Consider the following 70,849-nt stretch of genomic DNA (forward strand, 5'->3'; position numbering starts at 1 on the left):
GAACTGAGCTCTGCTACATACCAAAACCTTGCAGAGCCCTGAAGCCATTGCAGCAGTTTACATGGCCAGATGCAGTAGGTGCCAACCTGGGTCCCAGCAATGCTCCCTCGAGGGATGTTACCAAAGAGTAATGAGCAGTGGCTCCACCATGGCCTCAATGGTGCAATGCTCTGGAGCCCCTACTAGTTTCTCCCTGCTGTCAGATAATTTTGCACAGTGAGCCGTGCTGCTCAGGGCACTTCTCTTACCCCTTTAGCAATTTTGAAAGCAGCTGGGCCTGAGTCTCAACCTGTAAATCTTCATTGCTAAAACTTGTATCGAAAGCCACTTCAAGGACTGCTTTGTTCCTGGTCCTGCTCCTTAATGAAGTATTGGAATCTGTTAGTAAATAAACTGAGTCAAGTGTCAGCATTGTTGATGTAGCAGGAAGGTAGGATGGCTGAAGTAAATTTTAAATAGCAATTAAAACATTTGACTTCACAGCAAGCAAATAAATACGCCACTCTTTTATTTTCCTAAAGAAAGGTTGATTTTTGTTGTTGGATATTGAAGTATGGGGGTTTGCAGTGAAGTACAGCCTTTTCTTTAGTCTGTCTTTCTGGCAAGCAGTGGGATAGTCTAGCAGAGTACTTAGGGTGCTAAAGACGTAGCGTAGAAGATGTATATATTGTTGAAGATGTATTTTTGACTTCTAATCCCTATGATGTTGGGAAATGGAGAATAATACTTACACAGTAGGTAGTAGGGTTTTTTTTTCTTTTCTTTTCTCCAACTACTTTTACAAGAAAATTGAAACTTGATAAAACTAGCATTAATATCATGGAGTCCGAGAATGGTTTGTGTTGGAAGGGACCTTATAGCTCATCCAGTTCCAACCCCCTGCCACTAGCAGGGGCACCTTCCACTACAGCAGGTTGCTCCAAGCCCCGTCCAACCTGGCTTTAGCTTCCATGTAGTTGCTTAGATATTTAATTTTAGAATTAACTGATTCTTATAACTTGTACTTTAGAGCTGAGATATTGGGCAAAGGCAGCATTTTCTCCAGTTCTCAGACAGAGCTGATTAGTGTAATCATCCTGTTCTTCAGGGTTTTAAAGTGAGTTCCTGACTTCCACAGTAACTGTTAATTAATGTCTGGACAAGCAGAAACAAGGTCTCTTTGGCTAATTTTCAGTTGACTTGTCAGCCTCCAGTTGACTTCATATTTTCAGGAATTAATCTGAAAATGGTGTTGAGGGAGTAATTCTGCTCTGGAGCAGCTCGCCCTGTCAGAAGCTGGTTTATCACTGCACTGTGCTTGAGCTGCTGGAGCTTGACCAGGGACTTGTGCTGTGCCAGACGTTCAGGCTGTGAGCAGAAATGTACTGCTTGATATGTTACCTTTAGAAATTACTGGGACTACAGTAATCCTGATCTGAATTGAGGTTTTGTACCTTGCAAACTTTGCAGTTGTTTTTTGTGGTTTTGGGGGGTTTTTTTGGTTTTTGAGGGGTTTTTGTTTGGTTGGTTGGGGGGTTTTTGGGGGGGTGTTTGTTTGTGGATTTTTATTATTTTTTTTTTAGTAGAATTACAGTGGTATTAAAGTTTTAAAACCAGTTTGGAACATGCCTGCTACCAGTGTGAGGACCGTAGAGTGTTTGGGGTGGAGGAATTCCTCCTCAGTCTGGTACTCACCTGGGACCTTCTGGGTGGAGCTCTGCTCAGCTTCTGACTGCTGCTTGTCTTACAGGGATGGTGTCAGAAGGGGCAAAGACTGGAAAAGAAGCAACTGGCGCAGATGTGTTTAAACCAGTGAGTCAAGTCCGTCCCCCAGAGGAAAACTCAACAGCCATTACTCCCCCGACATCCCCAGCTCCTAGGTCTGCCTGGGATGGTCGGTCTGCACCTACCATAGCCAAGGATGTGAACCCAGAAGTGCTCAGGAGTGGAGTTGCCTACCTGCCTGGTGAGTAGCTGAGCCAAAATGTGCCTGGTACGTGTGATTTGTAGGAGGGCAAAGGAGATGAGCCTCTGCTGGCAGCACTGCAGACTAGTGCCAGTTCCATTTCTTTCACCCCAGACCTTTCCAGGACCAACTCTTCTTGAATTATCTAAAATTTCTGGATGGGAAGGACAGGAAGTAGAACTTCCCTCTCATGAGAGTAATATTAACTTGCTCCCAGGACCCTGAAAATGTTAATCAAGCACCTCTGAGTCAGAAATGCCTACTGGGCTCATCCCAGTAGTTAAAAAGAGAAGAGTGAGGGTGCAGCTAATGATGGGCTAGTGGGCCTGATATCAGACCTGGTTGAAACAGTAGGACCTTGATTCACTTGGGAGATAATTAAAGGATGGAAGATGCTATTTGACACTGCTCTTGTAAAACCAGTTTTATTCTTGGTAATTAGAAGTTTGTTTGATTAAATGTAGCTGCCTAGATACAATAGATTTTTAGAAAACATTTGATTTCATGACACATAGTGTTGGCATATCCCAGTGAGGTGTGGATGAGCAACATGTGGGATGAACAATAGCATAGCTTAGTATCAAATGACACAACTAGCTGTCAGAAGAGGACTTCCCAGAATTGTATTGCTGAGAACAGTTGTAGGTCAAACGTTATTCAGTATTTACATCTGATATGGGAGCTCCCTTCCAACCTGAACCTGATTCTGTGATATCCTGCTCAGTGCTGGGGCTGTAAGACCAGCTTTGACCTGGGATGTGTAAAGGAGAGGGGATGACTAGCCAGACTAAGAAAGTGCTTTTTACCTGTGTGTACTCGGGGTGATGCCTCTCAAATAGTTTTGGCTGTTCTGCTGCCTCTGTTATAAAAGGAAGTGGTGAATTTTGGAGGTGGTGCAGGGAAGGGTGACAACCATTGTGTAATTCAATTTGATGTCTTATGGCAAGAGACTGGGAAGTTGTTTATCTTAAAATCCTAGAACGGTTTGGGTTGGAAAGGACGTTGAAGCTTATTCAGTTCCAACCCCTGCCACAGGCAGGGACACCTTCCACTAGACCAGGTTGCTCCAAGCCCTGTCCAGCCTGGCCTTGAACACTTGCAGACATTTCATAAGATGATTGAGAATGAGGTGAAAACACCTCTGTGCAGGAAAGGAGGAAGAGAAATAAGATTTGTCCAGTCTTCTAAAAAAAAAGTGAACGAGAAACCAACAGCAGGGCAGAGTTGTGGTACATTCAAACATGTAACTTTGCCTTGGGAGAGAAATTGTTAGGACAAATTGCAAAGGAGGATTTCTAAAATTCTGGTCTGCTGAGCAGGTTGGATGTTCTCATACTGTGTACAACAGCCAAAAAATCATGGGGTTTGAGAGAGGGGTCTGTCAGAGAAGCTCATAGTCTGTGCTGTTGAAGAAGCCCGACTGTGATCCAATTGAAGAAGCCCGACTGTGATCCAATGTTCTAGTTGTTTCCTTTGTCATAGAGTCCTACCAGAAATGTACAGCTCTTAAACATGGCAAATGCGTCTGAGATGAAGATATGTATCCTTGAGGTGCATTTAAGACACAAGGTTTGGGTTTGACATCACTTCTAAGGGAGGAATCATGTTTTCTGTAGAAGCAGTATCAGATTTGAGTGACATCTTTGATCTCATGTGTCTCCTTGGGTTTCAGTGGGCAGTCCTGAGGGAATGCACTCACCACTTGGTTAAATGCTTTCTGTTAGACCTTAATAATGATACATTCATTACATTAGAAGGGATAACTTTTATAAGGTATAGTGAATAAGAGCTAATTAATTATCTAGTAGCTTATGGAGTTGGGAATAGATCTTCCTTTAAGGAGTTTCAATTCTGTATGCTGCTCTTGGATCATCTGGTTATGCCACTGTTGGGAACCTAGCCCCAGTGGTTGCTTTTTTGCTCTGGCCAGGCAATTTCCAGGCTCCTATAAGAAGGTTCAAGTTTTACTCTAGTTCTAGCAATGCCCAGCCACCCTGATGAACAGAAGATGTTGCTTCAGAGTAAGGAAGATTTTACTGACCTGGGTTATTGAGCCGTTTTCCCTGTAACCAAGTGCTTTGCTTTTATTTTCTGATGATTCCCTTAGAAACAAGGTATATTAGTAAGCTTTTTCTAATTTCTCTCTAGCTGTTTGATTACACAGTGTCCAGAATACAGTATTGCAGGAGTAATAAGCCTCCTCCTGAACCACACAGACAATGGAATATTTTGTCCCTGCTGTTAGCAGGAGGGAGCCTGTGCCACAGGTCTGGTCCCTGGGAGCAAGAAAGCCCTGCTCCTGAATGATGCCCATCTGTATCGGTGGCTCTTACTCAAGTCACATCCTAGTGACAGATTGAGGTCACACCATGGCAGTTTTCTGTGCTTGGGGCTGACTGTCTGTATATGTTTTACCTGTCCACATGCATGCTTGTTCCTGGGATGGGGAGAGAGGTGGTCCAGAACTGTATGTCCTGTGGTAGCAGTAACGTTCAGAAGAGACAGAACAACAGTACTTTCTCTAAGCCTCTGGTTCTGTCTTGTGCTTGGAATTTCCCACCCCTAACCCCTCCATACAATTTGTATGGCAGGAACTGGCTCCTGTTCTTGTGAATTACTTTTCACACAGGAGAGGTGTAGTCCCTACTGTTCGCCAAATTGGTTACCTCCCCAGTTCTTCAGTTCTCTTCCTTCCCTTCAGAGTTCTTGGTGCATGTTGTGGCTGAAGCCTAAAGCCAGACTATCATTTAGTTTTGGGAGCTCCTAGAGCAGGCTTGGTTCCTGTGATAAGATGTCTTTGGGCTTTTGGAAGGCAGGAGCAGATAACTCTTCTGACTGACTGAAGCAGAAGGGTTTCTCTTTCCTCAACGAATCACTGCTCAGCTGTGTTGCCCATGCTGTGCCTTATCTATTCCTAGGCACTAAGCAAGCTCTGACAGTAATGACAGCCTGGAGCTGACTTGGCCCTTGTCAGAACAGTGTCCTTCTGGTCTGCATGCTTTGCAGCCATGGTTGAGAGCGCCGGTCTATTGCTCCTCCAGGGCTTTGCTCCCACGAGATGTCTGGTTCCATGTGGATGCCCAGTCTCATTAGGTAGCACATGTTGTTCTGCAAACCTGCCTGCATTCTCTCATCTGACAGCAATGTGAGTATTGTAACATAAGTTAGGGTGTTAAAAGGTGAGATTATTTACCTGGAGTTTGAGATTGTTGCTTTTCTCATATGGTTGGGTTATCATTAGCCAAATTCAGCCATATTTTATGAAGAACATCTGGCTGGGTAGAAGAGAGCAGTACAAATGCAGCACTACTGTGAGAGAAAGACAAGCAGAGCTGAGCTACTTTACTCTGGAACAGCATCTCGATACTTTGGAAGGGTGTATATAGCCTACCACAATCTGTGGCATACACTATATCAAGTTATGTGGACTTGATTAGTCCATTTGCAGGAAAGTGGTGGGGTGGTAGTAGGGGAATATGGGCCATACACACCTAGAATTGGGCTCTCTTTACTTCCTTGTGTGACATTTTGTTTCCCCCTCCTCTTTTTACAGGTACCAGAGATAAATCAGGACGTGCAGTGGCCATAATAACAACAAGGAACACAGTCTGGTTAAACCCGCACTGCAATACCACTGAGCTTGTGCGCCTTCTTCTGTATTTGCATAGCATCCCAAGGTTTGTGACACTTTTGGGCTGACAGGCTTTTCGTTTCGGGGGTAGAAGCTGAGGCAGAGGGTGGAACAGGTTGACCTTACTGGCCTAGGAACCTGATCCAGACTGTCTCAAAACTGTACAGATGGGGATCCACTGCTAAGGTGAACTGGCTTGTGTTCAGTAAGCATGCTGGCAATTCTGTATCTGCCTTGTGCACATGCTGTGGTAGAATTAGGTATTTACTGAATGTTTTCATGCATTGCCATGAATCCAAGCCATTCTTGCTATCCTTCATTAGCTCAGAAAATGGGACTTGGAAGCTATGACGGGGCAGTCATGCAGCAGCAACATGATAGTGTTGTGACATGATGTTTTAAGGCCAGCCCTTCAAGCTGAAAGGGAGGGAGGATCTGCAGGGGTTGAGAAAATCTGCATTGATGTCTGGCTGACAATTTGGTTTGGAGTCTGCAGGCTGGAGTTTGCTGCAGTTACTCTTCCATTCAGTATGACAGCTTCATTATTCCCTCCAGCTCATCTCAGGCTCTACTGAGACTTTGTTTCACTTTTAGATGATTAAACTATTAAGAGGTAAAGCTTAACTCTCTGTTAGTGATTTTTTGATTGTTCTGTTAACAAACAAACTGTGGATAAAGGGAGCAGGCTTAACCTATGAGAAACCTTCTGCTACTCATGCTTTGTTTCTTATGCTTCTCCTTTCTAATCTGATACTGGGCAAGATCTTTGGGGCTGATGCAGAAGGGCTCTTCTTGTGAAGCAGTGTGGTTAAGGCCAAGCTTGTCCCTGAATGCAATTAGGAAGGACTGGTTTTCCTGTGTGGATTTCCCAGAGTGGGCATCAGCACCTCTGCCATCAGTGAGATGTATCCTAGGAACTGGGAAGTTCAGGTGGAAATAGCAAAGGTAAAACCAGAGCAATCCAGGAGGTGGTTTCCATATGTATATATATTTTGGTTAGGAGAAGGTAGTTTCCCTATGTATATATATATGTTGATTAGGAGAAGATGGTTTCCATATGTATATATATTCTGGTTAGGAGAAGGTGGCCAGTTAGTTCCCTGTCCTTACAGACCTGTAATGTACTGGGTTTTCTTTACCCTGTCATGATTACAGGTTCTGTTTTCATAGTCTTGTTGATTGTCATTGGTGACAAAAGTGACTTCTTTCTCTCTGTCTTTGCAGACCAGAATGTCAGGCATTGGGTCTGACTGTTCTTGTGGATGCTCGTCGCTGTTCACCGGTTCCCGCTCTCTTCAAGGCATTCAGCACACTGCAGGTGAGCATTGAGCCTGGGCAAAGAAACACTAGTTGGCTTGCTGTCTTGCTTGGATGTTACATCTCCATTTGTTGCTTATGTCTCCATCTGCTACCTGGCTGTCAGTTAACTTTGGTAGGTGAAGTTATTCAGCCAGCCCTGCCTTAGGAGGATGACCTGGACTTGCCAGACTGCAGACAAAGCAAAAAACCCAAGCAAGTCTGAGTTAAGGGAGAGCACCCCTCCACATCCCTCCAGATTTGCTTCTATCTCTGTGCTGAGAACACCCCATACCCAACTCTAAACACTGTTACGAAGTATCATCCTTGGAGATGTTGTCCCCTGCAGGGCTGTGTGAAATACGCAGGGAGGAAAGGCCTCTGCCTGCTGCAGGGGGAAGGGAAGGACGCTGCTTGTCTTGCCAGGTGGCAGAGCACATGCAGCTGTTGATGTGGCTGTCAGTGATGTGGAATTGGACATGCTGTAACTCTATATTGCTTCAGGCTTTCATATCAGTTCCTTAGAAAGCAAGTGGGCTGTGTTTCCCCCACTCCCAAGTAGCTTTTATCTGCTGCTGCCAGGAAGCCAAGGAGATGCTGGGATGCAGCTATGACTAATCTTGTTTAAGCAGGTGTTCCTTTTAAATCAGAACTTAGGTCTCTTCAATTCTGCAAACTGGAATGGGGCAATGTTTTAATGAAGCTGGTGTCTCTGTGGTTTGTATGCTTCAGTGCCACATCTGAGAGTTGGTGCTGAGTCAGAAGTCTGTCCTCCTGCTTCCTGGGCTGGGTGGAGCTGTGAGCTCTATCAGTGTGCTCCTTCTCTGTGATGAAGGAGTAATTGGGTGCCCTGTTCTACAGAGGGAACAAGCAAGTATCTTCTGTGCTGTGCCTACATGGCAATGGGCTTGCTAAAGCTTTTGAGGATTTTCTTGCCCATGTAACATTCATGGTCATGGTAGTGGGATGGTTTGGAAATCAGCAAAATGTAGAGGCTGTCCCAGTCTCATACAGGCATGACAGGAATAAAGCCATTCTAACCTTAAGTTTCCTACCCTCTGAAAGAAGGTAGGGGGAAGCTTTTTGCAGTGCCTCTAATATCCTGCTATGATGTCTGTTTGGCTCTGAGCACCTTATTATCGGGTGATGCAACAGTTCGTTAACAGGGATTAATGTGCTGCAAGACAGACTGTTGGAGCTGAGTGTGTGCCCCAGGTAACAGTGACTGACAGGGGCTGATGGCTCTGCTTGTGGTTTTCTGATCATTACCATGACTCTTCTGCAGACTCTAAATGAGACCTGTTCAGCTAGCTCATCATCCAGTTATGGCACAGGAATAACCCCTCAGTTCCTCTGAGAAACTTCAGCACTTACCTCTGTGATCCCACTCTCATCTGCTCTGAAACAAGGATATAGAGAAGTACAGAAATCTGACTTTAACTGCAGCGAGGCAAACTAAACTTTCTGGAGCACAGTGAGGTTTGCAGAAGCACAGACTGTGTGTTCCCCCTTTAAGGTTCACAGAACAGATCATCTCCTTGGGGTCCTTTCTGAAATCCCTGACACATCTCACAGTGTCTCTTATCTCTGGCAGACTGTCTCTGGAGCTCATTTCTCTGCTGTTCTTCTCTCTGCTTTAACAGGATTTTATTTATATGGCTTTTGTGAAGCCTATTATGCTAATGTGGATGGAATCTCTTAAATGTTGAGACCCAGTGTTGCTTGTTCAACTTTGAAGGCTAGTTTTCCTCTTGCCTCCACACTGGGTGAGCACAGATTGGATGTCCTAATGCAGAGTCTCTTCCTGCTGCAGTGCTCTGATATGTTAACCCTAGAGAACCTCCCCAAGGAGGGAAGACTGATTCCACAGGCTCCTAGGTTGAGATCTATCAGTCTGAGGAAATACTTCTTCCACTTCTCTATCTTTCCTGAATAAATGCATGAATGGAATTAAGTGCTAATGTACAACTTCTGGTGCTCACAGGTGATTTTCCCTACAACACCAGGATACTGTCAGTTGCTCTGCCTAGAGCCACCTAGTAAGCTGGTGAAAGCTTCTCATCCTCTTTGTCTTCAGGGTGGGGGCAGTTGTGTTCTGCAAGCTTTCTTCCCCCGTTCTTTTTAGAATATGAGTGGCTGGGAAATCCTTCTGTCCCAGGAAGCACCAGGAGCTGGGGCAGAATATGGTGCTGCAGCAGAGCTAACTCAGGAAGGAGCAGGAGGAACTCTGGCAGCTCTGCACGGAGGGGAAGGGAAATGCACAGCGCATACGTGCTGCAAGAATAGGTCAGGCTTGTTCCTGTGGGAAGCTGCCTAATGATGCTTTGGAACAAGGATTTCTGCAGAGTTAAAGGCTGCTGTGCTGTTTGTTCACAGGTTGGTTGTTCACCAGTAAGCTCTGTGCTGGAGGGGTCTACTCATAGGTGCCTTGCTGCTCAGGAGTGCTGAGCTGACGTGTTGGTCTGTGAGCAGGCAGGGTGTGGACAGTGGAATGTGTGCACTGGCCTTCTTCAGTGAACAGGTATCTGTGGGATTTTCCTCTACCTGAGTCTTACTGGAGTGAGATTCTTTTGAAGTCTGCAAATCAGGGCGAACACTTGATCTTATGATCTGCTGCATCTCTGTGTTGGATTGGGAAGGGAAGAATGTTTATGAAGACAACTAGCAGTTGTAAGCAGAAAAGTTCTGTGCAAACCTTTCTATTCAAGAGGACTATTTGCATGCCCTGTTACTGCAGAGGTACAGAGGACCTTGGTCTGATGTTGGAGACCAGGAACCTCCTACCACTCCATCAGAAGTGGTCACTTTGAGACTGAACATGGTATTTAGGGACTGCCCATCTACACAGGTGTTCCTGGCAGCCTGTGCTTCAAACTGTGCCAGTGTTACAAGTCTGGTCGTGGGTTTCCATTTGGGTCAGGGAACCACAAGAATGTTTGAAATTTAAGTCTGAGAAGGATAGAAGAAAGTATTCTCTTTTTGAAGAATAATACTAAAAGGATAGGTATTTACTGTGGTGCATTCTGAGCTTCTGTTGATGCTCTTCTGTTCTATGCTATCCACACTGTGTCTGTTTTGGGAGGTGAGGAGCTCACTCACATGTGTAGGACTCTGTCTTTTTGCTTCCAGATAGCTGTTTTTGTTAGCAAAGGCGGTAAGAGTTGTGCAGAAAGCTGCAAGAAGGCTTCCTCAAGTAGCATCCTGCTGCTACCAGCTCTGCCTTTCTCCTGAGGCACTCCTGTAATCTGCTTTAGTCATTTTGGATTACTCCATCAGTGCTGGATGAGAGTGACTTCTCTTCTGCTGTTTAAAGAAAAAAATACGTTGAAAAATGCTCGATTTCTTTGGAAATACTACCTTCTCTTGGATTGGAAAACCCTGAACTTCTCCCCTGACAGATTTCTTTGGGAATGGTTTTCCAGTTTCTATTTTCAGGAGTAACAAACAAGTGAGTGAGTGTTTTGGCTGTTGTAACCTCATGTTACACCATCACTACCTTTATCCCTGTGTCAGATTGCACATCTCATGACTGTTAAAGTGGAAGAAGGATTGTGAAAGAAGACATTTATTTAGTACCATGGACTGTCTTGAAAGCGTGGCTAGTCTTCATCCTTCAGCACCTTCTAGCAGGCACATTCAGAGCTGCTGTTAAAGTTGTAATGCTTCCCCATCCTCTGTTCAGATGAGCTTCAGTATTTACCTAATGCAGGCTAATTATGCAATGAATTTTTTTTGGCCTTTTAACCAGTGTTCAAGTAACAGTGAAAGTGGGAATAATTTGCTTTGGAGAAAGGGATTTGAGAAGACTTGGAAACCTCTCACAGTTTTGGAAGGTGACTCAGTTGGGATTTTTTTCCTGCCATTCAAAAAGATCCTTCTTTAGGACTAGATGAGAGAAAGGTCTTTTTCCTCTGCTCTGGAATCTCTGCTGCTGCTTTCACTTGCAGTACTGGGTCTCTTTGTGTTGGCACTGTGTCTTGATCTGTGTACTGGGCTCAGTGACAGATTAGGTGGCTCAGTCTCTTCTGGTCCACTTGCCTCTGTACTCTGGCTCTGCTGCTCATGTCAGATCTTTAATCCTAAACGCTGCCAGAGCCATTTATTTAACAGATGTCCCTTGCTGTCATGGCCAAGCAATACTGGAATGGATTTGTTGCTTGGCAGTTCCTGAGATCTTTGCAAAGTCGAAGACAATCTAGGCCACATCTAGATAGGATAACTCTTATTTAACCATATGGCATGACAACTTAAATGGCTGTTCTGCTTGCTATCCTGGTCATCATGTAGGTATTGGGCCCTGTCTCCATGGTCTGGTCTTCCTGCTATGTTTGCCTCTTCCCCCTATCGCGCTCTATGCCTGTTTCTCAGTTCCCTGTAGAGTGCTTCTATAGTTGGAGAGCTGCTCCTGGATCATGGAGTTTGAGCCACAGCTGCCAGACATCCCTTGTGTTTGGACTTTCTGTTGGTTTAACAGTAGCAACAGGTTGCAAGTCCTTGATTGTGAGTTGGCAGTAAGTAAAGACGAGACATTTTTGGCACTGTGGGGAAAAAAACCCCAACAACTTCCTTTTGGTTAGGAAAAGTAACTAGGAAAGTTATCAAGAAAAAAATTGGACATTGAATATTTTTTTTTCTTGTCCCTGCGGAGTGTTGTATTTTCTAATTTTATTTTATTTTATTTTATTCTCCTTTTTTTTTTTTTTTTTTTTTTAACGTAACCCAAACCTGAACTCTCTTTGCTTCCTTAAATGCTGCAGGACTAGTTGATGTGAAGGAAACTACTTTAAGGGTATGGTCTTGGTGCTCTGCAGAATGGCCATTCCTATAACTGCTCTCCAGGCTTTTGGAGGATATATACCTCCTCTGGAGGATATAAATACCTCTGAAGGGTAAATTGCAATCTCCTGTATAAACCTGGTGTGGAACATCCTCCTGGGCATCCCAGGCAGATCAGTAATGGCTTTGTGCTCTGTTCTGTTGTAGGAAATAGATCCTACTTGTATTCATGGAGTACTGCTTCTGGTTGAGAGAGACCTGACTTTTCGGATGGAGAAGCCACCAGCAGGACAGGTAATGGAGCCATTCTTCCAGGGCTTGCTAGGGAGCTCTTGCCACCCTTTATTTAACTCTTCAACCAGCAGCTTCTCTGTCCTCTGATGTGTGTTTATCCTCACATGAAATCTCTGCAGTTGTTCTCTCTGTTTTATGGCCGTGGTCTCCTAGGGGTGTGGTATTTATAGGGTTGTAAAGTTTATGTGAACTGAACAGATCTGCCATGCCCTGTTTACTGCTGAGTCCATCAGTGACATTTGTGTGATAATTATGTCTGTCGGCTGGGGCCCTTAGGACACAGGAGTTTTGTTGGGAGCATAGAAAGCTGTACCAAGGAGCCCTGCACAATTAACAAGGATAGAGATGCTTTTCACATTCTCCTGTTAACAAGGGGGGAAGTGCTTTGTAAGGAAGAGATCCTGTTAGGCTAAATCCTCAACTCAGTTCTTTGAAGGAACTTGTTGCTTTCCTGGATTTTTTCATATATCATGTTTCCTCTCCTTACAGCTGCTGCTGCTGCAGTGGCTGAGAGTCTGCTGCAAGAGGGCAAAGAAGAGATGAGTATGACTGTGAGGCCCTCTTTGCAGCTGAAATATCTGGAAAGACTAACAGGAGGTGTCTGTGCAGGGCTATAAGACTATGCAGGAGGGAAAATCATCTCAGTATCATAGAAAACCCCCACTAGAAGTAAATCTGCCTTGACATTCCATAGCTATATAAGTAATGTAGGCTCTCTGCCACTCTGTGGCAGAAACACACTCTGAGAGAAATGAGCATCAGACTGTGTCTTAACATCTTTCTCTGCTCTCAAACTGTTACAAGCCACAAAAGTTGACTGAAATTCTTTGCCTGCTGAAACCCTGTAGACTTCAGAGCAGGCTGGGGCCTCCCTTTTGGCTCCTGTGGATGAAAACATTGGGAATAGCATCAGATTTGCTCTGTGTGTGGTGTGCTGCCCCAAAAGGCTGAAGAACGCCTAATGAGTCCATTTCCTCATTGCCCCCATGTGGGAGCATCTGAAGTCGGAAAGGGGACTGCAGGCATGTGCATGCAGGGAGAGCTACAGAAGACATTAAACATATTGAAGAACTCCTAAGAGTGTAGGAGGGAACAGAGCAAAGGGTAATAAAGACACAGGCATGCAGGAGGAATTGGAAACTTCATCATTATTTTCTAAGGAGATGGAAAACTTCACAATGGGGTGGGGAGGGGACTTTTAGTGTCTGCACCTGAGTTTCTGTGTCTGAGCTGCCTTCCGTGTACCCTCAGGAGCACTTGTCTGTCTCTCTGGTGAGTATAATACTGCTCTGAGGTACTACAGACTTGCAGAAGGTGAGTTATCTGTGTCAGGATCTGGGAAACACTTGGGGCAAATAGCTGCTGTGATGACTGAAGAGTCAAGGGTAGGGCGAAGATTGTGCTGTTAAGATTGTTTTTCCAGGAAGTGAGATAGGGAAGCGGGTGGCTGGATTTAACCTCTCAGCTCTCCAAACAAGTGCAAATTGCAGCACAACTGGATCACAGGGGAGAGTTGCTCTGCTTCTACTAGGAGGTACTAGCTCTGGAGAAGGCTGGCTGCTGCCAGACTTCCATCCAGCTGTTTTCCTTGGTGAAACGGCATGTTGTGGCCTGCATTCCCTTGAGGTTCACCCACTAAGCTGCACAGCAAGCTGCTCTAGAATTGAATTAATCTCTTAATTTTTTTCTTTCATATTGTAGTGATGTTGCGAATATGTGCTGTGTGCCTTGTTTGTGTGCAAGATAGGTAAAGGATGCTGGCTTTCGTTAACCTTCACCTCCTCCTCCAATACTCACATCCTAATGGAAAATGTGCTTTTTTTCTTCTATTCCTGTGCAGTTTGAACTTCTCACCTCCATGAAATCCCTTCATAAGCACATAGACAGCTCACAGCTGCCTCTAGAGCTGGATGGGACCTTTCCTTATTGCCACCAGGACTGGTTAATCTTCCGCATGGTAAGTGGGATGTCTTGTATTCCTGGTATCTGAGAGAAGAAATGGTATGGTAAGGAACTCAAAGAAAGAGGATCCTGTCAACAGCTGAACATAGAAGCGTTAAAAGACAATGGCTTCTATAACAGCCAAGTATGCAAATGAATCTCTGTCAAAAGAATACTAATACTGTCATCATAAAATGGATGCACACTGTGGCTTGCTGTTATGATTGTAGGAGCTAAAGTTTTAGTTTTTAACTCATCTGCTTGAATGCATTGATTCTTCCTTCCCTTCAAAATAGGGTCAAATCTGAAACAGAATCTAGTTTTGTGTGATATACAGCGGCAGTTCTCTTCAGTCATGCTTGGAAGCTTAAGGACAGACACTTTTTAAGCTGATCTCAGGAGAAGGTGATAGTATCATTTTGCCATTGAACTAAAAATCAAGAACTCGAGCTTAATAAAAGTAGTTACCTCTTACTGGGTTTGGAGCAGGTTCCCAGACCAATCTAAGAGCTCCTGAGTGAAAGCTGCAGTCCTTGCAGGAGTGAAACTTGAAAGCTCCTCATAATCAGTTCAGATTTCTAGGAGCATCTTCTTCCTCCTTTAGATATAACTGACTTATTTACCAAAGTTGTCATCAAGACCTCTTTAGAAAGCATCTAAACTAGAAATACAGAGAAGGCTCACCTGAGGGGAGCATTGTGTTCCTCTTTGAGAGCTAGCTGTGTGAGGTGAGAAAACAAAAGCTTCCCCATGCAGATTCTAGTCAGTGAGTCTTAGGAGCAAGGTAATAAAGTAAAAGACAATACCAGAAGTTCGTTCCTTTTCCCTGTGGTTTGGCTGCTTTGAGTATTCCTCAGTACCATGATCCTGTTTGACCTTTGTGCTCTTCTCCGGGAGAGTTGTGGATCAAGATACCTACAGTAAACTGTGCTCTGGTGTGGATTAGAGCCAGCCCAGGATCCAGGGAGGCTAACCACTCCCTGGAAATGTTTGAGCTGGTCCAGGTTAAGCCTTAGAGAGAGAAGGGCTGAAACTGCAGCACCCAGATGCAGGTTCTAAAGATGGCACCCCAGCAAAGGGTGCTGCAGGCAGCAGTGCAGTGCACACTGATGAGCTGTGGCAGGACTGGAGGTGTTACTGGCCATGCAGCACCGTATGTGCAGACTGCCAGGAGTCTGCAAAAGTATCATTTGTGGCACCAATCTCTCTGCACTCATGGTGTGAAGGGAGCATAAGTCCCATGGATCATGTGCTTGCTGAATCTTTCAAAGCTGTATTGAGAGATACTTGGCAAATGGTGAAAAGACAGGATTAAATCTCTGTAAATTTGCACATAGATTGGCTGTCTTCACGCATAGTTTGACTTGCTTATCCTGCTAGGTGACAGAGACATTACCTTTGCTTCCCAAAGGCTCAGTTATTTTTGGTTCTGGCCTCATTACTCTAAGGGCTGCATGGCACACTACAGCATTTGAAGCAGGTTATGGGATCACCAAGAACACTACTGTGTCACTTCTGGCAAGCTGCAGGAGTTGGGCTTAGCACGTGCCAGGTGTTAACTTACCTTCTCAACTTATTTTAGAACCCATTTTTTAAACTTGTGTCTTAAAGTACTAACAAGAACCTGAGCTGGTGCACTAAAGGTACAGAAGCCTGATCTTGGTGCCTAGGATTGAATTTGAAGTTTATTTGGCAGTGAGGAAGCAGAAAAGCTTTGCAAAAGGTTATGGATTAGTTTTCTGGACAGAGTTGAGGGAAAAACTTGAGAGGTTTGTTTTGCAAGTTTTTGCACAAACGTGCTTTGTCTATGCAGAGGGAAGGAGCATGATATCAGACTACTTTGTGTTTGTGTCTTACATTTTTAACATGCAAAACGTTACCAAAGGGAGTTAGTGTAGGAATCAGTATGTTCTGGTCGCCTATTTATAGAATGGTCTGATGTGATAATGACCGACATGCTCAACTGCTTTAGGTCTGCAGCTATGTGGCAAAGTGTTTATTTCCTGTCTGAGTGATCTCACCTGCATCCTGCCTGCTAATCTGTCACTGCTGGAGTTGTTCGTTCTAGCACTCTGGGGAGGAGGGGGTTCAGCTCAGGAAGAGTCAAACAGCTGTTTTTTTTGTTGTTTTGGAATAGCTGATTTCAGTATCGGGAGGGTGGCATCTGACAAGATTTAGGCTTTATATCACTGTCTTTTCTAAAAAGTACTGCCTTGTGAACCATTTGAAATGTTTGGAGTGTTTCTGCCACCCCCGCTCCCAAAATGAGGAGGGATTTCAGATTTTTCAGTAGGTTAAAATGCTTAATTGTGGAAGCTTTCCAATTTCCTGATCTTTCATTTGCATTACTTTTGACATGAAGAGAAATGATTTAAGGTAGAGAAGTTCCAAGTACTCGTTCTATGTTTTATTCCTGCAAAATTCATACATAATGATTCATCTTAGTGGGAAGTTACGAGAAGAATGTGCGTGTTACAAGTGGAATGTGGGAAAAGCAGTGGACTGCTTTTTTTTTCTTTTCTCAAAAGCATGACCCATAGGAGCCATGAGTATGTAGGTTTCTAATGTCTGCATAGAGGCCTTGCTGGGCACTCTTGCACACACACATAGCATGGTGCATCTGAAGACTCTGATGGGCCTCTGCTGATACAGAGAGGTATAGTTGAAGCCTTGAGTTAATGTGTTTGGTGGTCCTCTCTTGATTTCTGTACTTCTAACCTTCTGCAAGCTGAAAAGGCAGCTTTCCTGTCAGCTATGAAACAATAATCTCTACCTTGGTACTTTCTTCTTGTAGAAGCTGGAACACTTGCTACACGGATGCCAAAGTGCTTGTGCCTTCCTCCAGGGAGCTATTCATAAAGTGGAAACTGGAAAATTGCCAGAAAGAGCTGAGGTAACCATGTCTCTCACTTTGTATCAGAGAGACAGACAGCAGGACAATGGGTAGCTGCAGAAGAGTTGTAGGTTTGAATTTGCAACCTGTAGTAGCAGGGTGTTCCAAGTGCTGTGTGTCACTGGAGCTGGCAGGACAGCAGGACTAGTAGAAGCTAACCCAGATGAAGTGACAGAGGCTTTGCTATGTGTAGAAGCTGGCTCTCTGATTCTCTCAGCATCACCCAGAAGATCCCTTCAGCTGTACTTGTTGCTGATGGTGCTTGCTCCAGTATTGGAGCACTTTTTAGCAGCTCCACAGTTCTGAGGCTGGTACTAGCTTTGGTGTCTCTAGCGCTGAGCAGCTGCCTTGGGCTGTGCCACAGAAGGTTGGCTTAAATGGCCTGGAGTAAAGTTAGGTGACAACATAGACAGCGTTCACCAGGCCAAGGCTATGCTGTACTTCCATTTTTGGGGCCTCTAGAGCAGAAGTTTGGAAGTGGGCAAGAAAAGGAAGGTACAAAGACCAAGCCTGTGTTGTTGCAAACATTGTATTTCTTCACTCTTGGAAAGCTGCTGTACTCCTTACATAGTAAGAAATGCTGCCAACTCTGCACTGAGGGTCCCAGTAGTTAAAGCAATAGAGGATGTTACATTGGCTTCTCTGGGCCTTCGGGTATCCGTGTGTATATCACAAACCTTTCATGTGCACCTTCCCCACAGCCTGGAGCCATGCAGAGCCAGGCTTTTAAGACCAGTAGGAGCCAGCTGTGAGTGGAAGATGAGGCTGGAAAGCTTGTTCTTTCCATGCCCTGCAAATGGAGCATGGGCAATGGTAGGAATCAGGTTTCTGTTTTAGCCTGGTGGGGAAAGTATCAAGAGCATAAGGAATGCTGTTTATCATTTTGGGCTTGGCAGCCTTGACAGAAACAGCTGTGGGAACCAACCTCCCTCTTCCCTTGGGTGGGCCAAGGTGAGATGTGGTTTGTGTGTGTTTTTGGTTGGGTGATGGTTTTTGCCTGTTCCCTCATTGCCTGTAGGTTGCAGTAACTGCTCATCTTGCTCTTGCCATCCCTGCAGGAGGCAGCTATGCTGCTGAGGAATTACAGGCAGCTGATGAAGAATGTTCTTGAAGATGCACGGCTGGTCAAGCTGCAGCTGGAAGGGGGAGCACTCCTGGCCAGGCTGAGGAAGGAGGAATCTTGTGTCACCCTCACCCATGACTACAGGTGAGCCCCAAGAGTGGGAGAAGAGATGGAGGTGAGCAAACAGCAGGCTTGAGAGTCTCTGTGAGATGAATCCATCCTTGGTGCAGGCAAGAGAGCAGCTTCATGTAGTGAGGACCTGTGTTGAAAACAGCAAAAGTGAAAAGTGTAATGACTTTTACTCTTTTCCTGACTTCTTCCCCAGTCTAAAAACTTGTCTGGGTGGATTCATTTAGATGGTTTAAGCTTTTTTCCGAACCAAATCAGACTTATTGTCTGTAGTGGAGAGAGGGCTGGATATTTCGTGCACCTCTAAAACACAAGTCTTAATTGATGATGCCAGTGATAAATGTTTAGGTCCAGGCTATCATTTTCCAAGGACCTGAACTGCTAGGAATGCTTTCTGGCTTAAGCAAACTCAGTTCTCCTCACACCCTCGTACAGTTTGCACAACCAAATATTCACTGCCCACTTGCAAAATTGGTATGAGAAGCAGGGCCTGAGAAAGACCAGCTGTTTGAAATCCCCAGGGCATTGCACAACTCCTGTTTGTACTGTTAAAGCACCTGAAGCCTATCAGCATTGAAGGCTTCTGTGCTATGTGCTGTGCAAACAGCTGGCATGTGAGTGCAGATGAGGGCTCAGTGGGTGGCAAGGCAGCCTTGCTCTGGTTCATCTCTCTGTTGCTGTCACAAACTGGGAGGTTTTAAGGGAGGGAGTGGAAAAGAGATAACAAAATAGCTTAGAGAGTATCTCACACGAACAAAGAACAACATTTCTCTTTGAAAAGTCAGCAAGTGGATGACAGTGCTAGTTGCTACCCCCCACTGGGAGACTGAGGTCGGTGCTGAGTGAGAGGAAAGCCTGGGGACAGGCCTTGTAACTGTTTCTTCTCCCTGCTTGCTGTGAGTCCTGTCAGCAGCTCTGGCAGTTTGGTTTTAAGTTTAGTGTGTTCTTGTGCAGAGAAGTGATCAACTTTGAAACCTGATCTGACAGAGCCCCTAAGGATAATTTATTGCTTTGATTAGCTTAGCAAGGGCAGGGATGGGGGATACGCATAATTCTCTGATTGCACAGTGTGTGAGTGTACGCTGAGGCTGTATAACATGTTCTCTGTTTAATTTGGGTTACATTTGTTGGCTGCCAGTATGAATGGAGAGCATATGCTATGGGTCCTCCAGTCTAAGGAGTGTAGATGAAGATGACGGTGTTCAAGGCCAGGTTGGACAAAGCCTAGGATGACATGGTTTAGTCTGAGGTGTCCCTGCCCATGGCAGGGGGGTTGGAACTAGATGATCTTAAGGTCCTTTCCAACCCTAACTATTCTATGATTCTATAGTGGGAGAAGGATCTCTTCTAGTCTGTGGAGTAGTTGCAGAAACTAAAATCCATGCAGTATTTTAACTGAGGAAGTGCCTGCTTGTCATGTAACTTGGATCAGAGGACTAAAGTCGACTGTTCCTTGTTCCAGGATCCTTTCAAATGGGAGAAAGCCCCCATCACTTGACCAGAGAACTCTACATAAGGTGCTTTTGGGTTTAGATCATGCCTCTGCACTTGCTCCATCTTTCCAAACTGATGTGCAGATATTAAAGGTTCAGAGCTCTGCTCACGCTGTAAAGGCTCTGATGGTTATGATTTTCAAAGGCTTCTTTAATAGAGAGGATCAAAGCAGGGTGGGGACAAAATATTGTAGTTGGCTTACTAAGCTAGCGTGGAGTGGCTCTTGATGTATGTGTGTCCAGTATTAGATTTCTGACTGGTGACGTGTGAAAATGGAGGAGGGCTGGTTGTGTTTGTGCTCTCAGCATGGCCTGTTGTACTGGATTGGATTCCACATCTATTCCCTTAACACTTGAAATCAAATTATTTACAAAAGCAAGTCAAATGGCTTTACCCGTCTGAGCCACCTTTTGAGTTCTTGTGTTAATCACATGTCACGTTGGCTTAGTTTCTTCTTTTCTCTTGTGATGCAAAAGCCTGATCAAGCAGAGTCATGACTGCCAAGACTTCTTAGTCTGAAGCTGAGGTCAGCTGTGAACAGATATCTGTCAAAATGTGCAAAAATTGTATACAGGTAGAGGAAGGGAGCAGTTTTCTGGACTCTTAGATCCACTTAATTAAAATGTGCCAATCAAAAGTGCAGAACTAAAGGCATAAACTGTGATTTTTCCTAAGAGGCCTAAAAAAGACAAGCCTAGCTGCACCATCACCTTGGGATTAAAAAAGCAAGAGATTGACTTGCCTTTTTTTTTTTTTTTTTTCCCCCCAGGTTATGTTTTGCCAGTTCTGACAGCTGACTTTCTTGCTAGTTTGTGACTTCATATGGCAAAAATAGCAGCAGGTGGTAAGGACAGAGATGGGTGAACCTGTCTGAAAAGGCCTGACTGCAGTTTAGGGAGCATATGCCAAAATAGGCAAGGAAGCAGCATTGTGCTTTGTGCAGGCAGATGATATCTGCCAAATACCTATCAGGAGCACAGAGCAAACAAGACTTGCTTTAATCTTTCTTTAGTCATGGAACTCTTTCCTCGGGGTTGGTTTTGGCACATTTTCCTGCCGTGCCCTCCTGGAGAGCTGAGATGCCCTTTGGAGTGTTGCATGACACAGAGCAGTGGGATCTCACTGCTGCTCAGGTCTGACCTGGGCTTTGCAAGGGTTTGCTAAGCCAGTGACACAGCTCCTTTCCTGCAGAAGTCGAACTCATCCCATTGGAGATGGGCTCATGCAGGACAGATGCACTGTGGTGCATCCACATGTTTCTGACAGATGCTTTAAGAGCCTCTAAGAGTCATTCCTGGATGGTCCCATCCTGAGAGATACTGTAGTGCCACAGCAGTGTCTCTGACTTGCTCTCTTTCCATTGTAAGCTGACCAGGAGTCTCCATACTCCTTTCTTCACCAAGTACCACTGTAAAAGATAGCCCTGCTCATCCAGGTGCTTATCCACAAAGGGAAAGAAAGACTTCTCCAAGCAGTCCTTCTGGATTTCTGCCTTTTTCTGGCTTAGAAAGGAGGAGTTACATTACAGAATACACATCCTGCAGGCAGCCCACCTCAGGGAGCTGGGTGAGCAGATGTGGTTTGCTTGGCTGGTCCCACAGTGCTTTTCCACCTCCAGGAAGACATGGCTGAATTTGACCTACAGTTGGCCTGGGTGTGGTACTGGTGAGCCAGTATCTTTGTGATACCTCTTTTCAGTGCACAGCGTGGCCACCCAGAGGTGCTGGGAGACTGCTGAGGGTGGCAATGCCACTGACTTATTGTGGTGGAGCTGGCTGGCTTCAGAGCCACCACATCTCCCTTCACATCAACTGCAGCACTGAAGGCTGGGTACTTCTCCAGGTCTGTTAGCTGAAAGCTTCCAGGTTTTGCTCTCCCAGTCTTCCTGGGGATTGAAATGCAGAACTATTAGCCTAGCTGAAGTTCCTCTAGGTAAGAATGAACAAATGCCACAGAGACATCCATCGCTTTAATGCTATTAATACTTATTTTTGCACTTTTGGCCAGGAAATTTTTAATAAACACAGTCTTTGTAATTAGTTACATAAAATTGTAAGTGTATATAATATGCATAATGTATGTATATAATATACATAAAATACTAAGGTGTATCCTTAGTGTCAGGATATCTAGTGTATTGATCAACCAACCTGTGGCTTGCAGGCCACTTGACTCACTAAGTCAGTGCTGGAAAGTGGATTAATGCATCGTTTATTTTATGGTGTAATATGAAGGCTTCTCCAGCCTTATGATAGATGTGTCAGAGAAGCTGCCAGAAGTCAGGCAGCAGCAGTGAGAGCTCTTGCTAAAGTGGGCTGGGCAGCTAGTCAGGGAGACTTTTAACCTGGTCTTTAGCCAGACATTTTCCACTGTTGTTCTCATTATTGCTGCTTTTCCAGCATAGCCAAGAGCTGGGAATGCTTGCCTAGACAAAGTGTTCAGTGATGCCTTTTGTCCTGTGGATATGCAGTGAGTCAGAAGTGGAGCAAAAAAAATCTAAACATCTTCTGTTAATATAAAGGTGCTTTATACTGGTTGAGCCAGAGTACACCTGGCATGTGCCTGACTCCACCAGCAAACCTGCCTTCTCAGTGTGGCACGGGAGTGGGATTGCATCATGCTCTGCGTGTCCATAGTATCATGGAGTCACAGAGTGGTTTGGGTTGGAAGAGACCTTAAAGCTCATTCAGTTCCAACCCTCTGCCATGGGCACAGACATCTTCCACCTGAGATGACTGGTCTTCTTGGTTTGGGAGGTAAATCATAGAATGATTGAATCAACCAGGTGGAAAAGACCTTTAAGATCATCAGGTCCAACTGTTACCCTGAGCTGATAGCTTCTGCCATGTGCTGGTGGTCATACCCTGGCAACTTACACTGTGAAATCCTTCCTGAAGGTAGGATTGTCTCCTGCCATCCCCTTTCTGCTTTACAGATGTGTTTGTTGCAGTGCTGTGGCCTGTTTGATGGTTGCTTCTTTGTGTTTGTATGTTCTTCAAAAGAAGGCAATACTTGCATACCTCTCATTGATGCCATTTTCCTGGTTTGCTTAACTGGTGCTTGTTCATCTTCCTGCCCCTCTGAGAGCTTTGGGAACCTCGCATGCTCCAACTTGCCACAGTGCACACTCCTGACTTAGTCTGTGAGAGCCATCTTTCGTTGGAAGGTGTCCTCTGGGTGTTTCTCCAGTGGCCCTAATCCTAAAACCTTCATCTCTTGGATTGAACAAGCTCTTGATACACCTTGAAGCAAGATGAAACCCTGTGCTTAAATCCTGGCCTCACAAATGGGGCCACAAGATGCCTCTGGGCTGTTGCTGGTGACACAGAAGATGCTGACAAACATAATGCTTTTGCCTTCAGCAGTGGCAGTGCTCTTCCATGGGCTCATTTGTTTGTGTGGAGTGGAGGGAGGAGCACAGGGTGACACTTCTGTCCAAACACATACTCTGCTGCTTGGTATTCATCTTCCTTACAGTCTAACCTGTTCCCTTTGTGGCGTGGTGGCTTTAGCCTGGTAAAAACTACTTACAGTCACATTAAACAAACCTTGTTGCTCTGCGCATAGAAGAGCATTGGAGCCGTTGTTGTTATGAGTTGATGAAGGACTGTGTGGAGCCAGTCATGGCACTAGCAGAGAGGAAAAGGTTGCAGAGTTCTGGCTAGGTAAGTTTCAGTTGTTCTTTTAGGCTTTTCATGAGCTGATACCCCTCAGCTCCATTTTTGCTATTTATTTTCTGCTGTCTTGGTCTAAATCTTCCTGGGTTCAGTGGGAATTTACCCAGAAGGCTCTGGTTTGGCTTGTTCTTGTTTGCAATGTTTGTCATGCTGACAGAGCATTAGATAATTAATGGCACACTGTTTTTTATCTGTTTAAAAATATTATGGAAAGAACTACAAAAAGTTTCCAGCATAGGATGCTAACTGAATCTCCTGAAGTTTCTGGCTCAGCCCAGACTATCCCACAAGCGCTGATTTTTATATAGTTATGTTGGGGTGGATGTTTCTGTCGCTACAGTAGTTAATGTCAAAGTTACTGCTATTATATGTATCATAAATACAGGGAGTGTGCAAAAGGATGGTGGATTGGGGAAATAGGTATGCGACTTTAAATGACAGTGGGTGTGTATTTGAGCAGGGCATCTTGAAACAGGTGGTCCTGACTCTGGGTATGCAGCTGTTAGACTAGGGAAGTCCACCTAGGTAACAAGTATAAGCATAAATAGGGACAAGGACAAGGTCTGAAGGTGGAAGCTGTTTACAGAGGGTTGAAAACCACAGCTTAGTGTTCCCAGAATGGTGTTTCCACATCCTATCTCAGGCCCCACTGCAGGGTGAGCTTTTCCCATATGTAGGCTACTTATTGGTTTGGGATTTCTTACAGTATTTTTACTTTTCCAGTCAGTTTTATGGATCTTACTGGGATTTAAAACAAACCAGAGTCTGAACACAGTTTTATTGTAACTGAATTCAAGCCAGGCTGGGGCTTGCAATCAAAGGTCGCAGCTTGGGATCGTGCATGGATGCTTGTTTAACTGCAAACATCAATCCCTTTACTTTTAAAGGGATCTCAGAGTATATTTCTGCTAGAAACATGTTTAAATGAGCTGTGCTCCAGAAAAGCTATTATGGTCTGTGGTGTGTTGGATTAATTGGGTGGGTTGTTCCCAGTGCATGTGCTCATTGGGTAACCTGGTGAGGAGAGATTCAGGCAGGGCTGTGGTCTCAGCTAGGTCCCATGGTCCCATCATGAATGGCAGGAATCCCACAGGCAACCCTGAACTTGATGTTTGACCCCTGGGCCTTTCGAAGGGCACTTTGGGGTTCTAAAAAACTGAACCAGTTCCTCAAATACTTTTACTAGGTAATTAAAACCACTGTGGCTATTTGTGTGCTGCAAAGAATAATTGGTTTATTTAGCAATAGCTGCATTAGCTTCCCTGTGGCCAGGTTGAATTCTAATCTCAGCTGCATGTAAAGTTTTGAGCTTGAAGAGCAGGAATGTGCCTTTGAGGCTGACTTCCTTCAGTGGGATCATTACAAATATGGCAGTTATGTAGGTTGCTACCAAGATGCATTAGTGGCAATAATTGTATTTCTCTTCCTGCAAAACAGCCCTCAGGCACACAGGACTTTCCCTGCAGAGCTGGGAGGATTTCTTCCTGGAGCATTGCTCAGGGTGCTTCAGTGTAGCCATGGTGTCAGCACAGATGATCATAAAATCACAGAAGGTTTAGGCTGGAAGGGACCTTAAAGCTCATCCAGTTCCAAACCCCTGCCATAGGCAGGGACGTCTTCCACTAGACCAGGTTGCTCCAAGCCCCGTTCAACCTGGACTTGAACACTGCCAGAGAAGACACTTTGATTTCCATTTGTGTCCTTAGATGAAACTGTCCTTCTAATCTCTTGCTTGCCAAATCCTGTTCATTTTCTCTGTGTGCTTTTCTAGTTGCATCTTACTGCTGTTGGCATGCATGGGTCATGCAGCACCTGCTCTTGCAAGCTGGCTGAATGTCTCTTCTGTAACCATCTATTTTCAAAAACAAATCAGGTATTTTGCTTTGAAAACTAAAGTGTAACTCTGTAAGACTAGCTTTTTTTGGAGGATGGATTCAGCCAGAAATGGTCTTTCTAAATTATAGGTTTAAAATTACCCTGCCATTATAGAAGAGCTTGGCACTTCTCCAGAAAAATGAAGACGTTTGGAACCTTTTCCACTGAAAGGATAATTGCCCAATGAAAACAGGATTTGGGGAAACATAAACTGACATCAAGCTACTCCTTTTTTTTGCTATAAATTATATTGACTCTGCACTATTGCAAAATTACTTTGAATGATTTGACTGTGGAAGAATGTAGTGAAAGACTCTTATTACCACACTCACATGTGCAGGGGAACTGCAATGCATCCAAACACATCTAAGCTTAGACAAGACTTTCCACTGACTTCAGACAACTCTTTTCTTCCATAGAGTTGTGCAGCCATTATTAAAATCTCTTTAAGGTTCTTAACAACTAGGTGCTTCCCTTTGTGTGGCAGGATGGAAGCAGGTTTTGCTTCTTCAACCAAATTTTCAGTATTCGGTTTGTTTCCTCCAAGCTGCCTCAAAAATAATGAAGGGGTAGGAATGAAAAACTCCAAAGTGACTCTGAAAAAGAAATAGTTCTCAATACACGGTATCACTTTTCTATGCAACTCCCTGTTGCAGGATATTGTTGAGTTTACTAGTACACTAAAATGATTTAGGAAGAAGGTTTTTAAGATGCGGATGGGTGTATGTAAATAGGTGAACAGCTGCACAGAGATTTGGGAGAACATGCTTAATGCCCAGTGAGCACTGGAAGTGCCCAAGTGAACTGGAAAACCAAACTTTCCCATGGACTGTGAGTGGTTTGTTTGGCTCATTTTGCCTACCTACTTTATACTACAGGGCAGAAAGGATCATATTTTCCTCTGTGTAAGAGAGTAAAAGATGGATGTTAGTGAGCGAACCTGTCAGGCTGGTAAAAGTGAACTGTCAGGAGCTGACAACATATGAATGGAGTTACCTTGGAGATGCAACAGAAGGCCAACAACTAGACGCTGAGGTTTTTAATGAATGCCTGCCAAGCAAGGCAGAACTTGTGAAAACAGTGTGGCTGGACCTTGAAACAAAGAACCGGGATGCTGAAAGGACTTGGTGAAGGAGAAAGAGGAGGAGAGATGGTGTAAGTCCACACCTGAAGTTTCTCTGGTGCTCTGAGCACCAAGGAGCTGTTTGGAAACAGTTTTTCTATGGGTAGCCTATGTGCAGTCACTCAGCAAGGCATGGACAGGACCAAGGGAAAGGGCAGCTATAGGGTATTGGATTGTGCCCTGCAAAGTGTATCAATAGCCTTCTGCAAGCATTCACAGAAAACAAAATTACTTAAATAGCAAGAGTAAGGGATTTTGAATAATATATAACCTCAACAGTCCAGCTTCCAGATAAACCAAGAGCTAACTTCCAGCCCTCTGAACTGAATTCTCTGTCCAGTGCCTGTTTATATTATAAACTCCCGAACACATCCTCAGCTGTCTCTAGATCAGTTTGAGATGCCTGTGACTCAGTCAAACAAAGGCTTTTCATGTGTGCATTCAGCCCCAGGGAATCACTTTGAGTGCCATAGAATCAGCTGAGATAGGGGAAGATGACTGAATACCTGGAGTGGTTTGCTGGTCATTCAGGCCAGTGCTGGCCTCAAGTGTGCTCCAACAGACTGGCCTTGTCATAGTCTCATAGAATGGTCTGGGTTGGAAGGGACCTTCAAAGCTCACCTAGTCCACCCCCCCTGTGATGCACAGGGACATCTTCTACTAGATTAGATTGCACAGAAACACATCCAGCCTGGTCTTGAATGTCTTCAGGGATGGTGCATTTACCACAATGTCCACGGTGACACAGTGAATTCACCTCTGCACAGTGAACTTGTGATAGGCCTATTTCTGTTTGTAAGAAAATACTTTAAAACATGGTTTGTAATTGCTTCCTACCCCTTTGCCTTGAGGGTGATTTTTATTCCCCGTAGCTGTAGTGTTTTCTTCAGGAAAGCCAATTGTGTGATGCTGGAAATGTGCTGTCTGTTATGTGGGAAGCTATAGGATTTAGACCTTTGCAGCCCAGGCTATGATTGATTTCTTTCAAGGAAAACTACTCAAATTTGAGACAACTGGGGGCCTGTTTCCTCCTTCAGGCATGGAAAAGAGTGGGACTCCCTGGCTTGCTCCCTTAATGTCAGATCACACTCTCTGCTTGGTCAGCCTGTGCAGGAGCTGGAACTTGTGTTTCAAGTTGCTACACCATAAGGTTATCATCTTGTGATATCTTGTTAAGCATTGAAACCATGCAGGCTGTCTTTATCATGGGTTTGGGTGGACATAAGGACTTTCATTACAGAAAGGTCTAGCAGGTCAGTCTAGCTTGTTGATGTGATGCTACTCCTTTGATAGCACTCACCAAAGTGATTTCCATGGAAGCTCAAAGAAAGATTGGAAAATATCCTGCCTCACGACAGGCTAATTTCAGATGTTTGCATGTAACAACCTGCAGAGTTACAGGTGCTTGCTTGTCTGTGCCAGTGGGAGAAAGAGGGTTTACTGTATCTATGTACTTTCCTGCGTTGATGAGAGCATTCATGCCAGCAGGGACTTCAAACTCAGGAGAGTACCACCGAAGGGTGTCTGCCTGTCTGGCCATCATTTGTGCTGGAGCCTCATGCAGAAACCTTACAGCTATGCTCTGCTGCACAAAACCCACCAGCAGGAATGTTGTTGCCGAAGACAACTTCCAGCCGTCTTCCCAACTGTTTCTCATTAGCTGTCCTAGCTGTGTCACTGCTGCTGACGGGAACTGGCCTGCACAACCTGCACTGGAAACACACTTTCCAGTGCTTACCCTGGCCAGTGGTGATGGCTCTGCTGCTGAAAGTTCCTGGGTTGGATCTGGATCTGTCCCTAGGAAAGTATTACAAAACAGAAGGCTCCTATCAGCACTGTTTGTTTATGGGGGTTTTGGGAAAACAGGAGCAGCATCACAGCTGTGATCTTTCCACTAAAGCTTTCAGATTCTTTGTAGAGAACCTGCCTCCTCTGCACTGCAGTAGCACTGATCATAAACAATTTGGTTGGTTTTGGCTGCTCTTTGGAGAAATTAATTCAGTCTAATGGCATTTTGAAGAGGAAAACCAAAAGTGTCTAAGAGTCTGAGCTTTAAGAAGCCTGTTTTGAGGCTGTTGTGCACCGTGTGGAATTCTGAATGGAAAAATCCTGTGGGTTTCTGCTATACAGAGCTTGTTGTCCAGATCCTTTGCACTACCTCATGTCAGTTAAATACTATCTAAAAACTACAGAATGGTTGTCACTCAGTGCTTGTTTTAAATTGCATTTCATAGGTTCAGGATTGCCCAAGACACAAATAAATGTGTATGCTGGATTGCTTGTATTCATTTCTGTTAGGAAAGCTTTCAGGGTTTTATTAGCTCCATGTTTCACAAGTGCTTTGAATAACTTGAATAACATAATAAAAAAGCCATGCTTTCATGAGACAAAGTCATAAGACCATTGCAGAATTAAAGCTGGCCTAGGGTGAGTGCAGGAGATGCTCAGGCTGCTGAGTGTGCCAGTGTAAAGCACAGCTGAAGGAGGCTGTAGGACTTTGTTGTAGATATCTGTTGAGTCTTGTAAAAGGGCTTTTACATGCTTGTAAAAGGAAGAGAAATGTAGAAGCAGAAGAAATAGAGAAAGAAAGAATAAGCTTCGATACTATTCTGTCCTGGATCCTGTCTGTAATTCACCTGAGCTTGTGCTGAAGAGGTGTTGCACACAGCTGAAAGATGGTAAGAGGTGGGTATTAGTAAGTTCCTTGGCTCCAGCACCCAAGGACCCTGGGCTCCAGCCTGAACCCCTCCATCCCTGCCTCTGCACGGAGGATGTTAACCTTCTGCTTGTGGCCAGACTGACTCTGGTGTTGTTGCCTGCAGGGCTTTGGTTAACACACCTGCCTGTGGAAGACAGGGAGCTCTCTCTGTGAATCTTTCCAGCACAACACTGTAAAATTTGATTTCTCTTGGCTCTGGGGTACTGTACACTGTGGTTTTGTTTGGCTGGTGGAAATTCTGACAGTGAGAGGGCATCAGGTGCTTCATATTGTCACCCAGGAGAGATTTGCTTCCTTGTGATTGCTTGTTTACTTACTTGAATTTAATTCAGATGGTGGTTTTGGACACAGAGACTGCCTGACCCTGTGTTTGTGAAAGCCCATTGATGGACTAATCTGTGTTCATGAAAAGTTGAAGGTCCTATTTGAAAGTACAGTATATTTTGCAGGGATTCTGGCTGGGAGGAGATGCTCTTGTCCTTCCTGCCAGGTTGTCTACATTGGGATCAGGGTGGTTAATCCCAGGAATATGCAGGGAGCAGGATTATTCTCTCCTGTTCTCCACATAGAGATGGCCACTGCTGGTCCCATGGGGAGGATGACTGAAGTGCTGAGGGAAGGACCTAATGTGAAACCCCTGACCAGACCTGTGTCTCCTTGCAGAGATGCTCTTGATGCTGCCAGCGTGCTTTATAACCGAGTTGATGAGGGTGTTCACCGTCTGGTGATGCTGTCAAACAAACGCATCCAGGAACTGGAGCTGGTGATGGAGTTTGAGAAAGTGGAAGAGTGTTTTAAGGAGGTAAGGCCTGTCTGTCAGTTCTGGTGACTGCCTGCTGCCACACTGACTCTGTATTCCACCACAGGTACTGAGCCTGTTGATCTCCTGTGTGAAGGTGTAAAATGAAGCCTGTAGGCCATAAAAAAGAAAAACTGATGGTGGAGTTGCACAGTCTCCATTGATGTAACTTTAACAAGGAGAAGTTTTATGTCTCACAGCCCTATGTGTGTTAAGGGTTGTGTGTTGTCTGTCACCTTAGCAACCTGCATCCAAGATCAGTACTAGAACCAGTTTCACCATTGTTCTTCCAGGATTCTGGGCTCTTCTCCTCTGAAGAGAGCTGGATTTGCAAAGAAGGCTGTAGCTTGTTTTCACAGGGCAAGGTGGATCCAAGAGATATAATGACCTCCCATTTGGAGGTAGACACTTGGACGCCATGCCTTATGTGTTCAGGACAAGAGGTGTGATGCAACAACCTAGTGAAGACTCACTTAAACACACAGGTTCCTATACCAAATAGAAATGAAAAAAAGGCACAAAGGCAGGCTCCGCAACCTGTCCCTGGTTTAAGCTGAACTACTTCTGATGGAATTGAGCAAACCTGACTGCTCCCAGCTTACTTTGCTCACCAATGATGGCATCAGTTGCTCCTGCTTTTAAGCCTGCCTAGGAGCTCTAGGGCCTGTGCCCCTCTCCATATGGGTCACAACTTGGGAACCCATCCCAGTCTCCTCCTCTTGCCGGTGGGCTTGTTCCGTGGGCATGGACAGCCTCACAGTCCACAGGATTCAGTTTATCCTCAACTGTGGGATTGAGTTGGGATATGGATTCATATGATAGAGGAAAACAGGATTCATAGGCATTAGGAAACACTTAGTCTGTCCCTTCCCCCAGGTGCAGCTATGCCTGAAGCGTTGCAGACAAGTTTACTAGCCTGTTTTTAAACCCACTGTTGATGGAGGTGCTGTGCTATTCTGCCTGGCCTCCTGTGTTTGTTTTCTTTTTAGGACACTCTTGTTGGTAGGTTCTCTACCTATGTTTGAGGATACAAGCTTATAACTGCAGCTGTGGCTGGGCTCTGTTGAGGCACTTGCAGTTACTGAACAGCTTTGTGGTGAGCTGCCTTCAGAAAACCAGTAGCTGAGAGTCCCAAAGGACCATGGAACACTGCAGAGAAGAGCCAGCAGTACACTCACACTGATGTAGTTCCTGTCCTGCCCGTCAGAGAATGGAAGTGAAGTAGGAAACTTGGCAGCAGGGATATTTTGTCCCGTTTGGGGGTAACAATAAGAGGAATATGAGGCCAGCCTGCAGGTTGCAAAGCTCGCATTAGACCGTGGCTCACCTGAAGCAGAGCCCAAGCAGCTACTTGCACTGTTTATGCCTAAGGCTAGTGAGCAATAGAGCTTTGCGATTTCTCAGGAGCCTGAAGTGGAAAAACTCCTAGCAGGAGGCTCAGACTGAAATGCCAGGGTAGGGGGAGAAGTGTACACACACATTCTTTCTGGTTGTAAAATGACCAGCATTATGAGAGCAGCTTCTTGGAAAGATCCACATGAAGGCTACCTTGGTGAGTAGCACAGGGTTGACTAATAGTGGAGCTTTTCCCCTTTCTCCTAGGTCAGCAGTTGGATCGAGAATGTTGGCAGAAAACGATTAAAGGAAACAGTCAACCTGGATGATTCTTTGGAGATGCTGCTTCAAGCACAGAAGCAGTTCAAGGAGTTTGATCTTGTTGCCAGTGTAAGTGTTATTGGATTGGAAAAATTTGCTCTCCAGAGACTGAGTTGGGAGCCTTGTGCGTGCTCAGCCAAAGCCATGATGCTAAGGTGGCACTGGTAAAGCATGCATCAGCAAGGTGTGTGTCATTCCTTGCACTGCTTAGCTTCTCCGCTCTCCTGCTGTAGATAAAGCCACCAGCTCAATGCCTTAGTGGACGGAATTTGCCAGTCTTGAGAAAAATAACTGCAATGATGGAAGATGGATTTTTTTTGTAACTCCCTTGATGTGCTTGTAACATTGCTTTTTCTTTTTGATCCTAATTGACCTGGACATTGTTGTGTATGCCTTTACAAGCTGCTGTGTGGCTACTATAAATCCTAAAAGAGGTCAGGGCTCCAGAATTCAGCTGTAAACAAGTACACCCCTGCTCATGTGATTTGAACCTTAAAAAACATTCTAATTAGCCCTAGTTGTTAATGACCTTGAAGATTATCTATTGTCCTTGTCAGGTCTCTATCTTCATATGCAGAATCCCATTTTGCTTTCAGGAATATTGCAGAAGGGGGCAGGAAGCACTAAAGAAGATGGATTACTGGGAAGACTTTTCCTCTGTGGATGTGCATTACTACAGGGTGAAGCTGCAGACCTACAGAGATCAACTAGAGGAGTTCTGCACTCAGCTGGATGAAAAGAGGCACCAAATCTGTGAGACAGTCAGGCTGTATGAGTTCTTTGACAAGGTAAGACAAGGCATCTGCTGCATGGAGGAGGGTGTAAAAGCCTGCTGGAATGCAAGTCCAGGGGTTGATTGTTTATGAAAGGTGTGAAACAATGTGTGCACCACCAGGAAGGTGGATCTGTGACATACAAAAGCCCCCCATGCTCATGTGTCTGCAGTGATTATTTTCAAGTCAGGAAGTGGAAGAAAGGGTGGGTGTGTATCCAAGAAAGTCTCCATCTGTTCAGAACAGGGGTCTTCTGCTGCTTGTGCTGCAGCTTTTAGGTCCCTCTTGTGGCTGCAGTGGACAGAAGGATCATGGTAGCATTGGCTCCAATGACAAGGGCAAAGAGATTGGCTGCCTGTGTCCAGTCTTGGCCACTGTGCCAGGGCCGGCTGCCTGCATTTTGCTCATACTACATCCTTACACGCTGATAACAGTGTATTGACTCATCAGGAGTAGCACCCTGCTACTCAGCTATAAATATAGCGCAGCTCCTCTCTTGCGGAGGCCTGTGTGAGAAAATGGAGCACCAGAATGGGGTATTAGGGGGGTGGCTGAGGGAATAAGGGGTCTGGGCTGGTCCAGGCATCTGGGGAGCAGGAGGGGGTGCGTGTGGTGACTGTGCTGAGTGCCTGTCTTTCTTACCTGTTTGGCTTAATGCAAACACACCCATTCAGCAGACCTGCACTTGGATTTGGTGTCCTTTAGTTTCTGAAGTTGCAGATGAATAAACAGTAGGATTTTCTAAGTGCATTTTAAAACAAAGCTTTGGCAAGCACAGAAGGCCAGGGAGCCTGTGCTCCATTTATCGCACACTTGTACAAACATTTGGTATTGAAGTTCTCAAATTCCACAAAGAACAGGCACTAAAAGTTAAGCTATACCAGATGTAGGTGCCACTTAGTTGCTGTCTCTGAGCTGTTTTGGCTGCCAGAAGTGCTCAGAGGAGGGGTGAGGAAATTCAGCTAAACATGAAAACATCAAGAAGCATTCTGTGTGAGGGAGGAGAGTGGAGAAGGCAGCTGAGAACATTGTTGTCAAGACATGTGAGGATTGAGTTGTTTTGGTGATGCTCTACAGGCCCACTCTAGCTCATCTGTGCAGTTTGCTGTGCAGGTGCGGGACCCTCCAGATTCCTGCTGTGGGAATTTGTAAGTTTCTAATATTTTTTCCCCCAGTGGAAAGAAAAGTACCTCCTGTGCTGTAGGAGAATGGCAAGAGCCTGTGCTCTGCTTAAGCACAGACATTCAGAGGCTGCTCTGCTCCCTGAAACACCCTTTGCCATCATGAGGATCCAGGGAAGGGTACGAGAAAGGATGGGTTTTGTCATATTTCTTCTGACAAACTGAGGCACACAAAGATGCTGAGCTATGCTTTGGCATATTGGCAATTCTGTGGCCAAGCCAAACATTGGTCCTATAGGAAGCCACCCTACCAAGGCTGGAAATCTGGAGCACAAATGTGGACTGTAGCACATGATGTTCTCCATTTAGGCACAGAAACTACATTGTGGTAGCAGCTCTTAGGCTACCAGAGTGGTGAGCCAGGACTCAACAGCAATGGGTATCCTTTCACAGCTTCAAAGCCTTCCAATGCCATGGGCATTTGCAAGGGCACAAATGTTACACAGACCCCAAAGATGGCCCATATCTTTTCTTAGGACATCATGGCACTGCTCATACAGCTTCATTCTGGGGGATGGCAACTGGGGGATGCTCTCCTTGGTGGCAGCAGTAGCATCATCCCTCATGGTTGTGTCTTTTATACCGCACAGTGAAAACTGAATGATGGTGGCACAGGGTATCTGCACATCGTGTTGGTGTGGAGGTACCTTGCTTTAGTAGGGAGGAGGATTTTGATCTCACTGGTTTCAGTAGAACTATAAACAGTGCTAGTGGTGTAAATACAACACCTATGTACTGTGAAGTGGTGGCCAACCGAAACCAGGGAAGGAGGAAACATCCTACAGCTATAGGGTGAGTGCAGGGATTGCTGTGCAGCACGGAAGTTCTTTCAGTACTGGTTATTTTGATCTTGATCTCCACTGTACTTTCTGTCTTCCTAAAGCAAAGTCAGTGGTGTGGTCTGGGAGGCAGGGAAAGCAGGAGGTTTTATCTTCAACTGCTTTCACTCTGTTCTGATGCTGAGCTGCTTTGACCTTTCTGGAGTGATCTTGTCAGCACCTGCCTTAACCCCCTTCTCTCTTCCTTAATATCTGAGGGGATATCAACAGCAGGAGTCTACACTAAGCAATGTCCTTGATTTTCCTTCTTGTAAAGAGGCTGCAGCATGCCAGACCCCAGGATTTGGGGAAGGAGCCTGAGGATGAGTAAGCCATATACGCTATGGTAATGAGCTGGCAAACTCAGATCTCTCCAAACATCTCAGCATGTGCCAAGAGAGTGGAGCACCCACCATGGAGATCATGGTATTCATCTTGTGTACCTCACTGACTACTAGGAATGGGAGACTGTTCTGCTGGCCCTTCTGCTACATGTTGGGGGCAAGGATTTTGTAGCGTGCTGCCATGGTCTATGGGACAGCACAGCACAGCACAACTCCATGTGGTTCATCAAGGCTGTACTGGTTTTTCACTGCTTGGCAGTTCCTGATGGCCTGTCTAAGTTCACTGTGATGAAGCAGGCTGAGCTGGGCCAGACCACATGGAGCTTGCACATGGGCTGGCAGGGTTCCCTCCTCAAAGCCGTGGCTGGTGCCAAGCTGGATGTTTCCATTTGTCCCCACTTCCTTTGTGGCAGGAGCTCTTGGTGCCTGTTGAGGGCTGGATGGTGGCTGGGCTGTGGCAGAAGTAGTGCTGGGGGAAGCTGCCTTCTTCATCTCTGGCTGTGGGATGAGGGTTTTTTCTCAGTACCACAGACTCACTGCCATCTTCCTGTGGCTTCAAGCCTGGGATGGCCGCTGTCCTTTGTTTACTCAGTTGCAAGGCTCCATTGGGATCTGGCACCACATGGTGCTTTGGAGAGAACTGGAAAGCTGAGCAAGCAAGGGTGTGTCTGTGGTAGCAAAAGCACTAATGTCTGCTTTGTTCTGGGATGCCTGTGAGGGTGTTCCCCAGTACCCTGTTCTCTCCCATTATCTACTCTGGCTTCACAGTAATACTGCCATAGCACACCATCATTGCCAGGAAGAGCTAAAGCAAGCCCTCCTCTCCTTGCTTACTTTGTCAGCCTTCATGTTTTTTCCTTTCTCAAGCTTTCTTTGAGTGATGTTACTTCCCAAGTCACCTGTTCAGTTCTGGGGCAACAATACAAGAGGGATGTGGAGCTGTTGGAACGAGTCCAGAGGAGGCCATGGAGATGCTGCAAGGGCTGGAGGAGCTCTGCTCTGGAGACAGGCTGAGAGAGCTTGGCTGGTTCAGCCTGGAGAAGAGAAGGCTCCTTAAGGGAAGACCTTAGAGCAGCTCCAGTGCCTAAAGGGACTATGTGAAACCTGGAGAGGGGCTTTGGACGATGACCTGGAGGGACAGGACAAGGGGGAATGGCTTTAACCTGACAGAGGGGAGATTGAGATGAGATCTTGGGAAGAAGTTCTTCCCTGTGAGAGTGGTGAGGCCCTGGCACAGGTTGCCCAGAGAAGCTGTGGCTGCCCCATCCCTGGCAGTGTTCAAGGCCAGGTTGGATGGGGCTTGGAGGAACCTGGTCTAGTGGAAGGTGTCCCTGCCTGTGGCAGGGGTTGGAACTGGATGAGCTTTAAGGTCCCTTCTAACCTAAACCATTCCAGGATTTTATGATTCTTATAACCCAGGTCTCTGCATGCTCTTGACTTTACCATCAGCAAAGCATCTGGAACACAGGCTTGGCATGGTCTGTGTGAGAGCTGTGTGCCCTGTCAGAACTGCAGACACCCAGCTCACAGTGATGTGTCTAATGAGCTGGAGCACACAGCACAGCCTCTGCCAGCCCTGGAATGACAACCAGTGTTGCAGAAGGTCAGCAGTGAGGGCACAGAAAGCTGCTGCCACAAGGCACTCAGGAAGAAGTCACTGACCCAACAGGAAAGGGCAGAGTCCCATCACTTGGTTCAGCACCCACATCCCCTGCAGCTTGCAGTGGTGTGGTGCCCAGAGCGTCATGATGAACTGCCTGTATCATTACAGGAGGGCCTGAGGCAGCTCCAGGGGTTTTTTCCTGCTTGTCAGTACGTTGTGCAAGATGCTGCCTGTTTTGGTGCTCAGGAAAAATATGGGCATTGCTCTGCACTGGCCTGGGATCCTCTTGCAGTGTGGGCTCTTGCCTTGTGTTTGGTTTCTGAGGGAAGCTGTTCAGAGTCCCACTGTTAGGGACTGGCGGTGGGGTGAAGCTGGTTGAGAAATGGCAGCATTTCCCTTGCTGGGATTTCTGTGGGGTCTGCTCCATGAGCCTTTCCTTCGGTGGCATTCTGTCTGCCACCCTTAGGTCTCTTCCCTCAAAGGACTCCTGGGCATCAGCCTCTGACGATTCTGGTTTCTCAGTAGTGATTTCCAGCTGTCCTCAGCTTCTTTCTGCTGCACACAAAGAGCTGCTGCTTCTGAGCTCCACTTGGAGCAAGCAGAATGTTGCCCAACCCCTCTCCATCTGTGTTGATGACTCTCCACGAGTGGGTTACCTGTGCTCTCATGTGGATCTGCCCCCAACAGCCGGTTCTCCTCTGCTCTTCTCCTCCTCTGGCTCTCCTGCTCTGCCACTTTGTGGCTTAGAAAACAAAGCCTTTGGCAATTGAAGGAGGTGCCTGCCCTTCCTGGGGGAGGGCCAGCTGGCCTGCATTTGATTATGGCAGTGCCTCCTCATCCCTCCCCATTGTCCTTACTGCTGTAGGAATGCCAGCCTTTTTGCGCTCCATCCCGTGAACAAGTGTTGCTGCCTCTGGGGCCCAAAGAGGGGCTGGGGCTCTTCTTCCCACCCCTCCAGGCCTGGCTGGCAGGAGAACCTGACCACGCAGCTCCATGCACCTCTCTTCTGAGCCACGTACACCCATCCTGACTCTGGCAGCAGACGGACACAGCAAACCCTCTTGTAAGTACCAGGTGTCCAGTGCCCTGGCTGACGTGTGAGTAGTACTGGCATTGTTTGAAACAATGCAGAGAAGGCTTTTCACTTGGCTGCTTGTGTGTGTCTTCAGGCATCCAGCATGAATCGGAGTGCTTTGTGTGCAGCTTTTGTGTGCTTAGGCAGAGCCCTGTGGGCTCTGAGCATCTTTGCATGATTCTTCCAAATCCCAGGGTTGTGCCGTCTGTAACACAGCAATGCCTGTCCCTCTTTCCCTTTATTATTGCATGATCATTTCAGGGGGCATAATTTAACTGGACTGCAGTGCCTCCAGACTGGCTGGATGTATGCACAGGACAGGTGGGACCTCTCAGACTCCTTTTAAAGTTTGTAGATGGCACAAGAAGGGGCTGCCTTCCTCAAATGCTCCAAGGTTTGCTAGGTTCCTGTCCCGAGAGGGACTGAGACCTGCTTTCACAGTGTTCTCACCTTGAAGACATGGAGCTGATCTTGGGCGTGACAGCAGAAATCCAGAGCCTGCTAAATTACCTATTATTACCTGATTTCCACAGATATCATTACCTCTCATTTCTCTCCAGAAGCTTCAGAGCAAGCAACCTGCTGATACCTTGTTTTCTGCTGTGCTTCCTTTCTGCTGATGTACAGTGTCACAGATGATGGTTTTGAGGAAAACAAAAAAAATCAAGTCCCCTTCAGGGGATAAATTATTGCTGATTCTTTTTGCTTAGCCTTTGATGAGGGAAGAAGGGTTGGGAATGCTGGTCTGTGGGAAGCTGGAAAGGATTCTGGTGCTGTGACCTGAAAGTGAGATTTTTTTTTTCTTTTTTTTTCTTTTTTTTTTTTTTAGAGTTAATTTTACTGAAAGGGCATTATGATTGCATGCCCTGGGAATGTGCTTGGAGGAGAAGTGGAGAGTAGAACTTAGTGACAAAGGGGAAAAAGCAACATTTGATGTGTCCTGCTGCAGTGTGCTTTCTGTGAACAGAGGTCGCCATGCCACAATGCTTGTCTCTTGCTAGCAGTCCTGTGCAGGTCATAGCATGGCTTTGTGTCCCAGCACCTCTAAGCAAAGGAGAGTTTGCCATGGCTTATAACAATGTCTCTGGGAGAGGCTTAATGTGCGCTATTTTCTCTCTACCTCTGTGCAGAGATTTGCTTTAGTTTTCTAGGGATGAGCTGTGCAACATTCCCAAGTAACAGGTTTCACCTGGTTACTGGTGCAGGATGATAAAGGAAGATCAGAGTACTACTACAGAGAGAAACCTATAACTTCCTGATGCTGTAAAACTGTTTCGGGGAAAGACACTGTAGTCTGGCTTCAGCACTGCCTGACAGCAGCTGCGTCATCTCTCTTCCTCCTTCCTCAGTTACACTGTGAAGTCATGTCCCTAGACAGGCATCTAGTCTGTTTTGCTCTCCCGTTTCAAGGGGTGTCCTTTTTCATGCACAGCCTGAAGCAGCTGGGGGAGTGAGCCTCCAGGTTGGAAAATCAATCCTCCGGCAGGGTTCATGCAAGGTTAATGTGTGAAATCTCTCCTTTCTCCTTCCAGCCAGGTTTTAGCTGGAGAAGTCTTCTTGCAAGTTAATAAGCCTCTAAGGTTTATTTTCCCATCAAAAGGGGCATTTAAACCTGATCTACTACAGCTCCCCCGTGTTTTTCTGTCTTGCAAAATCAGTGATTTGGAAACTGTTCTGATTTGGGAATACTCCAGTAATTCACTGCTAGATCTACTGGTGCCCAAGTTATTTTCTCCTGTGTTTCATCAATGACTTTATTGCTAAATTGGCACCACAGCAGTGCCCTTAGCTCCCACAAGTTATGTGAAAAGAGGTGTTAAATGATAGCACTAGCATAGGATGCTCCTTTTTGGTTACACAACATGGCTATGAGACTGGTGCTGAAGCTTGTCCCTCAGTTTTTACAGGGCAGCAGTGAATTAATTATTATTTTTCATGTGCTAAATCCAAGCACAATTGCAGTTGAAGGTGAGAGGTTCTTGAGTTGAGATGGCTTTTGAATACATGTCCTAGCACCTCAGGCTCCTCTGTAGTGTGTTATGATGCCTGTGTGATGTGTTTGTGACATGTGCAGGGAATGAAAGCTTTGATCCGTCTCTCTGGGGTCCTTCTCCCTCCTGCTGTGCTGGCTGAATCCTTTCCTCACTGGAAGGCACAGCAGGAAGAATAGGCCAGGGAAGATGACCTAGCATTTTTTGGGATGTAGGATGCTCACCCCTCAACTGCCTCCCCTGATCCCAGGAATGCCAACATGTTCTACTGCTGCTATGTATGTGGGGGGCAGTGCTTGATGTGCTGAAAGCACCTTCTGCCTTCATCCTCAGTGGTGTTCAGAGAAGGTAAACAGAGCTGACGAAGGGCCTGGAGCACAACTGTGATGAGGAACACTGAGGGACCTGGGGATGTTCAGCCTAGAGAAGAGAAGGCTCAGGGGGGACCTTATCGATCTCTACAACTACCTGAAAGGAGGTTGTAGTGAGGTGGGGGTTGGTCTCTTCTCCCAAGTAACAAGTGATAGGACAAGAGGAAATGGCCTCAAGTTGCACCAGCAGAGGTTTATACTGGATATTAGGAAGAAAGTCTTCACCAAAAGGGTTGTCAGTCTTTGGAACAGGCTGCCCAGGGAAGTGGTGGAGTCACCAGCCCTGGGGATATTTAAAGGGCATGTAGATGTGGCACTTGTGGACATGGTTTAGTGGTGGACTTGGCAGTGTCAGGTTAATGGTTGGATTTGATCTTCAAGGTTTTCTCCAAACTAAACAGTTCTGTTTCCTCTGTGTCCTTGGCTGCCCATAAGCATAAAACTGACAGTTGTGTGTAAGTCTGGGACTGCCCTTCTCTAAGTCGGGAGGGATCAAATCTACTGCAGGCAGGGTCATGACACTGGCAGTCAGGCAGTAAGGACAGGGAAGTAGTGTTTACTCACAGCAGGTTTAGGGATTTCCCAGTTTGCGTTGCAGGGGACTGCATTGCACTTCATGTGCAAGATGTGATACTAGCAGCAATCTTCTGTCAGCTGACCCCAGCATGGTGCATGTGTGTAAAATGTTAGCTTTGGGTGCTTTTTTTCACTTTGATCTTGAGATAGGAGCTGTGCGGGGTGACAGGTTTTCTGCATGTTTGTGTGCTGGTATCCATCTGGATGTTCAGATCCTCCTGGAGGCTGGAATTCCCTTTAGTCATGAGAGTTAAATAGATCTGTTCAAGAAATCTAGCCATGAAGCTCCCCTTCTGGTACAGATGAGGCTGAAGCTCACAATGGCTCCGATCTGCATATCAAAGCCCTGGGTTCTCCCCAGCACCCAATGCCTCTGCCCAGGCTCCTTTGCCTGCTCCCTGGGGGCTTGCATCCTCCAAGTACATCTTAGGGCGCTCTTGAACTGGGGAGCTATTTCTAGATTTGTCAGCTACCCTGGAGAGCCCCAAAGGTGAGCTGGGGTTGCAGGTCCACAAGGCCAAAGATCCTGCAGTGCAGTGCAGAACGATCCCAGCCCATCACTGAATAATAAATAATAATAAATAGGCTCAGCTTGTCACAGGAGAAAGGATGTGAATTGCATGCTACAGAGAGAGCATCTACGCTCCCCTGGCCTGGCCCAAGGGCACACTGGAGGCTTTGCAATCCCCAGCATAGCATGGCTCATTAAAGGGAGCCTCATTAAAGGGAGACATCTACCACAGCCCAGCCTGTCCTCAATGGCCTGTGGTGTGCTATTACAGTGGGTTATTGGTACAGTGTAATGATGCAACTGTTGAAACAGATGGGAAAGCAAAGAGTGCAAAAAATCTCTGGAGGTGGCATTAGTCTCTGATCAGTGATTTGTTGCTGTTGTGCGAGTTGCCAGCTTTGACTCATGCATCTTGCTGTGGCTTGATCTTTAATCTGGTAATGTGAGGCTCTCAGCTCTCTCTAAAGAGAGTCAAAGAGAGTAGGTTGTCACCAAGTAAAGCACCAGCCACCAGATTCCAGTTGATTTGAGCAGCAGGAGAGGACAGTGGCCAAAGTGGATTTTAGCATGCAGTTTGAGTTTGTCACTGTGAGCATCAGAAAGGAGGGAGGATAATACCAAAACAGTGAAAGAGCATCTGCTTTTATTCTATTAAGCAGGGTTGTGAGCAAACTTCACTGACAGAAGCTTTGCTGTTTGTGGGTGCACAAAGCTGCTGAATAAATAGGCAGTGCCTCGAAGCTGAAAAGGCTGGTTTGCAGCAAAGACAAGCATGAAAGTTTCTCATTGTAGTGGGAGCAAACTTAGCCCCAGTCCTCTGGACTCGGGAGCTATGAAACATTGAGAAAATTCCCTTGGTGAGACAGAAAAACAGGGGGAGAAAAGTCAGTGCAAAATCTACACAAAAACTGTGAGGCAGAAAGGAAGAACTGAGGGGACACTGCACACTGTTGCTGTTGGGAATTTTTCTGCTGCTGCAGAGCAGTGGGATCTGTGGGGAGCGCAAATCTCAGACACTTGCTGGTACTCATTTTCTACACACACACATATAAATACATATGTGTGTCATATATGCATATGTGTGGGTCTTTACATAGATATGTAGTGAAACTGGCAAAAGCAGGTTGGTGGAAGCTCTGAATTGTGCTGCAGCAGGGGTTGTTGTAGCTTGTGATTTCACCAGTGGAGTCAGCCTGGTACTAATGGAGATTCCTTAGGTGTTGCCTGGCAGTTGCGTCACTTCAGAAGGGCAAGCACGCATCCTGCACGCCAGCACCAGCACAGCCAGCCGCGTTTGCCCTTTGGATCCTCATGCTGTCGTCAAGAGAGGAGAAATCATGTGCAATCCTATTTTATCCAATTATATTCTCCCTTAATTAGACTCTCCTGGACTTGTCAAGCCTGGCTGCCCTGAGGGGGAAGAGAAGGGATTTCTGAGCTCTGATGCTGTTCATCCAGAATGCTGCAGAAGGATTTCCAAGCGCGTTGCTCTAATGAGCATCCTTTGATGGTACTTGGGCTGTGGTGTGCCGAGACCAACCCTGACCCATGTTGCTTCCTTGACCCCTTGGTCTTCTTTCCTGCCTAGCTGTGGGTAACTGCTTGTTCTGCTTTCTTATGCCTAAATCAGAGGAATTTGTGTTTGTCTGTCATCCTTTGCGCTCCCACAGGGTTTGTGTAGCATCTGACACTTAGTAACAGGCAGAAAGGTAAAGACAGGATCTAAAGTTTGGTTTCCTTAGCAGCTAGTTTTAGATGATTTTAGTGTTCTCTCCTCTCTTGGAGAGAGAACAGGGGGCACTCTGAGCTACACAGCAACTCAGAAAGGGTTCAGCTTTTTACTTCAAGAGGATGAGTCCTTTCCTCAGTGTTTAAAGCTGAGCTTCTTTAACCAGCTACATCTGCATAGGACTCAGTTTTGATCAGTTTCATTTCTGCTGCTAATGAATCCCTGGCAGGGCTTCAAATGCAGTTTGGAAAAGTTGAATGCTACAGGGTGGGAAGAAAGTGACAATGAACCTCAGTGTACAGAGGAGATGACTTCTAACTTGGTGGCTTAGCTGAAATGCTTGTGCTCTGAAATTACAGGATTTCTTGTCCATCCAGGTGTAGCTGCCTGCTCATGGAGCCATGCATTTTGGTACAAGTAAGCAGGGGCTTTGGCTTGCAGAGACGTGGAAAAAGCATCACAATGTCTAGGAGGCATCACTTGCTCTTGCGTGTGGGCTGGGGCTTTCTTTGAATTTTGCTTGAATTTGGGCTTGGTTGGGATGTTTTCTCTCCCTGTGTAAGAGAGGGGATCTGGCCTGCACCCAGTCAGGGTGTTCTCTGCAACTTCAGTAGTTCTCATGTGAAGCATGGCTCCTTCCCCCTCCGCCTTGGCTCAAGTTGCCAGGGCTTCTCAATCTGGTGTTCCAAGCTAGCAGCATTTGCTTGTGAATAGCCAGAGCTGAGATGCTGCTCTGAAGCAGTGGCTCTGCTGCAGTCTGGCCGTAAGGGATGGTAATGTACAGCACTGAGCTGGGCGCCAGCAGGATAAGGACGTCCTCTGTACAGATGGGAAGGTAGGGTCAGGTCTGCTTATAACCAGCTGGTCAACTTGCCAGGGAGATTTCTGCAGCTCTTGCAGAGTCCCCTGATCCTTCCTTCATGGGTGCTGTTGGTGTGGGTGTGTGGGAGCCTGAGAAAAGCTCAGTGCAGACGCATGTAAGTGATGAGCTGACCACTTTCTGCTCTAGCGAGTTTGGTCTATGAGTTAGCAGAGAACGAGTTAGCTGTCAGTGTTTGTCAGCTCACAACCCTTGTGACAGTGAGGTTTTTTGTCAGGGTAATTTCACTTTTACTATGTTTTGATGTAAAATGGCTTTTTAATTGTGGCCCTTCTGAACTATCAGCATACAAGGCAGTCTCCAGCCACAGTCGCTGCTATTAGCGTGCATGCAGCAGCCTGTGACAAGGGACACGTAAGTGTTGTGGGCAGAAGTCAGTTATGAAAATGGCCTAAAGCCATGATGGGCTTAAGAGGGAACAGGCCCAAAGGAGTGTCTGTGATGAGAAGAGCACAGCTGAGAGTAGGTACTTTCCTGCAAGAGAGCTGCATTTGCTTTGGACTTGGTTTCTGATAAGTGCCTTGTGACTCTTTACTCTTCAGTGGCATCTCAGCTCCACAGGGTTCAGTACCAAGACCTGGAGCTGCTGGCAGAGTAGGGCAGCTACAGGAGCCTGTGCCACCACAATGGCACCGCGTGCAGTTGTTGGGAAGCTCTTCGCTCAGTTCGCAACAGTACCTGTGATGCTTTGGCCTTGTCTGGTTGCAGCAGTTCTGTCTGCTTTGCTGCAAGCCAGTCTTGTCTTGCTCTCCAAACTCATGGCTGAAATGCACTAAGAGTGAACATGGTGGTGAGAGGTCTTGTTAAATGGGAGTTGTGCAGTTGTTTCTTGCCACAAAGACGTGCCGTTACTTGTGTCTCGCTAACAAACAACAGAGTACAGCCCAGCTGGTGTACAGGAGCTGCGTGCAAGGTGGGTTAAGACTTGGTTTGATTGTGTTGGTTTCTATTTCCCTGTCCTAGGCATGTTCCCAACTTGTTGTGCTGCTCTCTGGGTTGAGAGGGAGTGAGGGGCTTGTAGTCTTGGGACATCGCTGCAGAAGGATGGGGGACTTGATCTGTCTTGTTGCTGTGCTTCAGTCATTATCCCACAGCTGTGTTGCATCACTGCCTGCATCATGATCAGTCTTGGCTTTTCATCACCCTTTTCTCAGCTCCTCTGTGCAGTCACTTCAGGCTCAGAAAGAAACTTTCTTGCAGCAGTTAGTCACCCACCTAGGCAGGCGATTTATAATTCTGCAGAAAGTTAGAGGGTTTCTATGCAGACACCCAGTTTCCTATGTTACAAGAAAAATACAGTTACAGTTGTCATCTCCCCACAAGTAGAGATGAAATAGAAAGTTTGGACAAAGGCAGCTCACCTTGAAATTGCCCCTTCTGGCATATGTCTGTAGATGCAGTGTCTGTCTCCTGTCTTGGCTACCCAAAAGGTGTCTTAGAGATTACTGGACCTTGAGTATGAGGGGAGTCTGGTGGGTCTGTGATAGGTTTGGGTTGGTGAGGTATAGTACCTGAGTGGTGTCTTGGTTGAGGACCCAGGACCCCTATAGTTTTTCTGTGAAGTGCTGGAAATGTTCCCTGAGCCAGGGCTGAGCAGTTTCTCTTGGTCTGTGATTTCAGATGGCACTTCAGCGGTGCCAAAGACAACAGACCCCAAGAGCCTCTGTCCTCTATGCACTGCAAGCTTTGCTTGTGGTGAAATAAGGAGTGACCAACACAAGGTGATGGGCTTGGGGGTTGCTCCATGCTCCAAGGAAGACCCTGGCTCTTCCTTATGGCTCTCCAGGTGTCCAGGAGCCCCTGTCTCCTCGGGCAGCCTGGCAGGACCAACCTGTTGCTGACTCCTAATGCAGCCCTGTGTGTGCAGGAAGCATATTAGTCTTTAATCCTCTAATTGAGAGTTTCAGTAGCAACTTGTCTGTAAAGATCAAAAGCAGAGGTACAGGCTTCTTCCTGCCTGATTCCAAACCTGGGTGGGAAGATTCAATTTCCCTGCACACAGGTGCCTCCTATTACATACAAGCAGCTCTTGCAGCCTAGCAGAGGAGCTGTAGGGCTGACCACCCCCCAGAAGCCCCACAGGAGGAGGGTAGTATCCTGGCTTGGCTGAGTGTGGTTAGTAACCTTACCAGGACACAGATAATCACAATACCCATGCCTGCATGAGGGTGTTTCCCCCCTGGGTGCCAAGGCACACATGGTCCATGGAGAGGGCTGTATTTCATGTGCTAAAAGGGCAGTTAAAGTGGATTATGTGACTGCAGAAAGCCTTGGTGGCCATTTAGCATGTTACCAAGCAAGCTGCAGGGTGTGGAGGGCTGCTCCCATTGTGCAAGGAACAAAGCTGAGCTATTCACTGGCCTGCGACAGGCACTGGGACTGGAAGAAATGCCATCGAGGTTTAGATTCATTTCTGTGCAGCCCTTGGAGCCCTGGCCAAGAGCTGACAGATACCATGTGAAGATGAGAGATGGTGAGGCTGCCTCTCTCTGTGATTTGCAGCCCCAATTCCTCATCACTGTAGCACCATGCAGATCTGCCGTGTTTTCTAGAAATAAAAGGAGATTCTTTTCCTCTCTCTCTGTCTGTCCCATCTGTGCATGGAAGTGAGGTCTCCAGCCTTGAAAAAAGCCTTCACAGGGTGGCTCACTTCCCAGCTGGCTGCTGTAAAGGCCAGGCTGGCCTGCTGGCTCTGCCATTCCTGCACACTGCTCTCAGCACTCTCTTTCAGAGCCCTGTGTGCCTTTTCAGCTCAGCTCTTCCCATCATGAGTGAAATGAAGCCAGCATGCAGCCTTTGGTCAGGATTACCCATTGACCTGCACAGCCAGAGAGGTGAGACATGCCCTTAGCCCACCCTGACAGCCAGCCCTTGCTCTGAAAAGAGCTGGGAAGGGGCTGGTGTTGGTCTGTGTGCAGCTGGAGGGAGCAGCTCAAACCCACAGCAGAATAGGCCATCTGTCACTGCTGTGCAGATCTGCTGGGTTCTGTCGCACTCAGCATTTCACATTGCCCTGTGTGCTTCTGCCCCCAGAGAATATCTCTCTGAATCCCAGATAAATGTGGATTCTCACCAGGGTCTGGCTTGTCCTCTGCCTCTGTACCCTCCTCCCAGCACCCAGCAATAGGCATGTCATAGAATCATAGAATCCCAGACTGGTTTTAAGTTGGAAGAGACCTTAAAGCTCAGTCACTTCCAACCCCCAGCCACAGGCAGGGACACCTTCCACTAGACCAAATTGCTCCAAGCCCCGTCCAACCTGGCCTTGAGCACTGCCAGGGATGGGGCAGCCACAGCTTCTCTGGGCAACCTTTGCCAGTGTCTGTCTACAGTGTAAAGCCTGGATGAAGAAAGAAGCAGGTCAGGGGCCTGTTGCTGTTCTGGGCAGGGTGATGGGAGAAGAGGGGACTGCTGTTCTTCTGGTTGTCCTGTGCTGTGGTTGTATAGGGCTGTGTGAGAAGCATTTTCACCAAGCAGCTGCTGGTGTTTCTGAAGCAGCTCCTTGCTCTGCATGGGTAATGAGCTGGCTGCATGCATACTGTACAGCTGCAGCTCAAAAGAGCAGTGTGAATGGCTGTGGGAGCTCCTCTGGAATCCATCTCTGAAGTGGCTCTGCTCAGTCTGCAGGCTACCCTGCATGTGCTGGCATTCAGCTCTCATACAAAGGAGCTTGGCTCTCATAACTGTCCCCATCCAGAGGCTGGACATCAGTGAAGCACCTCCTGCCCTCCGTACCTCTGTCACCAACAGACAGCGAGTCTGGCACCTGAACCTGACTGCCACGTCCCTGAGGGAGACGCAGTGACTACTCCATGTCTACATAAGGCTTGGTTGGATATTCTTAGTGTCTAAGCCACAAAAATATGTGCTTTAAACATTTTGAGTGAAGGCTGCCACAGTAAGGCTGTTGGAAAATTGTTTAAGAGTGGTCACTTTGTTCCTGGCGCAAAGCATAAGCATTGCTTCTCTGCAGAAACATAGGTACTTGGAGCCTGACAGGTCAAGTGCTGTCTGGCTAGAGATGATCAGGCTAGAGATAGTCTGGCTTACTTTGAGGGCAGGCTGGGGTGTTTCTGCACATCTGCTGGTCTTGGGCAGTTGGTGGAAGGTGCCAAGGAGGCCTGTCCTGGGTGTTTTGTCTGCCTTATGCATCTGATTTTAACAAATAACTGTTTTCACTGTGTGGTAAAGTTTCCTGGTCAGGCTTATGGCAACTGGTCACATCTTGTTCAACTCTATGGTTAAGCCTTGTCATTATCCCTGCTTTATACAGAAAGTAGTGGCTCATGAGCCTGAGCAATTCAGATGTTTGCCTTTCATTTTTATTGATGACAGACAAGTCTTTGTGCACAGTATTTCGTGGTAAGGCACTCCTACCTTTTCTGTCACATCAGACCACATTTTGACCTGCTTCTCTTGTTCTACTGACATGGCAGAGCAGTTTTAGCAAAGCCAGCACACGTACCACTGCTTTAGTTAAGCCCTGTGAAACTGCTTCCAGCATTCCTGGAGTATTAGAAATAAACTGCTGAGTTCAGTAGTCGACTCACCAGCACAAGCATGTAGCGCTGGAACAAGCAAAGCCAGACAGGTAGGCAGGGCATGGCACACTGCATGGGTGCCAACAGGCACAGGAGATGCGCAAGCTGCAACTGGGTTTGCACAGTCTCTGATTCCTACTTGCTGCAAGGATGGGGCAGAGCACTTGGGATGATCCAGAGCCCAGCTCTCACTGAGCTCCAGGCTTTTGCATACGATCAGTTCCAGGGAAGTGGCCTGAGGAGCAGCAGTGCCATTCCCTGCAGCTTACTGATGCCCTCTCAACCTCATCCCATGGGGTCATGACGAGAATGGCTTGGCAAAGGAGGAAGGTGGGTTCCAGGTTTTATACCGAGCAAGGCCATACTGAGATGTGAGTTCGTGGAGGCCTGGTAGCAGATTCCCCTGGGTTCCCTGCCCAGAGAGGACAAATGTGGCTGGCAGTGGGGGTGCGCAGAGACCTGTTGTGGAAGTGGAGCTGTGGCAGAGCAGCCAGCACAGCTGAAGCCCTCTGCATAAAGGAGCTGTTTGTTTTGCTGAATTGTTAAAGCCCTATTGACAATAGCAGTCCCCCCTCCTCTCACACTCGGAACTGTGGTGGCCACACACTGATTATTTCTCTTGTCTTGAGACACTGAGTTAGAGTTATTCTTCACCAAGCCCCTCTGACTGGCTGTTGCCTTTTGTCCTTGCTCTACAGGCATATGAGTGGGCCTTGGAAGGGATGCGGCACCTTGCCTGCATCAGCATGGAGGACTGCAGCTCCGCTGAGCGCTGCACAGGTGTGATCCAGTGCCTGGAGAGTTACAAGGGGCAGCACCCAGACATCAGTGATGCCCGGTTCCAGGAGATGAAGGAGCTGGCCTGTGAGCTGAAGAGTGACAAAGGACTCAAGCAGTGGAAGTTTGCATGGTCTAAATGCCAGGAGACCAAGCTGGTTTTTGAAAAGAAACTCGAAGCAGCCTTAAGAACAAGGAGGTCTCTGCTGTCAGATCAGAAATCAGCTTTGGGGGAGCAGCCCCAGGCTGGCAGCCTGTCCCATCGGAGGCACTCTGAGGGGGCCACCTCCAGGTCCCACTGGGACAGGACTTGCAGCACACCCCACTGCTACAACAGGCCCAACTGCTCTCTGGGGTGGGCTAAGGAGAAAGTGCCCTCGCCCTCCTTGAGCTGCCCTGGTGATGTCAGTGCTGGGGAAGAGCTTGCATGCCAAGCCACTCTCAGCCCTGGTTCTCAGACCACAGGTTTTTTTGCCAGTGGGGCCTCCAAATCTCCAAAGCTGCCTGAAGAAAAGCCAAACCTGGAGAGTATATTAGAAACTCCAGAGGTGAAGCCATCCTGCACATCTGCTGCTGCCTCTGGGAAGCTGCCTCCCAGGAGGATGCTCCGGAAGGCCCAAAGCTTTGACCTCCCTTGTGGTGAGAGCCTATGGTCAGGCTGCCAGAGAACACTGAGCGAGCCGGCCAGGTACGGCAACACCGGCGTCTTTATCAAGGGGCTGGAGGTGAGCAGCACTGAGCTGGTGGACAGGACGTTCGCTCTGCGGCAGCAAGGCACTCACAACTGGCCTGCAGACTGCCCGGTGCAGGAGGGACCAAGGGGCTGCCTCTCTGTGTCAGAAGCCAAGAGCTGGGGCAGGTAAGTGGCCATAATACTCAGTGCTCAGGTCCTCAGGGTATTGAAAAGGCAGCCAGCAAAGATGTGAAGGGCTCTGCAGTGACAGTTATTTTGGGAGAGTATACAGGGCAGATAGATGGAGATGTAGCTCCAGCTACATACTTTGCTGTAGGACTGCAGCATGGCTAAGCTATGGAGAGCCCAGGGATGTAGACTGTGCTTGAAGGGGAATCACAGGGCACGTCTTTCAGCTGCTGTCACAGGAAAAGATTGAAGAAATCTGGGAAGAGACTTTTGACAAGGGCCTTTAGAGACAGGACAATGGGGAATGGCTTTAATCTGACAGAGGGGAGATTAAGATGAGATTTTCAGGAAGAAGTGTTTCCTTGTGATGATGCTGAGGCCCTGGCACAGGTTGCCCAAAGAAGCTGTGGCTGCCCCATCCCTGGCAGTGTTCAAGGCCAGGTTGGACAGGGCTTGGAGCAACCTGGTCTAGTGGAAGGTGTCCCTGCCCATAGCAGGGGGTTGGAAGTGACTGAGCTTTAAGGTCCCTTCCAACCCAAAATAGCCTGGAATTCTGTGAAAAAATTGATAGGAGAGATGAGAAATTAGTGTAGGGGGACTGCAGAGCTCCTCCACTGCTACTGCTCTGGATGGGAGGGCTGCAGACATCCCCTTTTGGACGGGGCCTCTGATACCCTACCATGTGCCAGGAAAACTCATGTCAGGGGATGAATACCGGCAGACAGGAAAGTAATTGCTGTGCTTCTCAAGGGAGTGATGCAGCAGTCCTCCTGTCCATGGGCACTGTGGCAGTCCCACTGCTGGGTCCTCTGAACAGAGGAGTTGGCCTGGGGAAGCCTTAGAGGCAGGGAGGGCAGGCACGTGTTGGAGTAGTTATGTTTGGTGCTTCACTGCCTCACAGTGGAAACCTCGAGTACCTAAGAGCACTCCTTTTAGAGACGTGCAGAGCAACCCGTGCTAGGAATTGCTGTTCGCTAACCAAGTGATACAAGGTTTGTTTCTCACTCTCGTTTATACTGGCACAAGCTCAACAGCACCTGGGTCCAGAGCTTGTGTTCTCCCAGGGTTAACTTGCCTCCCACAGCACCCAGTCGTCAGGCTGTCTCCTCCTCACAGAAGTTACCGTGACTTCTGCTGTCCCTGTTATTTTAGGAGTGCAGCCATTTGCAGAGCAGCCTGTTGTGTCCAGAGCAGGGGCTGGGCGGGCTCAGGGATGTGTGTGTCCTGCAGAGGCTGGGTCAGGACCACAGCCAGCCAAGGGTTCACCCTTCCTCAACAGAAAAGCCAATGGAATTCCTTTGATCAGCCACGAGCTTTGTCAATGCTCAGGGCCAGAGCTGTCATGGAGATTTGTGAATTTGAGCTTTGATCGTGCTCAGGGACCACCTCATCTCCATGCTGGGTCTCGGGGAGGGATTCTCTAGGGATAGTCCCATGCTCTGCAGGCACTGTGACTGCTGTAGTCCTGCTCCAGGCTGGGCCCCTTCAAGGCTGCTTGTTTCCTCTCACAGCAAGCTGCGTCACATCATCGATGAGATGGTAACCACGGAGCGGGAATACGTGAGGTCACTTTGCTACATCATTGACAGCTACTTCCCTGAGATGGAGCGCCTGGACCTCCCCCAGGACCTGCGTGGGAAGCGCAGCGTCATTTTTGGGAACCTGGAGAAACTCTATGACTTCCACAGCCAGTACTTCCTGCGGGAGCTGGAGAGCTGCTGCAACCACCCACTTAGGGTCAGCCACTGCTTCCTCCGACACGTAAGGCACCAGCACCTCATCCCTGGGACTGGGTTCCTCCAGACACATGTGTCACTCTTCTGCCCAGCAGTGCCTGTACATCTGGCTGCTCACCTTCACGTTAGTGGGCTGTGGCTTCCTTCGGGATCCTGTGCTTGGTTGGTTTGTCCATTGCTAGCTCAAATGCTAGGCTGGACTGGAATGGCTCTGTGAGGCTGAGCCCAGGCAGCAGTAGATGCTCTTTGTCTTTCTTGTGGCTGTTCAGTACCAAGAGTCACTGCCAGGGAGGCAGTTTCTGCTCCTTAGAGCCCACCTGCTTATGTAGAGGTATCCCTTACCCTGTCTTTTGGCTGTGGTGTCTGTGTAGAGTGATTTCAGTGAGGGGGGAGGTACTGACCTGTTGCTCTTCTTGGAAAGGGCTGCTAGGGAGAAGCACTTCCCACTGGTCTTAAGCTCAGCTGACTCTTGCATGTTTGCTGCTGCCAGGTGAACGGTAACTGTTGGGGAATGTAAGGGACAGGGGGTAACAGGACAATGGATTAAAAAGCATTAGCTACTTTAGGAAGACAAGAACATTCCCTGACTCTTAATGAACTTGAAGCAAAGTCACTCTTGAAACAAAGTCACTCCTAACGTCATAGGAGGCATTGCTGCAGCTTGGGGAGGCAGAGCTAGACTAATCAACCCAGAGCATGGCTGTCACTGCTTCCTGGGCAGGCATTGTTCTCACATGGGATTTTCTTTTGCAGAAAGACCAGTTTGGGATGTACGCATTGTATAGCAAGAACAAGCCGAAGTCGGACTCACTGCTTGCCAGCCATGGGAATACCTTCTTTAAGGTAGATTCCACCGCCTGCATCATGATTGCTCTTGGTGTTTGGATCTCTGGTCTGTTTAAACAAGCCCAACTTCCCTGCTCAAGGCATGCTCAGCACTTCTCCTGCTTTCCTGGCACAGCTCTCTGCACAAGTGTACATGGGGGGACAGGGGCAGACATGCAGTGAGTGCTTTGGAAAGGAGCCCAGCACACAGCAGCACTGGTCCTAGAGCCTTGCATTTCCCTGCAGAGCAAAGAGAGCATCCCAGTGAGGAGAACTGTATCAGTGCCTGCCTGGGGCACATGGAGTGCTCCACGGGTACTGCTGCCTTCACTCTCCTGCATTTCTCAGTTCAAGCAGGTGCAGCTTGGGGATAAGATGGACCTGGCCTCCTACCTGCTGAAACCCATCCAGCGAATGAGCAAATATGCCCTACTCCTGAAGGACCTGATCAAGGAGTGCAGCGAGGCACAAGAGCAGGAGCTGGGATACCTCCGTGCTGCTGAGGAGATGGTGAAGTTTCAGCTCCGGCACGGGAATGACCTCCTGGCCATGGATGCCATCCGCGACTGTGATGTACGTTACTGTTCTCCCCTGCCCAGGGTGTGGAGCTACTCTTCTTCCACTTATCTAGACTTGGGGTCTGTGGGTTGTATGATGAGCACTCCCCTCAACTTCCTACAGTGAACAGGATGCCAGTACAGCATAGAAGGACTACTGAGCCACAGGGCAAGGGAGCAGCAGGGCTTGGAGGTCTTGATCTGTTAGAACAGACAGTGTGGATGCTGTTAATTTGAACTGGGTGAGCTGCTTATCACAACGCACTCCCTGGTGCTTACTGGTGAGGCGGGGCAGCCTGGCGGCCGTTGCAGATTCCATCCTGCCGACTGCCTTGGTGCTTCCATCTCTTCTGAGCTGGTGATAAGAGAATCAGGCAGTTTGCAAGAAAGAAATTGAACAGATGCTGATGCCCAAGATAGGCCAAAATCAGCTGGGTGGGACTTGAGGGAGAGGCATGTGAAGTGCAGCAGTGGAGGAGGATTAACCTCAGGGCTCAGGGTGCAGAAAGGTGGATCTGGGGCAGGAAAAACTGAGGGACTGGCCTCCTGACCCAAATGTGCTCCTGGCACTTTGATGGGACTCGTTTCCTCTTCATCTCTTTTCTTCCCCCAAAAAGAAAGTTCTGGCTGCTGGCTCCAGTTGTCACCCCAGAGGTTTGTTGCACATCTGCTCAGGGTGACAGGATTAGGCCTAGGAGAAGGGCACAACTCTCCCCTGAGCTCTGAGCCACTTGATTCAGCCTGATGTGGCCTCCAGCAATGCCACACAGCCCCACCTCTTCCAGGAAACCTCCTAAAATGACACATAGTTGCCACTTCTTCACCACAGCCACATGGAACCCTGCTGTCTGTGGCTGCCCAGACCTCATCCTGTGGGGTCTTACCAGGATGTTCCCTGTGTTCAGGTGAACCTGAAGGAGCAGGGGCAGCTGGTGCGGCAGGATGAATTCACCATCTGGCTGGGCCGCAGGAAGTGCCAGCGACATGTCTTCCTCTTTGAGGACCTCATCCTGTTCAGCAAGCCGAAGAGGATCGAGGGTGGCTTTGACGTGTACATCTACAAGCGCTCCTTCAAGGTAAGGGCAGCCCTGCAGCTCCCTCTTGTGCAGGAGGCGTCCATGGCTGGTTTCCTCATGGGCACATGGCTCTGAAATGGGAAGCAGGAGCACCTTCAGCAGAAAAGCTTCTCCCACCACTGCTAAGCCTTCTTCAAGCTATGCACTGAATCCAGAATGGAATACTTCACACTGTAATGCATGGGCCTGGTCTGTGCTATGAGGTGTGGGGTCAAGGTCTTCTGAGGGGACAGGTAATGTAAAGGAAAGGCAGTATGTGCATGGCAGGGAGGTGGTGCTGACTTTGAGAGAAGTCCCGGGAATTGCATGGGCTGTCTCTGCTCAGCAGCATCCAGATGATACCTACTCCTGTCTAGATCCTCAGGCTCTTTCCTGTTGGGTCTGCTGAACTGAGGGTAGCTCTGGCACAGGGCGTAGGCAGGGTTTACCCTTTCTGCTCCTCGTGGAGCCCCAGATGATGCTTTCCTCTTTCTTTTTCTGGCAGACAGCAGACATTGGTCTGACAGAGAACTCTGGAGATAGTGGCCTGCGCTTTGAGATCTGGTTCCGAAGGCGAAAGTCCAGCGACACCTACATCCTCCAGGCCAGCTCAGCTGAGACTAAGCAGGCCTGGACCAGTGACATTGCCAAGATCCTGTGGCAGCAGGCAGCCCGCAATAAAGGTGTGATTCCTTCCTGGGGCGTCTGTGCCGCCAAAGGTGCGGGAGCCTGTTCAGCTCATGTTGTCCTGAGCAGGTTTGGAGCATGTTAGCAGGCAGCTCTGTGCAGCAAGTGGCTGTGTGCTGGCATGCAGCCTCAGGAGCATGTACTGAGCTTGGCTGGGCGTGTCCCTTCCCTGCCCCTCATCCCCAGGGAACCTGACCAGTCCAAGGTCTGTGTCACTGTAGACACCCACTGGACTCAGTGGGAGAAATGGGAGATACTAGCACCAGGTTCCCTGCCCCGTGAGCATGGGCTCTGCTCATGAAAGACTTTCTGCTCTCCCTGTGATCTGGGCCACTGCTGGAGTGGCAGCTGCCTCAGCCAAGCTGGCTGAGTCCCTTCTCTCCACTGCAGGCTTCCTGCTTGGCAGGACTCTCATAGGCAGCATGGCACTGATCTACTATGCCAGAGCAGGGCATGATTGCTTGTCCCTGGAGGCTCCTCAGGACCGGGGAGCAAGGAGAAGACAAATCTGATCTCAATAGTTCAGGAGTAGCCTGGCCCAGGAGTGCTGTGGTCTGGGGCTGCATAGTGCCTGTGGGGGAGGGTTGGGTCAGCCTCATTGTGTGGTTGTGGGTCTCTTCATCCCCAGAAATCCGGATGCAGGAGATGGTCTCCATGGGTGTGGGCAACAAGCCATTCCTGGATATCAAACCCAGTGAGGCAGCTATCAATGACCGTGCTATCGACTACATCATGAAAGGCAGAGGTGAGTGCTAACCATGCTTTCCTCCTTGCTCCTTGTGAGCTGGGCAGGATTGGTACTCAGGCTTCTTTGGTATGTTTTCTGGCAGGTGCCAGGACCAGAGCATCCATCGCGGTGTCTCTGTTTGACCATTCCAACCCCTACAAAAGGACACAGGCGCAGCTTTCCACTGGCAGCACCCCTACTGCATACAGCCCTTCCTCCTCGTCCCTTCTGGGGCCCCTCAACCTCCACATGTACCTGGACCAGGCTCTGCTGCCTGGCATCCTGGCTCCCAGCCGCACCTTTGACGTCAGCACCTGCATTGAGGAAGATGAGCTGGAGCATGAGACGAGTAGCCAGCCCTCACTGAGTACGTATGAGCCCAGTGCTGCAGCTCATCCCCACCTTTTGCTGTGAGCTGTGCAGTCAGATCAGGCTCCTCTGCAGTCCCTGTCTTGTCTTGTCCCTGCCCTTCTGTGCCATCTCTGTCTCAATGTCCAAGTTGGGAGTTAGGTTGGATGCAGAGATTAGTAAAGCCTTCTGTGATCTGCAGCCATGCCTGTGGGAAGCTTGGTGGTGGTTTTGGGGCTGCTGTGGCCTTGGAGACTAGTGCTATGTCTCTGACCCTTTGGTACAAGGCACTCCAACTCTTGGTCTCAGCAGCCTGGTCTTGTGACCCCCTGACTTCCCCTGTGTGAAGTGCCTACCAATCTCTAGCATCATTTGCCACACTTCCTTGAGTGATTTTGTGACCTACGGCTTTAAAGAGGGCCATACAGGAGTGTGGCTTATCTGTGGGCTTGTGTGGCCAGTGCCTCTGAAAAGAGACACATTATCAAGTGTATATAGCATAGACCTGTAGGCCAAATTCATGGTCGTCAGGGTGACCTTCCTCTCTTTCCCCCAGCAACAGAGAGCTCTGAGTCCTCGCACTGCATGTCAGGCAGCGGCTCCAGCGGCTCCGACAGCGGCTGTGTTTCCAGCATCCCACAAGAAAGCTTCTGTGAAGACGTGGGCTCACCACCGTACATGCCCCTCGGCTCACAGCACAGCTCTGCGGTGGTGGAGAAACCCCGATTCCCCAACAGCCAGTACATTTCTGCAGTAAGTGTGAGCAGCCAAAATCCTCTCTTCACTCTGCCTGTTTCTGCAACTGTCACCCCAGCTCAAGCCACCACCTCTGCTGGGGGGATTGAAGATGCTGCTTTTGGTCTAGGGGTCACTGTGGGGAAGTGACAGTGACCACAGAGACTCAGCCTCCTGTGGGGCAGGTGCGAGCCCCTCTCTTGTGGAGCCTCCCCTTTGGTGGCCAAGGTCCTCAGGGAGGTGCCCTGGAAAGGACCTTCAGTGCTGGAGGCTGCGTGGGGAGGGGATGCTGCAGACACAGAAGCTATGATGCTGTCATGGGCTGGGTACATCTGTGACCTCCTAGGATGGATGGGACTCTGCTGCAGATGCTGCTGAGCTCCTTTCCTGAGAGGTTTGGGCCTTTTCTGGGGAGCAGTGAGATGGAGGAGCAGGAGCCTTTTGCTCTGAGTTGTCAGTGTGTCTCCTGTTATGTTCCTGAGAGTTCTCAGCCGCTTCCCTTCCCACTAGATCATGTCTTGATGCTGTTGTCCTCTAATCCTGTACTAATGCTGGCTTCTCTCCTCTGCAGAAAGCAGGCCAGGTCACCATAAGTCCCTCGACAATAGTGTGAACCCCTCTGCACACGTAAACCACCTAAGGAAGCAGAGTTGTAAGTAGCCCCTGAAGGGGATTTTCCAGCAGGTCTACATGCTGGTCAGGTTTGTTAGGGGAACCTTACCCTCAGCTTCTCAATTAAGTTTTCCACACTCATTCCTGGCTGGTCTCTGAGCTCTGATTCATTTGGTCAGAGAAGACCAGCTTCCATAGAGCTGTCACCTCAAACAGCCCATCTGATGCCTCCCTGGCTTGAAGCAGAAGCAAAACAAGCAAAAGCCCTTCCAGGCAGTAGAGGATTAAGTACCACCTTTGTCACCAGTGTTCAGATGAGCTGCTTTCCTCTGAATGCTGCCCAGCTGTCTAACCACTAATCTGTTTCTTGTGGCTGTTTGCTGAAATCCTCCTCTTAGTTATTCCCTCTGACATGCCCTGGAGAACCCACAGTGTTCTCCCCAAGCTGGATTTATCCCATAGTTTCCTTTGAACTTCCAGAGGAAACTGCACATCGCGAGGTGGAGGAACCTGGGCCAGGATGCCCAAGGGAGCAGCTGATTTCTGGAGAATGCCTTCCCTGCCAGGAAATGGCTGTTGCTCTGAGGAGGGAGAGCACTGGTGTGGGTGCCAGCCTTTGGAAAGTCATGTCATGGCCCACTCACATCAGCCAGCTTCTGGCTTAGCTCCTTCTTCTCTGGCCTTAGGGTTGAGCCTCCCTGCTCACAGAGAGCACAGGGGAACGCACATAAGGGAGGCAGGATCAGGGCTGGAGTGGCCAAGGTACAGGGCACTAGGTGGCTGATATGTTTGGCCCTGTGGGCTGTGATTACCACACAGGCCCACAGCTCATATCCACAGGTACAGGAGTGCAAACCAGCTAAACAGAACCAGCCAAGGTTAAAACGTTATACCCTGAGCTGCTGGGGGAGTCACAGTTGGGGATTTAGAAGTGGCTGCTGCTAGGACTGAACCTTGAGGTGAGGTCTGAGGTGCAGATCTCCTCACAGGGGAAGAGTCATGCTTCTCCTGCAAGGCTTTTCCAGTAAAACACTCCTTCCCCACTCAAACACAGCTCTGACAAACGGTGGTTCTCAAGCATTTTCCAAGATCACCAGGACAGAGGGACCACGGGTCCTGCCCCATGGCAGGAGTGCAGCCGGTCTAACCCATTACACGCTGCTGTGTTCCAGGTTTGATTGCCATTTCAAACTCCCTGAAGACCTCTGACCATCAGAAGGAGACAGTCTTCACCTGTGAAGATACATTTTTTTCTTACACATAATCACAAACAGCCCCAAACGTGACCTATGGCTGGGGGGAAGTCCCAGGAAGGTTTCTTTCAACTACACGTAATAGCTTTGGTGTCAGATGGGGCCTTGGGGATTCAAAACATGTTTGCCTGATATTTATGAGTAGTAGTAACATAGTTGTTTGGAGATAAAGAAAAAAAGTATTATTTTTTAAGCTATGAGCTGTACAGATTTTGTTACAAGTGATTCTGTTACTATTTGTTCTGTAAGCTGCACGTTTTATAAAGTTTTTGGAAGGGCATGAAGAGAAACTGAGGTATTTAAGTAAAAGTAGCGTAACTTTCTGTTTCAGGGTTATATTGGCCTGGAGCTCAAGATTTAACGTCCTTCTTTATGTTCTAAATATGTCTATCATAGCAGTAATTTATTTTCTTGGCTTAACACTTCTGTTTTAATAAAAGCAATTTCATTGTTCTGGTGAATTGTTTCTTCACATGATTCTTCCAGTGCCTCAGTGCTGAGCTTATCCCTGTGGTTACCTCCTGTCAGCTACTCCGCTCTCCCTGTGCGACTTCTGCACTAATCAGCTGCTGGCTAAACTGTGTCAACCCTGCACATATTCCTGGGAGACGGGAGAATTCCCAGATGCCAGTGAAAAGGCCAAGGCAGAGCAGGGAGCAGCCAGCAGATGTCGGTAGGAGTGTGGAAGAGTTGAGGTGGTCTGAGATCACAAAACTTCCGGCTCTAATTTAAGCCATTTCCCAGCATGGCTGCTGTCCTAGTGCCATTTGTCCTCTGTGTCCCGTGGGTCAGGTCCCATGGCACAAGGTGCAAGTTGCAGAGCTCAGATCTCATCATGCCTTGTCATGGTGATGCACTGGGTTTTGGGGTGATGGGGCCTGGCCACTCACATTGCCTCCACCTGAGCCCCTTTCCATGTACTCCAGTCTGTGGTTGTGGCTTATTTGAGGAGCTTGGCGTACTGGGAGCATCCAAGACCAGCAGGTTTGGGGTGTGATGGGTTGATTATAATTCCAAACATTTCCTGCATGTTGTTTGAAGTAGCCCAGTGTAATGGGAGCCCTGTGCTCTAAAGTGACCCGGGGAAATGAAAATGAGCATTTTTGGAAACCATAGTTATTTGCTGCCAAGCTTCTGTTGGTTTACTCCTGGTTTGTGTAGTACTGTAAGTCAGGCTCATCTGGTGTCTGTTGTGTTCAGCCTGAGGAAGAAGAAGAAGCAGTAACTTATGGCCTGTCTCAGCTGTTAAACCTCACAGGTCACCCTCAAGGTGCAAAGCAGGCTCCTTCTGGCCTGGGAGCTCTGTACTGTACATGAACCACTTGTTTGGTTTTAACAAGATGGATGTTTTTAAACCTTTGGTCTTTTTCTCGACAGCAAAGAGAACACAGTTTGAAACCTTGGTACAAAGTTGTGTGGGAACAGTTGCACAGGGAACATTTTAGAGGTTGCTATTTTAAAGTAATTGCTGTGTTAATGCAAGAGTCTTGGGCTGTCAAAACACCACTATCTCATGTCACGGGAGAGAGAGAACTTACTAATGTAACAAGAGGAACATGAAACTTCCTGAATTTCTCAGTTTAAATGTTTCTGCGTTGCTGGAAAAACCATTAGTCATGTTTACCTGACACTGTTACTTCAGGGTTTGATTGATTTACCTAATAAAGGTTTTTTCTTTGTATGATCTCATTTGCATTGTATCTTGATTTCAGCATGGGCTGCAGTGGAGAAAGCGGGTGGTCTCAGGGCACAGTGGTTGTTGAGCCATCTTGGAGTACAAGTCAGGGATTGACATGAGGTTTTTCTAGCCAAGGTGTTCCAGTCAGACTGATGGGGTCTCACTGGAGCTCACATGGTTTTCCAGTGTGGGCTGTCAGCTCAATGCAACAGCTTCTCCGCAGCTGGGCGAGGAGGGGGGTGAACGCTGGGCCACGGCTGGAAAATCACCAGGAGCATACAGGCAAAGCATGTCCTGTTTTGCAAGAGCATCATCTTCTGTTAGATAAACCCCACGTGCTGCTGATCAAGGTATGAGAAATAAAACCAAAGGTGGCACCTGCTGCAAAGGTTCCTGCCTACACAGAACTGCTGTTCAGAGCCAGAGAGCAGCTGAGTAAAACTCATGGAATCCCAGTCTGGTGTGGGAGGAAAGGGACCTTAGAGCTCATCCAGTTCCAACCCCTTACCACGGACAGGGACTCCTTCCACTAGAGCAGGCTGCTCCAAGCCCCGTCCAAACTGGATTTGAGCACTGCTAGTTCTGTAGTTCCCTGGGTCTTCCTTTTTCCCATGAGGGAACTGGCAGATGTAGTTGCCAAGCCACTGTCCATCATATTTGAGAAGTCGTGGCAGCCTGGTGAAGTTCCTGCTGACTGGAAACAGGGAAATATAACCCCCATTTTCAAGAAGGGGAAAATGGAAGACCCAGGAAACTACAGACCAGTCAGTCTCACCTTTGTGCCTGGCAAAATCTTGGAGCAGATCCCCTTGGAAACCACGCTAAGGCACATGAACAATAAAGGGGTGGTTGGTGACAGCCAACATGGCTTCACTAACGGCAAATTGTGCCTGACAAATCTGGTGGCCTTCTATGATGGAGCCATGGTGGTGTGGATAAGGGAGGAGCGTCTGATAAAATCTACCTGGACTTGTGCAGAGTTTAACACTGTCCCACATCCTTAGGAGACCGGTGATCAAAGTCATCTCACTTTGTGATGACTGATACAATTTAGAGACCTCATAGACTGATGTGTGTATGGAGGGAGCATGCCCTCTCCTCTGAGTATCACTGTCCCTCTATTCCATCCTGCCGCATTTGAAAGATGTCTTTTCCAGCACTAGAGCAGAGCTACCAGCAGAGGGGGCAGATGGAGCGTTTTTCTGCTGCACTACTGGGTTTAGCTGTCTCTGCCATGAAAACCCCACAGAAATCAGCAGAGGGATACAGTGATCTCCTCGCTGAGAACATTTTCCTTCTTGCTAGAAGTGTGTACACAGTGCTTCAGCCTGTGCAGAACCTTCAGTACAAGTGTCTGGCACAGCAATCAAGATAAAGGCATACACACTGAAAGGTATATACACAGAAGCACATCTCTGAATCTCTAAATACCAATAATTTACGCTTAAATAGTTTACTTAAAGGCTGAAAGGAAAAGTCTTAATTCTGTTACACAATATTCTTGTGCAAAGAAGACAAGTCCCCATGCTTGCTTCCCTTCTAGCTGTCTAATAATGTAAAAGAAATACACAAATTCACTCTGCTTACTCAAATTCAGGTGGCAAAAATAATTTCCCAAGTCTTAGTAAGTTGAGACCTTGCTGAAACGTTTGCCCATCTCCATGGATTAGAACACTTAGGGGATAGGGGGAGCCCCAGCTTCTCTGGGCACCCTGTGCCAGGGCCTCAGCACTCCCACAGGGAAGAACTTCTGCCTAAGAGCTCATCTCAGTGTCCCCTCTGTCAGGTTAAAGCCATTCCCTCTTGTCCTGTCCCTACAGGCCCTTGTCCAAAGCCCCTCTCCAGGTTTCCTGTAGCCCCTTTAGGCACTGGAGCTGCTCTAAGGTCTTCCCTTAAGGAGCCTTTTCTTCAGGCTGAACCAGCCCAGCTCTCTCAGCCTGTCTTCAGAGCAGAGCTGCTCCAGCTCCAGAACATCTCCATGTCCATAAACAGGCTGGGTGCGAGGTTATGCTGCATTTATTTGCATTTTATTACTTTCATTTGAATATTGAAGGAAGACATTTGTCATATTTCATTTGCTATTCTGTGTAACCAACTCAGTATATGTCTATAGCAGGTTGTTCCAAGGTTTAACCAAAAGTATTGCATGATGTATAACCTTGCAATTTGCTGGCTTGTCATGATCCATTACCATAAACACATATTAACTATGGAATGTGCACGCACAAGGGAAAGTGAAGGTGATGCTTTAAGTCATTTGCCCCATGCTTTATTGTCTGTCAAGTTATCACAGTATGGAAAATAAAACGCAAAGCCCAGTGGAGTTTCAAAATCAAATGTCACACTGTTTAAGAGTTTACAGGTTTATTCTTGCCTCTTGATACATTTTCCTCATCTGTCTGAAGAAACCAGAGAGTGTTATGGAATCTGAAGCAGAAGAGTTCATTAATTTTCATGCTGGTGGTTGGTATTTCTCAGTTCCCCAAAATAAAGTTTCCTGAATCTCTGTTGTGGAAAGAAGCTTCTGTACAAGATCAGTCTGAGAAGATTATTTATTGATCAAAGTGGTTTTGTATTTAGACACCTTCATGATTATGTGCAGACTTCAAAGTTACCCCTTTCAGCTGTGCTGAATTGAACTTAGTGTATGAGCCAGCACTGATTTTGCATCTGACACCTTTGTCACAGGTACAGCAGGATGTTCCAGGTCGATTTTCCAGAGTATTCTTTTCCATTCTTAGATAATATTGTCTGTAGAAGGATGTCAAAGAGTTTGTGTCTATAACTTTACCAGTGCTTGCAGTAGGCATACGAACAAATAATCACCACATTCAACTCCTCCTTCAACCTTGGTTGGTGAGTAAAGAAAATGTTCCAAATTTCACGCTTAACCTTTCTGGAAGAGCCCATTCAACAGCCACTGCTTGGTTTGGGGTGTTCTTAACTAAAGTCAAAGCAAGCAGAGGCTTTTTATCTACTTGATGACTATTATGCTGACAGATCTTACTGAATAAGAATCCTTCTGTTCTCTGAGAAGGTTCAGTCTGCCTGAAAAGGTTCAGTCTGCCTGAAAACAAATCCATCCTAATGGGACACTATTAAATTCTCATGTGAACTGGGGAAATAGCAATTCTGCCTCCTCCTTATTCTGTAGCTGCATAAACAGAAATGTTAAATGTATATCCATAACAAATAGTTTGTTTGCTACAAGTGTTTTATATTGTAATTACAGTGTAGGTTTGTATCATGCCAGTGAAGGCTCAGTCCATGCTTCCTGCCCTGATAAAATGTGTATTTTCATACATTAATAGTTGCATTTCCTCTAAGTTTAATCTAAACATTGAGTTTCTTTTGGTTTCTAATTTTTTTTTTTTTTTGTGAAATTGTCTCAAAATTGCTATGATACTTGATATTTTTAACCCAAAACATCAACACTTTGGACTTAACAGGAACATTTTTGGATTTTCTTTTAGGCCTCTGTTTAAAGATGTAGTGTCTCCAAATAGTTTGGGAGAGGAAGACTACCAAACCCCAGTAGTCTATTGTATTAGGAAACTACACACGTGTTTAACATGAGTTTGTTGTGGCACATCCAGGAACATGTTCTACCAAATGAGAATTCTTGCATTTTCTGGCTTTAAAGTGCTTTTCAAGATAATCTTATTAATTCATGAAGGTATTTTGTGCACAAAGTCATAACCATGGCCCTAAAGTTACTTTATACTTAATATCCCGCAACAGCACAGAAACATTTATTCTAAGTTCCAAACTAATTTATCAGTCAGTGAAAGACTAGGAAATAGAGACTGTTAATCATTCATATCACTGAGCCAAGCATCAACTCCTCTTTCTAGCATCAGATTCCAACAGCATGTCATAAGGTTGTTATTGAAAAGATCCCAGAAAGTCCTTCAGGCTTTGCGTTGGGCTCTTGGCTATTTCTATTGTTCTATACTTTTAGGCATGCAGTGTCTGTCTTGAATTCCAGAACTAGAATACAAGGAAGTGCCATTAAAACCCAAACTTGGCTTTTTTGAGCCTAGGAATGGCTCTAATTATATTACAGGTTCTTACAAATATTCTCCACAAGTTCACTCCAGTTACTTCGAGGTATCTAAAACTTTGGAATCTAGTATTTGTTCTTGTCCATGTACAATATTCCCTGGCATACTTTAGTAGATGTCAAGTCCAGTACTGAATGTATTAGACTCTCTCATTGTTGCTTTTGATTTTGGATTAATTGAGTTGAAGTAATAAGTAGGAAAAACTTTACATATCAGATTGTAGATAATTTGAAGGGGAGAAATTCATGTGTCCAGCCAGTACAACTCATGTGTCCAGCCTGCAGGCACACTAGTAGCTGAAAGAGCACCTCTGAATTCCTGGAGAACACAGAAATATACTGGAAAGCCATCAGAGATTCCTCCTAACAGACCAGAATTCACAGGTAAGTGTCCTAAATTGGAAAATTCCTTTGCATCCTTAGGAGTGCCCACAGGCTGCTGCCCCTTGCAGCAGTGAGGAATGTTTTAGTCTCTCAAAGATTATTTGGTGTGATATTCTTTTCATTAGTCATCTGTATTTTAAAAATAGGAAACCCCACACAAGTGTTCATTCAGTTTGCTGGGATTCATGGCTTCATCCTGTTCTGATATGTATGAATCCCTTCTTATATTATACTGTTTCTCTCTGTCTTCAGTAATACTCCTTTAAAGATCAGCATCCTCTCATCTTCTGTGTTTGTTTTGGTTTTGCTGTCTGCCAGTTTTAGTTTATTAGTCAAGAAACAAAGCCTCTTCAAGGTGGTTTCCAGAGTACATGTACCTAAATTTAGCCACTTGAGACCCTACTTATTTGGGATTTATGACTCCAGTGGGTTTCTGATACTAAAATGCATTAAAGGCATCAGATAGAAGAACTCTTTTAACAATCCATAACTGAAGTAGACAAAACTTACATGGCGCTAGATTCAAATACATACAGTTACTCTACCTTGTATCTTTTCACTAGTAAAAACCCCACATTTCCCACAATAAATAATCTCCCAGTTTCAAAGACAGACAAGTGCTTTCCAAAAGCACAGCAGGATCCCTTACCTCCTCTATCACGTTGTATTCCACCCTCTGTGAACTCAGTTAAGGTGAGATTGAGATGGAATTGCTGCAGTTTTGCTCTGCCACTCCTCTGCTGTCAGCATGCTGGGAAACATATGTTTCAATGCACAGGTGAATGGGACTAGAGAGAAAAAGCAGCCAAACAAATGGGAAACCTCTTACATGAATCTCTCAAGATGCTGTGATTAAATGAACCTAAATCCTGTGTTTCCCCCATCTTTAATATTGTGTCTGCCCATGGCAGAAGATTGGAACTAGATGAGCTTAGAAGTCCCTTCCAACCCAAACCAGTCTGTGACACTATGATTATATTGTCTCCTCTAGCATAAACCTTGTCTTTAGGATTGAGTTTTCAAAGTATTCCCTACTGTCATTTATCTGCTGTGTATATGTGCCTATGGGACTAGTAATACTGAAAGGAATGAGAACCTAGACCTGAGCAGTGGACAGAAGATATCAACATATGTTTCCTATGTTTTATTTTTATTTTCAAGTTAATTTATTTTCTTCGTTCAGAAGATGCTGTTGCCTGATGAGCTTGTAGTTGCTGTGAAGATCTACAGAGATAATAGAATGTACATAGCTCTCTATTTTCTTCCTTATATGCATTGGTTTTAATGTTATTTTGTGAAATTGCATATTTGAAATGGAAATCATACCAATGTCAGCAACACTGAGGTGAGCAGCCTTAGCAGCTAGTTTCCATAAATGTTGCAAATAGTGGGAAATAGGATGATGATGATAAACCACTGACCTTCTGGGGAGCAGTTTTGACCTCCTTTCCTGGCAGGCTGCTGCTCCATGGTGTCCCTCGCCATGGAAGGGACCAAAGGGTCCCCACCATGGTCCCTGCTCTATGCCATGGCGCTGGGGCTGGTGGCCAACCACCCATAATCTGCTCAGAGATAGCTCTGTGTGGGTCTGCACCTCTCTGGTATGACAGCATCCTCTTCCAGCACGCCAGGTACCCATCCTGCCTCCAAAATCAATACAACCTTTAAAAGAACCTTAAGTTATCTGGTGGGTTTGAAATTGAAGAGGAGCCGTGTTCTCAGCAGCTTGTCCTTTTGTGTTTGGGGTATTCATTTGCAGTTAAACGTGCAGGTAACTATAATTTCATGAGCTGGCATCCTGCTATTCTACTGTAGGCTGGTAAGCCTAAAATGCCAAAGTAATATATGTAACCTTTTTAATGCCCACATGGTCTTAAAACTTAAGATATACCATGCATTAAAAAGGGGATTTTCAAAAGCAGTTAAATCATATGGCACAGAAAAGCCACACTGCTATGTCTAATCAAAATAAGAACGTAGACTTCTGAATACTGGGTTTGAACTGCATCTTTCGAGATGTACTTCTCCATGTTGTTAGCATTATTGCTGAAACTTACCATACTGGTCTACTGTTTTAATAGAATCTACAGCATATAGTAAAATGCTTCGAGGTCAGTCATAAGGCTAACCATTGAAACACATTTAATACACCCTTTTAAAAACCACCCACTTTTTTCTTTCACCTGCTTGTCGTGATTTGAATGAAGAAAACCAAAAGAAATCCCAGTGAACCAGTTAGCTGTGATTCAAGCCTGCCACACAAAGAGATGCTCAGCCACATGTATTTCCATCAGCCACAGACTCAAAAATTTCCTGCACCTTGAACCAACTTTAAATTCAGCACAAACTGACGATGCTCAGTCTGTAGATTCATAGAAAGGTCAACAGGAAGGTCAAGCATACAGTCAGCTCATCCCTGCCAGTCACATCTTGTCTGCACTTGCTGTTGGCACAAGGGAGTGATCCAGTGTGGGAGAAATACCATATTGAAAGCATTATTCAGAACTATTGTGGATCGTGTTTTGATGATGGCTCCATTGCAGTAGCTTTATGTTGGATTGTTCTCCCTACAAAAGGATGTGGAAAGTTACAAGTAAAGCTCAGTAAGTGTGTCGTGGTTTAAGCCCAGGCCATAAATCAGAACCACGCAGTCTACTTCCCCCCCCCCCTTCTTCCCCCCGCTCCTGGAGGGACAGGGAGGAGAATCGAAAGAATGCAACTCCCACGGGTTGAGATAAGAACAGTCCAGTAACTAAGGTATAACACAAATCACTACTGCTACCACCAATAATAATAATGATAAGGGAAATAACGAGGGAAGAGAATACAACACCTCACCGACCAATACCTGGACCCCACCCCAGCAGTGCTCTAACCCTTCCGGGAACTCTCAGTTCTACATCCTGGGCATGACGTGCTGTGGTATGGAATACCTCTTTGGCTGGTTTGGGTCAGGTGTCCTGTCCCTGCTTCCTCCCGGCTTCCCCTCCTCCCTGGCAGAGCATGAGACTCACAAAGTCCTTGGTCAGAGTAAACATTCTGACCAGCAACTGAAAACATCGGTGTTATCAGTACTGTCCCAGGTCAAAAGTCAAAAACACAGCGCTGCACCAGCTACTAAGAAGGAGAAAAAATGACTGCTGCTGCTGAACCAGGACAAGGTGCCAAAGACATTTGTAAAATTCTCATTTCCTGCCTTGTACTCATTAAAAATATAAAGCAAGCATAAAAAGTTAAGTGATTTCCTCTTCTTCTGGATAGGAATTAGCTGGGAACTCACCAGCTTCCTCTTGCTGAAAATATTTATGAAGTTGAAGAGCTCTGTGCTGGTTTGGGCAAAAGGGACACCACACACCACATACCTTTGGGTATGTGAAAGGGGCAAAGCCTCTTTCATTGGTAAATGAAAGATGGTTTAAAAGGTTCTCTGAAACAACAGACACCAGCAGAAAGCAGAGCTCATAGTAAGATTTCTCAGAGCTCACAGTAAGAGCTCTTCCACTTCAAAGTAGCATGAGCAATATTGCCTGAATACAATCAAACAATGATCTACATTGACTTTTAAGTAACTGTTACCATACAATAACCTGAAGGACTCACTGACTGGCAGTGTCAGTTTTCCTTAGCTGAACTCTCCACTGCTTACTCCATTGCTTTATAAAACTGCCTGTTGCTGATCAGTGAACACTAGAGAATTAACATTAGGTTTTAGGTGAAATACAGAGCAGGTTTACACTGGATTTAGGTAGTGCTACTCACTTTTTTTGGTAATTTTACTTGCTAAAATTGCCAGTCTTAATCAGCACTGAATTAGCTTACTGAATTCCTTCAACAAGTTCCTTCAAGCTTAGACCATTCAAGCTACTTTTATCAGAAGATGTTCTACCTTAAAAATATGAGGTTTCTTTTGTCCTGAGTTTTTCAATGTGGGAATGTTCTTACAAGTCTTGCTATTAAACTAAAGAATCTATTTCTAACTTCCAGCCTTAGTGCATCCACATTTATGGATCGATATAGAAATCAAGCCACATTTAGCTCTTGCTAAAACTAGACCCCTAGCTTAAGCGCTGGTTTCACTACCCTCTCTTTTCCTCTAATGGATTTATAGAAAAATAATGATATTTTCTCTCAGCCCTTGTTGTGGCTTCTTAACAAGAGTTAACATGATCCACTTGCTAACCTAGTGATTTTCTCTTTTTACTTATCCCACTTTCACCTTATTCCTAGAGCTTAGGTAGGAAATGATCCCTGGAGATTGTTTAGTCTAACTCTCTGCTCTGACCAGGATCAAGTAGGTCAGGTTGCTCTGGATCTTGCCAAGCTTTCAGTATTTGTAAGCGTGGAGATGCTGCAGCCTCTCTGGCCTGCTGCTCCAGTACCTGACTACCCTCGTGCTAAATGAAGTCACACATACCATTTCCTATGTTCCAACTTTTTTTCATTACATCTTGGCCCAGCACTTTGTATCTCCAAGAAGAATCTGGCTCTGTCTTCTATACACCTTCCATTAGCTGTAAACAGTAAGATTATCCTCTAACTTGTTCTTTTTCAGGCTGAGCGCAAGCAGTTCTCTCCACCTCTTCTGTTATACTGCGTGCTCCAGGAAAGGTAAATTTATCACACTCTGTACAAGGTAATCCAGTTGAACCCTCCCCAGGTTTCAACTGATTCTACTAATTCTGATGGAGTTTTCTCCCTCAGTACATCCTACAGCTTCACTGGATGTTCCTTGCTTCATTGGCGGCAATCACTTTGTGATCAATGAGTGCAGACATCCCTTTGCCCCACCCAGGCACAAACTTCCTCTTGTAGGATCCTAACTGTATTTCCTGTTGTTTATTTGCAAATCTGACTTCTCATTTTGTAGTAATGACCTTGCTTTCAGTTTAATCCACCCTTAAGGTCCTCTGGGTCTTTCTGTAGGGGCTGGTTCTCCCTCAGCCATCAGCATGTTTCACCAGAATAAGGGAAAGGGGCTGATCAAAATATTTTGTCCTGCCCCATGAGAAAAGTGTGTCTGCAGAAAGGAGTGAATCTCACCAGTTCTTAGATGGCATTATAACCCTTTGGAAGGAGGGCTGGTTCTTGGAACAGCAGTTCAGGAATTCTGTGTCATTATTGTGTGGCCTGCCAGATAACAGACACTAGAAAAAGTAGCGCTGTAACCCAAATGTCTTAGTGGAAAATGATGAAACAGCTGATAAGCAAGACCAGAGGATTAAAAAAGACAAGGAAATCTGGAATATGGCATCTCATTACTGGACTAATAGCTGTTAGATGCGGGATTTTTAGTTAAAAAATAATTTAAAGGGGACTTCAGATAAAGCTCTAGGAGTGCTCACCAGTATGTTCAAACTTTCTCTGCGGACAAGGCCAGCATTAAAAAGAGCATCAATATGAACACAGGCTAGCTCCACATGTCCATATATGAATTACATACATAGATTAATATGTATGTATTAAGTGTTGATATACAAATATATCTGTAAAAGAATAACCACATTCTGGGACTGTGTCACACCTCACCAATGGGATTATGTCTTTGACACTCAGGTTACCCCATGACCAGCTTGTGTATATTTCTGGAAGTCTCAGCTGGCATGAGGACAACTTTATTTACTTGCTCTATTATTACATTATTATTATATATTATATATAATATATATTATTATATTATTGCTCTATTACTCTATTATTATAATCTTCCCAGGCAGCAACTGGGAGGCTGCTGCTGAGGAGGGTTTTGTGTCAGTGTTTGGTTTTGGAGTTCAGCTTTCTCTGCCATCTTCTCCTGGTAGACTTTGCCTCCAAAAAAATGTTGCATCACTATTGAAGCACTGTTGGATGTTTTTAGATGACACATCTATCGGGGAGGGTGAAAGAAGGGATTTGGGGTGCTTCACGTCACATCAGACTCTTGATCCAGGTGAAGACTTGTCTTGCTTCCTGCAATGGATCTTACTCTAACATGGAGTCAGGAGATGAGATGCCTGAGCTCAGTGAGATACTCTCCCCATGTGGTCCACCTAGAGAAGAGCTCAAGGTCATCCAACCATGATATTAACCCACCCTGATCTCCTCATTCTTCTCAAAGCTCTGTCTCTTTGGAGCAAGAAACTTGCGGGATCCATGAGGGCAGGAAGGTGGACCTCAATGGATAGGAGTCTCTTTTGATTTTGTAATTTACCTTGAAGTCTGTTGGGTAAAAACCAGAATGAAGGTGTGTGGCTTTCCCAAGGCACTGGCTATATCAGTACCAATTATGTGAGCAGGAAGATGCTGAGTTTTCCCCTCCTCAGCTCCATAACCTCATACCCATGCTCCTTAAGCCTAAAATGCGTAATGCAGGGATAGCATTGCAGATGCTGCAGAAAAATGTTTAAATCCAAAGCTAAAATCTGGTTCCAATTATGCTTTAAAAATAATAATAAAAAAATCCATAGAAACATTTCTGTTTACATTTGTTTCCTGACATCACCTCTGCTCCCTGCCAAAATGCCTGAATATCTTCTTGTGTTTCAGATTTTACTGGATGTTTTTGGGGTTATTTTTTGAATACCTATACAGGAATGCTTTGAAAATGTCCTTTTTTTCCTTAGAAGTGTGTTACTTCAAAGCTGTGACATAAGGGTTTGCTTAAACTCACACTCATTGTCATACATCATCCTTCGGAGGGCTCATCAGCACCTAGAAGGGCTTCTTGGGACTTAGAGGTGCTGGCAAAACTATAGAAAAGGGATTAATTTATCTTAACATTTGTGACTGTTTGTGATTTGGGAGCTTTTTGTTTTGTTTTGTCTTGTCTCATCACAAGAGGATGCAGCAGCTGGGAAGTGCTGGAGGAGA

At 46.6% G+C, this 70,849-nt stretch overlaps 2 protein-coding genes across 2 annotated transcripts; both read left to right on the forward strand.

Annotated features, from left to right (window-relative positions):
• Window positions 1-365: 365 nt before the first annotated feature.
• On the forward strand, window positions 366-56,626 carry PLEKHG4 (pleckstrin homology and RhoGEF domain containing G4; the record flags this gene model as incomplete). Its single annotated transcript, XM_080638365.1, has 21 exons — window positions 366-1,945; window positions 5,499-5,622; window positions 6,801-6,894; window positions 10,002-10,026; window positions 11,630-11,661; window positions 11,856-11,942; window positions 13,783-13,899; window positions 17,835-17,983; window positions 29,520-29,658; window positions 31,258-31,380; window positions 31,908-32,099; window positions 48,403-49,340; window positions 50,855-51,104; window positions 51,833-51,922; window positions 52,253-52,477; window positions 53,367-53,537; window positions 54,022-54,199; window positions 54,832-54,948; window positions 55,034-55,297; window positions 55,835-56,031; window positions 56,585-56,626. The coding sequence occupies exons 1-21, from the start codon at window positions 1,732-1,734 to the stop codon at window positions 56,624-56,626; spliced, it is 3,768 nt and encodes a 1,255-aa protein (XP_080494491.1). The 5' UTR covers window positions 366-1,731.
• Window positions 56,627-61,976: 5,350 nt separating this feature from the next.
• Window positions 61,977-68,969, forward strand: KCTD19 (potassium channel tetramerization domain containing 19; the record flags this gene model as incomplete). Its single annotated transcript, XM_080638367.1, is given in 8 exon segments — window positions 61,977-62,047; window positions 62,049-62,099; window positions 62,101-62,168; window positions 62,171-62,244; window positions 63,898-64,003; window positions 64,692-64,696; window positions 68,556-68,611; window positions 68,927-68,969. Coding segments are annotated over 8 exon segments (474 nt in total).
• Between the last annotated feature and the right edge of the window lie 1,880 nt (window positions 68,970-70,849).

The sequence above is a fragment of the Psittacula echo genome, assembly GCF_963264785.1.
Source record: "Psittacula echo genome assembly, chromosome: Z".
Classification (NCBI taxonomy): domain Eukaryota; kingdom Metazoa; phylum Chordata; class Aves; order Psittaciformes; family Psittacidae; genus Psittacula; species Psittacula echo.